We start from the raw sequence: 69,895 nt of genomic DNA, 5'->3' as shown, positions 1-69,895 counted from the left end.
GGGTCGCCGAGAAGCCGCGGAGCCGGCGCACGGGGAGCGGGCTCTGGGCGCTCCGCTCAGCTGCCGCGAGTGCCTGGGGCGGGAGCCGCCTGCCCAAGTCCTGTGGGGCTCCGGCTGCGCGCAGCCGGGAGAGCAGAGGAAAACAACAGGCGGGGAGGGAGGGAGCGGGAGGGAAGGCGGGAGGGGAGGGACGCGGGGGCCGCCCCCCGCCTGGACCGACTCTGTGCTCTGGGGGACCCAGAACCCGGGGCTCTCTGAGTCCCAGAGGTCAGGGGAAAAGCCTGCAGGTCACCAGCTCCACGACCCGCGCCCCACTCGCCCCCCGCTTCAGCGGTCCTGAGGCTCTGGGAAGGGGTCGGGTAACCCTGGCGACCCGGCTCGAGGCCTTTTTCCGAGCGCTGGTCGCACCTCCAGCCACCCGCTGCGGAGTGGGTGGGCCAGCCAAGCACCCTCTCCCCGCCCCTATTAACCCTATCTGTCCAGTCTCCGGCCTCGGACCCGCCCTCTCCCCCAGCCTCCAGTCTTCCCCGCCATCCCCGGGATGTCGGGGGAAGGGAGAAAGTTTCAGGGCTCGCAAGCTTCCCGCGCTCTCCCCCGATCCTCCGGGCCCCCGCCCCTCTGCGCAGCTCCCCTCGGACCACTCACCAGATAGAGGCTACCCTGCACCAGGAACACGAAGCAGCAGCGAGTCAGTTGCATCTTCCTCCTCTGCTCTCGTCCCCTCGCTCTCCCCTTCTCTTTTCGGGGTCCCAGGCCTCCTTCCCCTTCCTGCTCCTTCAGGCGCGCCGTCCCATGCTCCAGTCCCCGGCGGCCCGCGGCCCTCCCCTCAGCGGGTCGCCCAGGGCCGACCCCGCCCCCTTCGGTCCAGCTGTGCAGCCGCCGCCCCCCTCCCCTGGTCCAGCTGCGCGCGGCACGGCCCCCGCTTGAGGTCCCAGATGTGCGCCCCGAGCGCCTCGAAGGGCCCCAGCTGCGCCGTGGCTCTGCTGCTCCAGATCTGCGCTCGGCGCCCCCCTCGGCTCCAGCGGCGCCGCTCTCGCCCAGATGTGCTGGGGACCTGCGCGCGCGCCCGTCCTTGGTGCTAATTCCCCAAACCAGGCTGCTCCACCCGCCCCGTCGCGGCGCGCCCCCTGGCGGACGCCCCCAGCCGCGCGGAGCCCCGGCCGCCCGCTCCCCGCGCTACGCCCCGCCAGACTAGAGCGCTCCTGGCGCCCAGGCGGCTCCCGCTTCCTCGTCCCTCCCACCGGCGGCGGCGGCGGCGGCGGCGGCAGGTACAGTGAGCCCAGCCGGTACCTCCGGAGTTAACTCCTCCCCTGCCGGCCCGCAGCCCGGGGACCTAGGACGCCGGCTCTCCAGCCAGGAGAGGACGGCACGCGGGGGCGGAGTAGCTCTTGGAGAGGAAGGGAGAGGGTGGTGTCCAGGGGATACGGACCCTACCGTTTCCACCTCTTTTGCAGGGCGCCCGTTCCCCGGGAGCGGGCAGCAAGAATCGGCTGCCCTGCCCCCAACTCAGGAGTCCTGGAATTAAGAAAGATCCTTTTTTTAAAAAACCCATTCTAAGAGCCAAAACCTGTGCTGAGGGAAGTCCTTCTGGGTGTCTAGCCTGCACTCCTTTTGTTATGATGTCTGCTCCTTCCCTCTTCTACTTTACTTGGAGGGGCTGAGATAATCCCTGGACCTTCTCGGTCCAGCCACTGTGACAGGAAGTATTTGGCTGGGCCCCTGGGCTGAAAAGGCTGTTAGGGGCCAGGCTAGATTCTGGGGCCGGGGGCAGGTCCTGAGAAGCTGGAGAGTGAGGGGAGCAAGGCCTTCCTGGAGCCTGTCCCTTCATTATTCACTACTTACCCTCTCTATGCCACAGGGGTCACCAGGCCGAGAGTGGCTCCTGTCCCAGTGGGGTCCCTGCAAACCTCCAGGGCAAGGAGGAAGAACACGACCCTGATCTGAGATTCCCAAAGATGGGGGCCCATCCTCCATCACCCCCACTCCATATCTTCAGGTCTCCCTCCTGGAATTCCAGGGTCCCTTTAGTCTGTAGAAAAATGAAAGGTCAAGTCCTGGCACCCCTTGGAGGCTATGAAGGTGAGGAGGCACCCCATCATTTGAAGTGGTCCCAGCTTGGGCTGGGCCCAAGGAGCACGGTGGGTGGGCACTCTGCTCTGTGGCCCTCCAAGGCCCAGCTCGGTCCCATGGCTGCAACCCCGGCATGCACCCAGCCTCCTCCCCCACCATCTGCCAGGCGGGTGCACGGAGAATGCAGATGAATCTTAATATCAGCCTGGGCCAAGTGCGATGAGGGAGACAGATTCTGCAAAACCCAGACAGCATCACAGAGCCCCCTGCATTTCCAGGCACCCTGGGCCATACCAAGATGCAACAGCTCTTTCTTGGTGTTGGTGGGGGGTGGGGTGGGTGGTGGCATGCATGTCTAGTCAAAGACCCCCCAAAGCCGGGGAGGCAGGAACAGGCAAATCTTTGTTTGGCCTCTAAGCCTCTGGTCCGGCTGGGAGGGAGAAGCTGTTGGCCTGAGTGTGGGCAGCTGGTTCCGGCGCTCAGCTAGGCAGGGGCGTAGCTGGGCCCACTCCTTGTCTGGTTTCCAGAAGGTCCTGTCCCTAGGAGAGCTGTGTGGCCCAGCAGAAAGAGCACAGGTTTTCAGGCCAGACAGTCCCAGATTCTGTTCCAGACCTGGCTGTGTGACCTTGGGCAGGTTACTCTGGTTCTCTGATGTCCGTTTCCTGATCTGTTCTTGCAAGAACCAAATGAGACAAAATGTGCAAACAAAGCGCAGGCACAATGGCTGGCGGGCAGTCGTAGGAGTGCAGTAAACGGAAGTTCTTGCTCCTCCACTTCCCACACATTTGCTCCGGCTGCTCCTCCTGCCAGGCTTGCCCTTACTCCCCTCTTGGTCATTTCTGGCTCTCACTTTGTTCAAGTTTCCCCTCCGCATTTATCCATCACCCACTGGCCGAGCCTGTCCGCCGTGCCAGGCGCCAGGCCAGGGGTTGAGATAGAGATGAATGGGACACCCTCCCTGCCCTCAAGGATCTCATCGGCAAGTGTGGAACAGAGACATGAAAATCGATAATTATAACTCAGTATGGTGAGTGGAATAACAGATCCTTGAACAAGGAAGGCATTATGGATGCACTGAGGAAGCTGGGGGCAGGGGCGAGAGGGTCAGAGATGGCTTCCTGGAGGAGGTGATACTGCAGTTGTGAGGAAGAGCCTGTCTGGCAAGGGCTATTCCTGGCAGAGGGCACTGAATGACTAAAGGTCTGGAGGCTGGAACTGGAAGCAGTTTGCTGTTCAGGGAGCACAGAGCGGGAGGAGGGGAGGCTGGGACCAGATGATGGAGGGTCAAGGGGTTGGGATCTTTGTTTATGAGGAATCTTTGAAGGATTTTAAGGGGGCTGTGATTATAGTTAGATTTGCATTTTAAAGGCTTTTGGAGAATTCCCTGGACTAGAGGGAGGGAGAGGAGAGGAAATCATTAGGAGACAAATGCAGTGGTTTGGGGGTGGGGGGCAGGGAGACTGAAGGCATCTTTAGGAGGCAAAATGATCAGGATTTGGTTGTTGCTGAGGTGAGGCAGGAAGGGAGAGAAGGAGTCAGGTGTGACACCCAGTTCCCTGGCTTGAGCAACAAGCTGGCTAGTTGATGAGGTGGGTACCATAGATGGGAGGAGAGGGATGGGGTCTGTGGTGAGGGTGGGAGGGTCAGCTTTCGCCATGTCAAGTCTGGGTGCTGTCGGCCACCCAAGGGCAGGAGAAAGTCTAGCCTGGGGTGCTAGAGGTATGGAGGGTGCCAGAGGAGCACTGGGCACCCTGGCATTTAAGGTAAGGTGGTCAGAGGAAAAGAACCCCCAGAGGATTCCAGGGAGGAACAGGGAGCTAGGGGCTAGGAGAACAGGTGGGGCTGATCCCGAAGCCACTGGAGAAGTGGGGTTCTCACGCTCAAGGTGCCAAGCACAGTGGACACAGTGCGGAGTGTGCATCATGCAGATTCTGGGGTCCCATCCCCAGGGAGCCTTAGTTGGTAGACAGGAACCGAGGACTACATATTATATAAGCTCCTGCCCCTACCCAGGTGATGCTGATGAAGATGGCCTCTAGATCTGGGTGTGGGGAGTGTCAGGAAGAGGGGAATGAGCCACAGCAGAGAGACCTGGCAAGGGAGAGACAGAAAAGTGACCACTAGGTTTGGCTGAGGTTTGACAACAACTGTACCCAACCTTGGGCCCTCCAGCTACTCCCAGCGTGGGAAGACAGATCCAAGACACAGTAAACTCTGTGTACCAAGCACACTAACAGCTGTGCTAGAGGTGATGTGTCTGCCATTCAGGCGCACCTCTCCATATTCCTCACCCCTCTCCCTAGCCATGCCCTGCACACAGCAGGTGCTCAGTGAAGGGGGCAGAACTGAGCGCTTTAGGTCCACCCCTCTGCCTCCAGCCTTCCCTGCACCCATTTGCACCCTGGATGGGGGTGGCTGGGCTTTTGCTGAGCACCTCTGATGCTTTCACCTGCTTCCCTCTTCACCCTTGGAAGAATCCTATCTACACTGCTTCCTTCCTCCATGCTTCCCCAGTGCTGCCGGAAGGAAAACAACGCAACACAGTGGGCACCTGAGCAGTGCCTCATGAATGAATGGGAAATGGGGTTCCTAATGGCTTGAAAGGCAGAGAGAGTGATGCCCTTGAGCTAGCTGCGGTGGAGAGGTCTGGGGGAGAGGCAAGAGTAGATAGATCATTATTGTTGTTAATCTCTCATGTTTAGCTGGCAATTTGCAATTTTAAAGTGTTAGGATAGAGTGCTATGTATAGGGTACCAAGGGGGCCTGGAGGGAAACCCTAATTCAAATGAGGGGGCGATGGAGAGATTGCAGAGAGATTAATCTTAAATGACGTGTGGATCTGCCCAGGTGGGAGGGAATGGAAAGAACCTTCCAGGCAGAGGAAGCAACTCTTGCAAAGGCCAGAGATGAAAGAAAGCCTGGGAATGGGGTTCTGATGAGGACGAGATGAAAGATTCATTTGTTCCACAAATACTTATCAAGTGTCTACTTTTATGTCCGGTCCTGGGCTGGTGTGGAGGTACAGTGTGGACAGGGGAGACTGCAGTCCTATTTGCATGGAGAATTTGGGCTATGGGAGAGACAGACATTAAATAACTAAGCACATGAAAACATAAGCTCTGAGATGTGTTGGCAAGAGGTATGGGGGAAGAACAGCAAATTCCAAACAAGAGAGAAACTAAGGAGGGATCCTAATTTACCTGGGAGGGGTCAGGGAATGCCTCTGCAAGAATGTGACCTTTCAGCTGGGATCTAAAGGATGAAGAGCTGGACAGAGGGGCTGCACCTGCTGAGACCGTGAGCCTAGGAAGAACTTGGTGCTTTGGAGGAGCTGAAGGGAGCTGAGCTTAGTGAGTCGGGGGAGAGGGACACAACACCACCAGAGAGGTGGCAGGGGCCAGACCATGCAGGGCTTTACGGGTCTAGCTAAGGGTTTGGGGTTTCATCCTGTGGTTAAGGTGTCTTTGTTTCTGTTTTGATTATGAGGTTTAAACACGGCTCGGATTTGCACTTTAGGAAGATCTCTGGAAAGACCATTCTGGCAGCTGCGTGGAGGGTGGGTCCAAGAGGGTGGGTGAAACTAGAGGCTGGGAGGTGATGGTGGTCTGAATCAGAGCAGAGGCATCTGCTGGGAAGAAGGGATGACCTTGAAAGATGTCTAATGGGTGGAATGGAGAGGGGACAGACTCTAGGACATGAGGGTGAGGAGTCAAAGAGGACCCCCAGCATTCTGGCTTAGGGAGCACAGGTGTGCAGGGGTGATGTGGCATCTCATCCTGGACAGGGGGCCTGCAAGGGGCTTGAGGGTGCTCAGGTGAATAGCAGGGTGCACAATAGAGGTCAGACTGGAGGGACAAGACTGGGAGGTGTGTGAGCCTGGAGAGTCATCTGAGGTGAGTATTGGGAGCTTGTAGAGAGCAGAGCAAAGCCTGGGGAGGCCGCATAGGAAGGGATGAGGAAAGACGGGGAGGACAGGAGCAGGGGGCGAGGGAGCCAGGGGAGCAGAGGAACTTCTGGCCCAGAAGGCCCTAAGGGATGTTGCCACTGACATCCCAGAGCGCACCCTCCTCTGGCCTGAGAGGTCAACATGTCTATCCCCCTGCCTCTCACAGGACCTCACCCGCCAGAAGGGACCTTCTCCTGGCTGTGAGCGCTCCTGCTTGTGCTCTGGTGGAGTGGGGAGGGCGTGGCAGCTGGAGTCCGGCAGCCTGGATTGGGGGCCTCGCTCTCTGTGGCCAGGGTGATCTGGGGGCAGTCTCTCCTCTTCTTGGGCGGTAGCCTCCTCATCTGCAAAGGGGGATCATCCTGCCCGCCTCCTGGGGTGAGGACGTGGCGAGTGTGAGACGGCACGTAGCCGGTAGAAAGTGCTCTGTCCCCAGTGAAGCACTGGCGGGAAGGGGTCGTGCGGGGCTCCTTCTCGCTACACTTCAGTGTCTTCAGAGGTGAGAAGCAAGGGAAGAAAGCAGGGCCTGAGCAGGGCCGCTAGACTGCAGGGCACCTGGCAGGGAGCCAGGGACACCTGGCACCAGGTCAGTGGCTGCCCCCTCGGCCACCTGTCGGCTGGACCCAAGTCGCTGCGGTCCACGCCAGCTCCGCAGGGGGCGATGAAGAGACCAAGCGGGTGTGGCGCGTGGGAGGCGAGTGGGGTCAGCGCGCCACCTGGTGGGCACTCGGGGCGCCTCCTGTGGGCGCTTGGCCCGGGAGAAGGTGAGGCCCCGCCGCGCCCGCCGCGCGCTCTGCTCACTCGCCTGCTGGGGCGCAGACCCTTTCCGCTCCCGGTTTCTGGCGCACAGCGGCGCTTAATAAAGACAACTTAAAAAACGAATGGCGGGCCGGGCGCGGTGGCTCACGCCTGTAATCCCAGCACTCTGGGAGGCCGAGGTGGGCGGATCACCTGAGGTCAGGAGTTCGGGACCAGTCTGGCCAAGATGGCGAAACCCCATCTGTACTAAAAATACAAAAATTAGCCGGGGGTGGGAGCGCGCGCCTGTAATCCCAGCTACGCGGGAGGCTGAGGTAGGAGAATCGCTTCAACCGGGGAGGCAGAGGTTGCAGTGAGCCGAGATCGCGCCATTGCACTCCAGCCTGGGTGACAGAGCGAGACGCTGTCTCAAAAAAACAAAACAAAACAAAAACTCAAACAACGATAAAACCGAATGGCAGCCGGGCGCGGTGGCTCACGCCTGTAATCCCAGTATTCTATTTTGGAAGGCCGAGGAAGGTGGATTGCTTGAGCTCAGGAGTTCGAGACCAGCCTGGGCGACACAGGGAGACCCCCGTCTCTACAAAAAAAAAAAAAATTATATATATATATATATACACACACACACACCTATATATATTTGTCTGTGTGTGTATATATATAATATATTATATATACATATATATTATATATGTATATATAATATATTATATATATAGTGTGTACACACATATATATACACACACAAAAATTAGCCGGATGTGGTGGTGCACACCTGTAGTCCCAGCTACTCGGGAGGCTGAAGCGGGAAGATCGCTTGAGCCTGGGAGGTCGAGGCTGCAGTGAGCCGTGATAGCGCCACTGCAATCCTGCCTGGGTGACTGAGAGAGACCTCATCTCTAAAAAAAATTTAAAAACAAAAAAATAAAGCATTTGCTACAGAGAGGCGTTGTTACCAGCCTGACCTTGATCTTTGGAACCAGATCGCCTGGGTCCCCATCCTGGATTTGCCACTGTGTCGTCTGGCAAATTACGTCACCTCTCTGTGCCTCAGTTTCTTCGTGGGGATAAGAGTATCCACATTTTAGACTGCTGAGAACAGCGTCTGGCACACAGTAGGTGCTCAGTAAGTGCCGGCTGTTGTTATATTCGCATTCATTTACTCGTTCAGCCACAGACTTCCAAGTGTCGCTGTCGTGCTAGGAGATCGCATCTCTGGAAATAGTCTCGACTGGAGCGGGTCATGGGGTTGGTGCCACTTGGAATACGAAACTGAGCCTCGGGTTCTTTATTTGTGAAACAGGTCTATATAACGCGTACGGCGAGAAGTTCCCGCTTCCTTTACACTCAAGCGGCCCAGGGTGGGCGTCCAGGGTCCGGACCCTCTCTGCATACCTGGCCCTCGGGCTTGGCGTGTGTCGCGGCCACAGCGGCCTGAATTCAGGGGCGTGTGCCTCTCTGGACTCCCGATGGACATTGGGGTCAGAGCGCCAAGTGGCAGCCATCTCCGGACGTCCTTGGCCACCCTGCCAGTCCTGCCCAGGCCCTTCAGCCAGTCCCGAGGCTGACAGTTCCCCTGGCGTCCAGACCGGCCTGACTGTGCCTTTCATTTCCAGGCCGGTGGTGACGCCTGGCGGTGGCGAGAGGGATAACCGCGACCTCCACTCCTTTCCAGGAACCCCCACTGAGAAGCTCCTCTCTGTGGGGCACCTCTGGGCGCCAGTGAATGGTGGCGGAGAGGAGCAGCCGACACTGTCAGGAGGACCCACGAGGTAGAAGGGCCTCTCACAGCAGCGCTGACCTGAGCTTCTACTGGGGGGATGGAATCTAGGATCTTCTGATTCTACATCAGACGAGAGGTGGAGGTAGGGGGAGTGGAGGGGCACCCAGCAAGGGGCCCAGCTGCGGTGGACGCCAGAAGAGATCTTAGAGAGTTCCAAGGGAAGACTTCCCGAGTTCCTTCCTCCACCCCTTTTGGGGTCATCATTGTCCTCCTTTAGTGCCCCAGCCTCTTAAGATTTCAATGAGGCAATGGAGGGCAGTACATGGCAGGGAAATTGCCCTGAGGGTGGCTGAAGCCTGATTGGGGTCCCAGGCCCGGCACTCTCTGGAGGGCTCAGTGGCAGCCACCAGGCCTAAAGGACCAGCAGAGGACTGAGCAAAGGAGCAGGAGGGATGCCACCTGGAAAGCACTTCTGACCCCTGCGCATCCCTGGACCACCAGGGAGGCATGGCTGCCACAACCACTTCATGCAAACTCAGCACCTGCCAGCTCCAGGGGTGCGGGGGCTGGTGAGGTGCCCGACCTTGGCCCATGGGCGCAGCCTACTCACTCCTGAACACCGGGCCTGAGGTCACCTGCCTCCGGACACACTGACTCCCCCAAGTCAAGGCATATAAATTGGGTACTAGACACATCTGGTCCTAGAAATATGTGAACCCCTGTGGTCCCTACTCCACGAAGGGCCCGATGCTTCCCCTCATTAGAATCTCGGTGCCAGCTTTGCCTCTGGTCTCTGTCCCCAGTACTCAATTGCATCTTCCTCTCCACCCTTTTGTAGGCTTCAGGTCTCCATCATTGCTTCTCGGAACCACAGTAGCCTCTGATTGGTCTCTCCTGGCCCCTCCTTATCCCACAGCCAGAGGGAGATCTAGTTCTAAGATGCAAACTAGACAGTGCCCCTCTTCTGGTTCGAATGCTGGAGGGCTTTTCATGGCCCCAAACTAGCCAAGGCATATTCACTAAACACTCCCCACATTCTCTCACTGAGTTGCGCAACCCAATGAGGTAGGTCCTGTTATTGCCACATGTGACAGATGAGAGAACTGAGGCATAGGAAAAGGAGGTGACTTTCCCAAGGACCTCTAGCGAGTGCTCCTTAGAGCTGGGGTTTGAACCCAGGCAGCCTGGATGCGGGCACCCATGGTTTTCCCATGCCAGCGTTTCCTGAAATGAGGTAGGCATGCATTGGTTGGGAGAGTCCTCTCTCTGCTTTAAAATAGTACAAATGAACATTTTAAATTTTAATAGAAATATGTTTCTTTTTAAAGGCTTTTCTTCTATTTTTTTTCTGGCAAGGGATACTGGTTTCTCATTTATGGGAATGATACAAAATGTTCCTTTAAAATACATTTATTTTGAGGAAAAAAAAAGTAGTTGATTGAAAGAAAAGCACTAAGTACGTGCGAGCACAGGTGGAATGTTGGTGTGGAAGAAGGAGTGCTGGCATCCTCATCGCAACATACTGCCTCTCAGGAGAGAGTCCAAACCCATCAGCACGCCTACGCCAGGGCGCTCAGGCCCGCTCACCCGCCAGTCCCTTTCCACTTTCCCTTCCTCTGCCCTCCCTCCACTGTGGCCTCTGAACCATTTGCAGCTCCCCAAACGCAGCAGGTTTTCTGTGCCTTTGTACACACTGTTCCCTCCACCTGACCCCCCCTTTCCTTCTTGGCTGTCTGGCAAACACCTACTCACCATTTGAGGCTTAACAGAGCTCAGATATCACTTCCTCCTGGAGGCTTTTCTGAAATGGAATTGACACCCCTCCCACCACTGTAACCCCAGTCACCTGTCCTCAAGCATCATTATACTCTGTTCTCTGCCTTTCTCCCGCCCCCGGTTTGAACTCCTAGAAGACAGGGACAGTCATCTCTAGTCCAGCACCTGACACCCAGGGGGAGCTCAATAAATGTGTGTGCAGTGAATGAATTCCATGGGAGTGCAGGTGGAGAAAATGTTGATTTCAGATGGGAGGACGGGGGAAGGTAGGAGCAGCCTTTAAGAAGAAGGTGGGTGTGGACTTTTGAGCTGGATGTTGATGACCTCATGGAGAGCTGGGGAAGATGGTCTCCTGGAAGCCAATCCAGGGATCTATATGGGAATTTACTATCTGTTCAAGGGGAAATGCCAATTTAGGGCAAAAGTCAATTTATTTAATAAATGATGCTGCTGTATCAGTGATCCATCTGGGAGAAAATAAAGCCAAATCCTCCCTCCCATCTGATAACACCTACAAAATAGATCCCAGATGGACCAAAGATTTAAAGTAAAAATCTAAATATATTAGAAGCAACTAAAAATATTAGAAGAAAATTTAGAAGACTAATTCTTTTCCCTTGTGGGTGAGGAAGTTCTTTTTAAGTAAGACAGGAAACTAAGAAGCCACCAACAAGAGAAACAGTCAATGAGAGAGATTTGATTATGAAAAAATTATTTCTGAATGACATAAGGTCCTGTAAACAAAATAAAGAGGTAAAAAAATAGACCGAAGTAATATTCGCAATGTGTGTAACAGACAAAGGATTAATATATTTTCTTTTTCTTTTCTTTTCTTTTCTTTTTTTTTTTTTTTGTGACCGAGTCACTCTGTTGCCTAGGCTGGAGTGCGCTGGTGGGATCTCAGCTCACTGCAACCTCCACCTCCTGGGTTCAAGCGATTCTCCTGCCTCAGCCTCCTGAGTAGCTGGGAGTAACAGGCACCTGCCACCACACCCGGCTAATTTTTGTATTTTTAGTAGAGATGGGGTTTTGCCATGTTTGCCAGGCTGGTCAGGATCACCTCCTGACCTCAGGTGATCCGCCCACCTCGGCCACCAAAGTGCTGGGATTACAGGTGTGAGCTATTGCGCCTGGCCAGGATTAGTATCCTTTCTATGAAAAAAACTATAAACCATTTTTAAAAGACAAAAAATTTGAAAGTAGAGGTATGAACAAGCAGTTATAGAAGAATATACAGGCATACCTTGGAGATACTGCAAGTTCAGTTCCAGACCACAGCAATAAAGTGAATATCATAATAAAGTGAGTCACACAGATATTTTGGTTTCCCAGTGCATATAAAAGTTATGTTTACACCACACTGTAGTCTATTAAGTGTGCAATGGCATATGTCTAGAAATGTACATAGCTTAATTAAAGAGTACTATAGTGCTAAAATATGCTAACCATCATCTCAGCCTTCAGAGAGTTGTACTCTTTTTGCTGGTGGAGAGTCTCCCCTCGAAGTCGATGGCTGCTGACTGATCAGGGTGGTGATTGCTGAAGACTGGGGTGATGGTGGCAATTTCAATTTTTTTTTTTTGAAAGAGGTTCTCACTTTGTCACTCAGACTGGAGTGCAGTGGCATGATCATGGCTCACTGCAACCTCAACCTCCCAGGCTCAAGCCATTCTCCCTCCTCAGCCTCCCTAGTAGCTGGGACTATAGGTGCATGCCACCACACCTGGGTAATTTTTTTTTTTTTTGAGACGGAGTCTTGCTCTGTCACCCAGGCTGGAGTGCAGTGGCGCAATCTCGGCTCACTGCAAGCTCCGCCTCCCGGGTTCACACCATTCTCCTGCCTCAGCCTCCCGAGTGGCTGAGACTACAGGTGTCCGCCACCAAGCCCAGCTAATTTTTTGTATTTTTAGTAGAGAAGGGGTTTACCAGGATGGAATTTTTTGTATCTTTTTTTGTAGAGACAGGGTTTCACCATGTTGTACAGACTGGTCTCGAACTCCTGGTAAGTTGTTGTGATCCTTTTGCCTTGGCCTCTCAAAGTGCTGGGATTATAGGCGTGAGCCACTGTGCCCGGTTGCAATTTTTTTTTTCTTTTCTTTTTCTTTTTTTTTTTTTTAAGATGGAGTCTGGCTCTGTCACCCAGGCTGGAGTGCAGTGGTGCGATCTTGGCTCACTGTAACCTCTGCCTCTTGGGTTCAAGCAGTTCTCCTGCCTCAGCCTCCCGAGTAGCTGGGATTACAGGTGTGCACCCCCACGCCTGGCTAATTTTTGTATTTTTAGTAGAGACGGGGTTTTGCCATATTGGCCAGGCTGGTCTCGAACTCCTGACCTCAGGTGATCCGCCTGCCTTGGCCTCTCAAAATTCTGGGATTATGGCGTGAGCCACTGTGCCTGGTTGCAATTTCTTAACACCGGACAACAATGAAGTTGTGGGGGCCTTTGTGGGGTGGGGATTGCATTGACTGACTCTTCCATTCACGAAACTATTTCTCTATAGCATTTCATAGCATTTTACCCATAGTAGAACTTCTTTCAAAATTGCGGTCAGTCCTCTCAAATTCTGCCACTACTTTATCCACTAAGTTTATGGAATTCTCTAAGTCCTTTGTTGTCATTTCAACAATGTTCACAGCCTCTTCAGGAGGAATAGATTCCATCTCAAGAAACCACTTTTTTTGCTCATCCATAAGAAGCAATTCCTTACTCATCCAGTTTTATTGTGAGATTGCAGCAATTCAGTCACATCTTCAGGGTCCACTTCTAGTTCTATTGCTATTTCCACCAAATCTGCAGTTACTTCCTCCACTGGTCTTGAAACCTTTAAAGTAAGTCATCCACAGGGCTGAAATCAACTTCTTCCAAACTCCTGTTAATGTTGATGTTTTGACCTCCTCCCATGAATCATGAATTTTTTTTTTTTTTTGGTGGGGGTACGAAGTCTCGCTCTTGTCCCCCACGCTGGAGTGCAATGGCACGATCTCGGCTCACTGCAACGTCTGCCTCCTGGGTTCAAGCGATTCCCCTGCCTCAGCCTCCTGAGTTGCTGGGATTACAGGCGCCTGCCACCAAGCCCGGCTAATTTTTGTATTTTTAGTAGAGACGGGGTTTCACCAGGTTGGCCAGACTGGTCTTGAACTCCTGACCTCAGGTGATCTGCCTGCCTCGGCCTCCTAAAGTGGTGGGATTACAGGCACGAGCCACCATGCCCGGCCGAATCATGAATGTTCTTAATGGCGTCTAGAATGGTGAATCCTCTCCAGGAGGTTTTTTCTTTTCCTTCCTTCCTTCCTTCCTCCCTCCCTCCCTCCCTCCCTCCCTCCCTCCTTCCTTCCTTCCTTCCTTCCTTCCTTCCTTCCTTCCTTCCTTCCTTCCGAGCTTGCTCTGTTGCCCAGACTGGAGTGCAATGGTGCTATCTCAGCTCACTGCAACCTCCGCCTCCCAGGTTCAGGCAATTCTCCTCCCTCAGCCTCTTGAGTAGCTGGGACCACAGGCGCATGCCACCACACTCGGCTAATTTTTGTATTTTTAATAGAGACGGGGTTTCACCATGTTGGCCAGGCTGGTCTGGAGCTCCTGACCTCAGGTGATCCGCCTGCCTCGGCCTCCCAAAGTGCTGGGACTACAGGCATGAGCCACCGCGCCTGGCCTTTTTTTTTTCTTTTTTTGAGACAAGGTCTCATTCTGTTGCCAAGGCTGGAGTACAGTGGCATGACCATAGCTCACTGTGGCCTCAATCTTCTGGCTCAAGTGATCCTCTCATCGCAGCCTCCAGGACTACAGGCACAAGCCATCATGCCTGGCTATTTTTTTTTTTTTGGTAGAAACAGGGTTTTGCTCTGTTGCCCCCACTGGTCTCAAACTCCTGACTTCAAGCAAGTCTCCTGCCTCAGCCTCTTAAGGTGTTGGAATTATAGGCATGAGCCACTATGTGTGGCCCAGAAGGTTTTCAATTTACTTTGCCCAGATCCATCAGAGGAATTACTACCTAAGGCAGCTACAGCTTTATGAAATGGAATTCTTTTTTTTTTTTTTTTTTTGAGACGGAGTTTTTTTTGTTATTTTTGCCCAGGCTGGAGTGCAATGGTGCGATCTCGGCTCACCGCAACCTCTACCTCCCAGGTTCAAGCGATTCTCCTGCCTCAGCCTCTCAAGTAGCTGAGACTACAGGCATGCACCACCACGCCTGGCTAATTTTGCATTTTTAGTAGAGACAGGGTTTCTCCATGTTGGTCAGGCTGGTCTCGAACTCCCGACTTCTTGTGATCGGTCCGCTTCAGCCTCCCAAAGTGCTGGGATTACTGGCGTGAGTCACCGCGCCCGGCCTGAAATGGAAATTTTAATAAGCCTTGAAAGTTGACATTACTCCTTGATCCGTGGACTGCAGAATGGATGCTATGTTAGGCATGACAACAACATTTGCACATCTCTGCCAGCGCTCTTGGGTGATCAGGTGCATTGTCAACGAGCAATAATATTTTGAAAGGAATCTTTTTGTTTTGAGTGATAGGTCTCAACAGTGGGCTTAAAATATTCAGTAAACTATGCTGGAAACATCTGTGCTGTTAGCCAGGCTTTGTTCCATTTCTAGAGCACAGGCAGAGTCGATTTGGCAGGATTCTTAAGGGCCCTGGGATTTTCAAAATGATAAATGAACACTGTCTTCAACTCCATGTCATCAGCTGCATTAGCCCCTAACAAGAGACTCAGCCTGTCCTTTGAAGCTTTGAAGCCAAGCGTTAACTTTTCTTCTTAGCTATGAAAATCCTGGATGGCATCTTCTTCCAATAGAAAGCTGTTTCATCTACACTGAAAGTCTGTTGTTGAGTGTAGCTGCTTTCATCAGTGATCTTAGCTAGATCTGGATAACTTGCTGCAGCTTCTACATCAGCACCTGCTGCTTCATCTTGCACTTTTTTTTTGTTCTGGAGATGTCTTCTTTCCTTAAACCTTATTAACCCACCTCTGCTAGCTTCCAACTTTTCTTCTGCAGCTTCTTCACCTCTCTCAGCCTTCACAGAACTGAAAGAGTTAGAGCCTGGCTCTGGATTAGGCTTTGGCTTAAGGGAATGTTGTGGCTGATTTGATCTTCTATCCAGACCACTCAAACTTTCTCCACCTCAGCAATGAGATACAACATTGATTTGCTGTTTCACTTTCTTATCATTGGTGGGTTCACTAGAGTGGCACTTTTAATTTCCTTCAAGACCTTTCCCTTGAGGTTCTCCAAGCTGGATTCACAACTTGGCTGGTGCAAGAGGCCTAACTTTCAGCCTGTCTTGGCTTTCAACATGCCTTCCTCACTGAGTTTAATCATTCCTAGCTTTTGATTTAAACTGAGAGATATATCTTTCTTTCACTTGAATACTTAGAGGGTTATTAATTGGCCTAATCTTAATAATGTGTCTAAAGGAATAGGAAGGCCCAAGGAGAGGGAGAGAGATGTGAGGATGGCCAGTTGGAGCAGTCAGAACACACAAAACTTTGATCATTTAAGTTTACCGTCTTATATGGGCATGGTTTGTGGCACCCCAAATCAATTACAATAACATCAAATGTCACCGATCACAGATCATCATAACAGATATAATAATAGTGAGGCTGGGTGCGGTGTTCATGCCTGTAATCCCAGCACTTTGGGAGGCTGAGGTGGGTGAATCACTTGAGGTCAAGAGTTCGAGACCAGCCTGGCCAACATGATTAAATCCTGTCTCTACTAAAAATACAAAAACTAGCCAGGTGTGGAGGCATGCACCTGTAATCCCAGCTACTCGGGAGACTGAGGCAGGAGATTCGCTTGAACCCAGGAAGCAGAGGTTGCAGTGAGCCAAGATCATTCCATTGCACTCCAGCCTGAGTGACAGAGTGAAACTCTGTCTTAAAAACATAAATAAATAAATAAAATAATAATAATAATAGGGAAAAGTTTTAAATATTGCAAGAGTTACCAAAATGTGATACAGAGACACAAAGTGAGCACATGCTGTTGGAAAAATGGTGCCAATAGACTTGCTCAACGTGGGGTTGTCTCAAACCTTCAATTTGTAAAAAACACATTATTTGTGAAGCACAATTAAGTGAAACATAATAAAGCAAGGTGTGCTAGTCTATGCGAAAAGAGATTCAGCCTCAGTAGGAGTCAGGGCCCAGAGCCCAACACATAGTAGTTCTCAGTTCTTCTTACTTGTTTAGTGGAAATACCATTTAAAAAAACAATGAGGCCGGGTGCGATAGCTCATGCCTGTAATCCCAGCACTTTGGGAGGCCGAGGCAGGTGGATCACCTGAGGTCAGGAGTTCGAGACCAGCCTGGTTAACACAGTGAAACCCCTTCTCTACTAAAAATACAAAAATTAGCCCGGCATGGTGGCAGGCGCCTGTAATCTCAGCTACTCGGGAGGCTGAGGCAGGAGAATCCCTTGAGCCTGGGAGACGGAGGTTGTGGTGAACAGGGATCATGCTGCTGTATTCCAGCCTGGGTGAGAGAGTGAGACCCTGTCTCACACACACACAAAAAATAAATAAATAAAAATAAAAATAAAACAACAAGTTGTGCATTTTTAAAAATTAATAGACAATTTTTTAGAGTTGTTTTATACTTACGGAAAAAAGTTGAGCAGATGGTACAGAGAGTTCCCATCGGTACCTCCCAACTCTGTTTCCCCATTATCAACAACTTACCTTAGTATGATACATGTTACAATCAGTGAATCAATGTTTATATTTGCTTATTAACTCAAGTCCATAGTTTATTAAAATGCCTTAGTTTTTGCCTAGTGTCCTTTTTTCTGTTGCAGGATCCGTCATTGCCAAATGCCTCATGACTTCTAGTTATCATTTTCCCTGAGGCTTCTCTCAGCTGTGGCCATTTCTCAGACCTTCTTTGTTTCTGATGACCTTGACAGTTTGAGGAGTACTGGTCAAGGATATTGTAGGGTACTGCTCTGCTGGAGTTTGTCTGATGTTTTTCTCATAGTTGGGGCTGTCGGTTTTTGGGAGGAAGACCACAGAGGTAAAGTGCCATTTCACTCATCATATCAAGGAGCCAAAAAACTGTTGGTATTGACCTTGATCCCCTGGCTGGTGTCATCTTGGTCAGTGTCTCCACTGCAGAGTTAATCTCCATACAGTGCTATTTAGAAGGAAGTCCTGATGTGCACCCCATAGTGGGGAGTAATGTTCCCCCTCTTTTAAGGTGAGGTCGCGACATAATTTATTTGGAATCCTGCATGAGATATTTGTCTCTTCTCTCCCACTTATTAAGTGTTTTTTTGAGATGGAGTCTCGGTCTGTCACCCAGGCTAGAGTGCAGTGGCATGATCTCGGCTCACCGCAACCTCCGCCTCCCCGATTCAAGTGATTCTCCTGCCTCATCCTCCTGAGTAGCTGGGATTGCAGGAGTCTGCCACCACGCCCAGCTAATTTTTGTATTTTTGGTAGAGATGGGGTTTTGCCATGTTGACCAGACTGGCCTTGAATTCCTGACCTCAAGTGATCGATCCGCCCGCCTTGGCCTCCCAAAGTGCTGAGATTATAGGCGTGAGCCACCATGCCTGGCCCCCACTTACTAATTTATTCAATCATTTATACATATCAGTGTGGACTCATCGATATTTATTTTATACTTTAAGTGATTATCCAATATATTTTTGTTGCTCAAATTGTTGTGTGTGTGTGTGTGGGGGGGTGTTTTACCCTGTGGATTGGAAAAATCAAAAGATTGATGTATAGCCAGGGCTGTGGCAGCTGTGGGGCTGCCCAGAGGATGAATTGCTGCCCCTTTGGAGTGGAGGAGCGTGTTCTGACCTGGAAGTACCAGAGGAAAAGGGGCAGGAGCAGGGCAATCTGTGTCATCGGGCCCATTTTTACTTAAAAAGAAGGCCGGGCATGGTGGCTCACACCTGTAATCCCAGCGCTTTGGGAGGCTGAGGAAAGCTGATGGCTTGAGCCCAGAAGTTTGAGACCAGCCTGGGTAACATGGTGAAACCTTGTCTCTACGAATTTTTTTAAAAATTTGCTGTGTGTGGTGGTGTGTGCCTGCAGTCTCAGCTACTTAGGAGGCTGAGATGGGAGGAACACTTGATCCTAGGAGCTTGAGGCTGCAGTGAGCTGTGATCATGCCACTGCACTCCAGCCTGGCGTCAGAGTCAGACCCTGTCTCAAAATAAATAAATAAATAGAAGGAATGTCTATTTTATCTGTCAATTCCTATCTATAGCTATCGATTATCTATTGTTCAATCAATTATCAACCATTATTTATTATCTATTGATCAACATATCTCTTGATCTATCAATTATCTACTGATTTATCTATCCATTATCTACCTATCTGTCTATCTAATTTGTTTCCTGTCAGCTACACTGTCCCACTCTCAATCTGTTCTCCACCCAGTGGACACCTGAGGGGTCCTTGGGCAACGCACATCACATCAGGTCCCCTCCCTTCCCTCAGTGGCTTTCCGACGCCCTCAGAATAACGTTCAAGCTCCTTATGGTGGCCTACAGTGCCCTCTATTGGAGCTCCACTCAAATGTCCCTCCTCAGAGAGCCCTTCCCTGGCAATCCCACTTGTAGCAGGTGGAAAGTGGCATTTTACTCCTGCTCCAGGCCACCCGACTTCCGGTCCATCACCTATCATCCCACCATCCCTTCCCCCCAAGAATTCATCACCATTTGAAACATTCTCCTCCCCTCCACTAGAATCGAGGCCCCATCAAGGCAGTGGGCTCCATGGCTGCTGACTTGTTGGCTCTTGCAGCCAGGCTTAGCCCAGAGCCCAACACATAGTAGGTCTCAGTCCTTCTTACTTGTTTAACGAAGGTCCTGAGAGAACCCAAGGCAGAACAACGCTCCTTCAGCCACATTAGTGACCGGCGAAGGGGGACTGGAGAGGGAGAGAGGAGATTATCAACTTTTTCTTTAGATACCTCTGGTTTGTTTAAGCTGTTACAAAGAACATGTAGTACTATGGTTTGTAATTAAAAAGAAAATCCAAGAAAGTTAATCAAAAAGGAAAAGACATAAAGTTTTCACTTCCTGGGGACAAAAGAAGAAAGCAGCAGAGGCTTTAAGTGGGAAATGGTTGGTGTATAGGTGAGCACAGAGAGTCTCCTGAGGCTGCGGATGGAGTGGGGCAAAGGGGGCTGGAGGGTGTGTGGCAGCAGAGGGTGCTGGGGAGATGGGGAGGCTCTAGAATTGTTACGGATTGAGGGGCCTGCAGTCTGGGTGGAAGGTGGGGGCAGGGGTGGGAGCTGTCTAGAAGCTGTGCTTTTGCAGTCGGCTGGATGTGGGTTTGAGGTGACTCGTGGGGGTGACTAGGGAGTCCTGGGGCATCCCATGCTTCCACCACTGGAACCTGGACAGCCCCCACAGTCCAGTCCCTGGCCCAGCACCCGGATGCACCGGGCCTCTCTCCTCTCTTGGCTTCAAGTTTCCCAGCAAAAGAATAGGGCTTGGCACAGGAGTCTCCAAGGTTCTCCCAGCTGGGATGGCCACCTCCGTGGCCGCTGACTCCGGGCGGAACGCTGGAGCACCTGCCTGTCTTGTAGGCAGCTCCAGTCCCCGTTTCCATCAGAGGCCCTGAACAGGCGGCCTCCGCCTCTGGCCAACAGAGGGCGTTGTGGCACCGCCGCACCTCGCGCATGGCAGAGCGGGTGCCTGTAGCCCAGGCCCTGGGTGGGCCCCAGGCATCCGGTACCTCCTCGTCCACGTGTCCTTCTCCGTGCAGCCCTATTCACTCCAGAGTGTCCACAGGACTCGAGTGTCCGGTTCTCAGGGCCCCAGCCGGTGAGGTCATGCTGGATCTGGACCTGCCCAGGAGGTCATTCCTTCCATGCCCCTGCCTCCGGGCAAATTTCACAGCCGGGTGTGTCTCTGGGCAGGAGAGGGAGCTCTCCTTGCGCCACGCAGTCGTTACCCCTGGTGTCAGGTCTTGGTGTCCAGCTCGAATCTCTCTCACTGTAGCTAAAAGCGACATGGCTGCTTCCAGAGCTGAGGGGGAGCTGGTGTTGAAGAAGCCAGGAGAGGGGTGTTAGCCACTTTCCCAGGCGTCTTAGTGGTTCCCTGCCCAAACCAATAAATCCCAGTAAATCCCGCCGTCCTCTAACCCCAGCACTGCCCTCCTCCCTCTCTTCTTGGGAGTGGAGAATAGCTGGGATGGGAGCCCTGGGTCTCAGAGGGCAGGTGGGAGAAGCTGAATTGGGAGGCTTCTACCAGATTCTCCCCAAGAAACCTGGCAGTGGGAAGGGGGCTGAGAGGGTGGCTGGCTTCCTGGTGCATGCCCAGGGCAGGGGACCCCAAGGCTAGAATATCCCTGGACAGCCCTTTCCTGTGCACGGCAACCTCCATCACGGGCTCTTCTAGGCCTCACCCTCCCCACACCCCTAATCCCCACATCCCCGCTCCTCCCCATAATTCTCCCCACGCCCAGAGCTGGCCGGGCCCCAGCGGGGACATCCAAAGGCAGCATCAGCCCCAAGCTGCAGGCCTCTCACGCCCGTGTCTTGCTTCATTTCAAGAAAGCCCCTCCTTTCCTGTTTCATGCCCCATTGGCTCTGCTGTCCCAGGCTGGCAGGCTCCCGGGAGTGTGCTTGGTCCCAAGAACAGAGGAAGCTCTACCACCTCTCAGATGCCTAGTTTGTCCCTACTGGGATTTGGGCCATCTGAGACACCCTCCCTGAAGCGGACTGGGCACACAGGTGGAACCAGGCCCACAGCAGAACATCCAGGGACTCCCACCACCTGATAGCCAAGCCCCCAGCAGGGTCAGGGAAAGGGAGCTCCCACTGACTCAGGGGGCCAGGCAGGCCCAGGCTTGCTGTGTGACTTGGAGGAACCACTCTGGCCTGGCTGTGGCCCAGATGTCACCCAGGAAACCCATGTGCCCCTGCCTCTTTTGCCCTACGCAGTCCCCATAGCCGTCCTCACAGGACTGAGGGCCCCCATTAGGCTGTTGGCCCGAGGTCTGTAGTGGGAAGGTGGAGGGGAGTAGGGCGCCCCGGACGTGCATTCCAGGGCAGGCTTCCCAGGAGTCATGTGGTGCTCACTCTCCTGCGGCGTGTGGAGTGGAAAGGTCTCCCCAGCCAGGCGCTCCGGGCCGGGATGCTGAGTGGAAGTGTTGGGAGGGGCTGAACGACCAGCACCCTGGGCCCTTGTGGAAAAAGACCTTGGCCCCAGATCCTCCTGTCTCCCCTTCCCCTTGTGGCCTCCTGTTCCTGGGTACAGATGAACCTGTTTGCCATGGAGATGGGGCCACGGGGCAGCTCCTTCTCAGGTGTCCACACCGTCATCAGTTGCTGGTCCACCTGGAGCACAGGCTGCATGCCGTGGAGACACAGCGGGGGCATAGACACACACAGACAGGCCACACCACCAAGTCCCGGGCTGGACATGTGATCAGTTTGCCCAGAACCATCATATCCTGATCCATGATGACAACATGAGGACATCTTGGTTAGGCCTCTGCCAGATCCAGGTTCAAATCTGGGTTCTGAACCTTGCTTACCTTAGCAACAAGGGCCCTAAGCATTCCGAACCTTGCTTTCCTCACCTGTGAAGTGGGATAACCGTATCTCCAACAACACAAGGTTGATGTCAGGATTAAATGATAGTGTATGTAACAGTAATTATAGCAACAAACCCTGAGGGAGTGCCAGGGAGCTCTTTTAAGCACATCCTGTGAATGAACTCTAATCCTCATCATAAGTCTAAGGTCTGGCCTCTTATCCTCATTTTTCAGATAAAAGAGACATAGCCCTTGCCCTCAAGGAATTTCCAGTCCAGCAGGGAGATAGAGAAGTGAGCAAAAATCCTTTGAGCCAAATTCGTCTTTACTGTTCGGTGTAATGAGAATTCAGGTCACAAAGGTTCACATTTTAATTGGGTCCTCATAATCCCCCACCGTGAGCCCATGGTACAGGCAGGGAAACGGGCCCCGAGAGATTGCAACACTTGCCTAAAGGTGCAAAGCAGAGAAGGGGGAAGCAGCACTGTGTGACTTCCGTGCCTGGGCCCTTCCACAGCAATAAACACAAAATACCATTGAAACCAAGATGCTTGCCATGTAATTGCAGTTTCCAGAACAGTCCCCTGGCTCCTTCTTACAAACGGAGGATTGCAGCCCACGAGCCCCAATCCAGACAGGCCAATCCTGTCTCTCCACCACACTGTTCTGCCTCTGGATGCCCAGAGTGAGGAATGACTACTTCTGCTTGGTAAAGCTGGAGAAGAGTTTACCCACAAGGTGACATTTGAGGTGGGATTTGAAGGATGCATAGGAGTTCATCAGAAGGACAGGGAGGGAAGCCAACCTAGGAGGAGGGAAGAGAATGGACAAGGGCAAAGAGGCACAAATGTATATGGTGGAGGAAAGCAAGCAGGTGTTCTGGTGGGGAACAGGGTGAACAAAGGTAGAAGGCAGGGCCACCCAAGGAAGCTGTGTTTGGTGATTAATGAAGGCAGGGGACTTGAGGGGGTGGGAGGGATGATGGAGATAAGACAGAAAATGCAGGTAGGAGCCATATTTCAGTGGAGACAAAGCTCTCACTAAAGGACTGCCCCCTAACTTGGGAATTCCAGAGACCCCTTGGTGGTAAAGCCACTGAAACAGTCACACAGGACAGCTGCTGCCAGTCCTGCCCAGGTTGGGGTCTGGGAGGGGTCTGCTGCTTAGAGCACCTCACTGGCAGCCAGGCCCAGTGTGTGGAGCGTGTGCAGGCTCTGGGCCCCTGTGTGAGGCCAAGGTGTGTGTGCTCATTCATCAATGGAGTGTGCAGAATGCACTGGAGGCTCTGGGAGGGTGTATAGGAGTGTAGAGAAATGTGGGTGAATTGTGTGTGGGTGTGAAAACACATAACCATGGGTGTCTGTGCAACTGCCTGTGCAAGTGTGTACATGTGTGTAACCCCATGGAGCATGCACGGGGCCAGGCACCCAGGACTCTCATGGAGGGGGAAATAGGTGTATGTATGCAAATACAGGTCTGTAAATGCAGGTATATGCAGGGACTGAAGTGTGTGTGTGTGTGTGTGTGTGTGTGTGTGTGTGTGTGTGGCTGTCCCTTAGGAGGTGTCTGGGTCAAGGCGGGATGGAGAGAAGCAAGCCCCAAGAATAGATGTGAGGAAAGGCTCAGCATCCTGAAATCAGGATTCCAGCATTACTTAGAAATGGCCAGCCTCACTGCACATGCAAATCAGATGGGAGTGATATGCAAATAAGCAGTCTTCTCCTTCCTGGCCTTTGCCTGGGCTGTCACCCCAGAAGTCTTCCTGGAGTTCTGGGGACAGGGGCCGTGGAAAGAGGGGCTCTGGCAGTGCTGGGAGCAGAGCTCCTTGTTGCCTTGGTCCCCTCTAGCTCATGGGTTAAGGCTGAAAACTCCATAAGACCCTACATATTCCGTGAGACCCCACGGGAGGCTTCCAGCTGCCACTGGGCCTAGTTCCCAGCTGTGGGGGCAGGCGTAGGAGAGGAGGGGAAAGAGCTGGGGGAGCTGGGTGAGGTCTCCCAGGCCCCACTGCGGAGAATGGATGTCACAGTGACAGCTGGCTCAGCCAGCATTCACTGGTCAGGCCCAGTTGTCGGGGTGCCAGGGTGAGGGATCAAGGGTAGACGGAGGCCTGCAGTGGGCATGCAGGGCGCCTGGGGCTTTCCTTGGGGCTCAGAACACAGACCCATGTTGCTGGAGAGGCTCACACAGCCTTCTGACTCCCTCCCTGCACACAGGGCACCCGAGATCACTCAGCACGACGTCATCGGGCCAAGACCATGCCCAGGCTCCCCACCCCAGGCGAGTGCTTGTCCCTCTGCCCGGGAGTACACATCCTGACTCATGCACGCGTGCTGCACGGGCAGTGCACACGCCTACACCTCACACCCTCTTAGGCCCTCCGCAGAGTGTCTACACGGAGCACGTTTACTGGCATTGAGGACCAAGCACACAGGCACGCCCAACCTCCAGGCCGAGCACAGAACACCTGCCCATGGATGTGCTCACAGCCCCGAGCAGGACTTTCTCCCACCCACCCGTCTTCCCCTATGCAGGTGTCCAGACAGGCTGTGGGGAGGGGGCGATGCCTGCTCCTCCAACATAATACACTTTCTCCTCGGTGGGCGGCCATCTCTGCTCCCTGTAGCTTCTGATCAGTTTCATAGTCACACGTGGTTGGGGGTCCAGCTGCCTCCAGAGCTGGGGCTTCGTGTTTGCCTGACTCCTGGGTCTCTCTTCATGTGACAGGTCTCTTCCCTGAGGCAGAGCCTGGGACTCCTTCCTTTGACTGGGTGGGGCCCCTGACGGCAGGAGCCAGGTATCCCCCATAGGATTTGAGCTCCCTGACGGTGGCGACTGTCCCTACTGTCCTGAAGGCAGGGGCGTGTCTGCCTCTGACCTCCAGACAGACTGCCAGCTCCTCTCAGAGCCCAGCCCTGGGTTCTACACAGTCCTAATGATCTGGGGTGAGTGGACAGACAAACAGCCTTGCCCTAGGCCTAACCAAAGGCCAAAGGTCAAACTCCATGCATGCCAGGAAGGGAACCCAGCCCAGAGCAGCCCAGGACAAAACCCTGTGGCCCAGCTACAAAGGGCAAATGTGTACTCCTAGACTGCCTTGGCCCCAGACCCCTCCTGGCCAGCCAGATGGAGCCCTGGAAAGAAACCACACGGGGCCCATCCAGTGGCTCACACCCTCCTTCTAGGAAGTCCTTCTGGGTGTCAGCCTCAAATCTCTCATGCTGTGGCATTTCCCCTCCTTTGCCTCGTGGGTCTCTCACATGGCATAATTCCTCACCTTTCAACTTCCCAAGATGTATTGTCCCTATTGAAATTAAAAAACAACAGATAGGCTGGGCTCATTGGCTCACACCTGTAATCCCGGCATTTTGGGAGGCCGAGGTGAGCAGATCACTTGAGGTCAGGAGTTTGAGACCATTCTGGCCAACATGGAGAAACCTCGTCTCTACTAAAAATGCAAAAATTGGCCTGGCACAGTGGCTCACGCCTGTAATCCCAGCACTTTGGGAGACCGAGGTGGGTGGATCACCTGAAGTTGGGAGTTCGAGATCAGCCTGACCAACACGGAGAAACCCATCTCTGCTAAACATACAAAATTAGCTGGGCGTGGTGGCGCATGCCTGTAATCCAGCTACTCAGGAGGCTGAGGCAGGAAAATTGCTTGAACCCAGGGGGTGGAGGTTGCAGTGAGCCGAGATCCCACAACTGCACTCCAGTCTGGACAACAAGAACGAAACTCCATCTCAAAAAAAAAAAAAAAACAAAAAAAGCAAAAATTGGCCCAGGCATGGTGGTGCATGCCTGTAATTCCAGCTTCTTGGGAGGTTGAGGCAAGAGAATCGCTTGAACCTGGGAGGCGGAGGTTACAGTGAGACGAGATTGCACCACTGCACTCCAGCCTGGGTGACAGAGCGAGACTCCATCTCAAAAACAAAACAAAACAAAACCCCAACAACTGTGAGGGCCAGAAGGGACTGCCATGACCACCGCAGATCCATCACCTCAGGGGCAAACTGAGGCCAATAGAACAAAGGCCCACAGGACTGAGGACGGAGGCTAAGGACACTTTCCGCAGCCAGCCCTCCTGTTCCTGCCCTCGGGCCCTCTGAAAGTGAGAGCGAATCTCAGCCTCTGCCCAGAGTCCCCAGCCCCACTCAGCAGCCACCCCTGGCTTCCACAGCGGAGGGCCCAGGGCTGTGGGGAGACTGCGCAGCTGTGGCAGCAAGGGCGGAGCCCCAGGGGGGACCTTATGTGGGGAGATCTCCTCTGGCCACATCCCTGAGAGGTGCTTCTGAGAGAAAGTGGGCGGCCTGGCTGCCCTGGAGTTGTGGGCTCAGCTCAGCTCAGCTCAGCGGGTGGCTGGTGAGTGTTTCAGGATGACACGGCCTGTTCCCCTCTGTTCTGGCCCCTCAGGTGGTGTGGGGAGCAGACAGGGCCTGACAGCCGGTGCACAGCCACAGCCCTGGCAGGAGACAGACCCTCTCTGAGGGAGCCTCCAGCCTGCAGAGAGCACACCGCTCCGACCTCAGGGACTCCAGAGTGAAGGGGGAGACACAGCCCCTGCCCTCAGGGAGCTCGAGGTGCACAGCACACAGCCTGGCCCCTTCCTTTAAGAATTCGTAAGTCATCACTCTCGTTGCGATGTGTTTAACACCCGCTTGTCCCTCACAGGCTGGGAGCTCTGTGAGATTCCTCATCTGGCCCGTTCATGGCTGTCCCTTGCACATGGGACAAGCCTGGCCTGTCACAGATGCTCACCCAAGCATTGAATTGAGAGGAGCGGGTCGCAGTCACGCTCCTGGGGAGACTCCAGTTCTTTCCCTTCTGCAGCTGCAGTCAGTCGCCAGGAACTACCCATTTTCCTCCTCAACACAAACTTGGCCCCTTCTACCTGGGCTTCTGGGCCACCAGGCTTCAGGCCCGCACCATTCCCTAGGGCCGGCCTTGCCAACCCCTACTTCTCACAGTAGCCAGAGTGGCTCTCCAGAAACCCACATCTGAGACATCACTTCCTGGCCTCAAACCTTCCATGGTTCCCTAGTGCCCCAGGAGAACGCCCCAATTCCTTGCCTGGCATTCAGAGCCTGTCACCTCTGGCCTCACAGGGCCGCCCTACCACACCCAGCCTCACTTTCTCTTCCAATAGCCCAGAGCCCCTCTCTCCCTCTGCCTGCCCTGGCGACGAAGGGCCCCTTCTGTGTGCGCCTGCAACCCTGCGTGCCTCAGCATTTGTCAGGGCTAGGAGGTCTTGGGGCAGGGCCTGGCACCCATTCACCTTTGAATCTGTCTCCCAACACATACCAGGACCCAGGCCCTGAGAGATGGGCAAACGGCTGCTCTCTAAACCCCAGCCCTGACTGTGGCTGCCCCCTCCTCCTCCCCCCCAGGCCCCTGCTCACCCCCATTTTGATTTCCTTCCTGTCACTTGTCACATCTAGGATTACCACGTTTTGCTGATTTGCCTATGGGTTCAATGTCTGCCTCGCGCACAAGAGTGTGAATTCAAGATGGCTCAGATGTTGTTGTCCCCAGAGTGTGCTCAGTACCTGCTATTGTCATAAAGATAGCCAGAGGCAGCCGCCGAGCAGTCGCCCTGTGTGGCAGGCATGGCCTCCTCTCGTCCTCTGAGTAGCCCGCACGGGGCTCCTATGCTTACTGTCATCCTGCAGATGGGGAAGCAGGGACTCAGAGACTTGTCCAGGCTTGGTTAGTGGGTGGGGACCTGTGACCAGGCTGCACCCATGGCTCTGTGCTGCCTCCAGAGCAGAGGCAACACCCTTGGGACATGGAGGTGCCTTGAGCTCCCTCCAGACCCTGCAATGGCCATGTCTCCTGTTCCTACTATTCCTAGACCTCCTGTTGGCCCGCCTGGAGGCTGAGGGGAACTGGAGATCCGAGGGCAGGAGCCACTGGCCAGAAGGGGGCAGTCAGCAGCTGCCGTAGCAGAGGACAGCAGTGACCAACACAGAGTAGGAGGGTCAGACAACAGGAAGAACTTCTAGACCCTGGCACCTTGGGGGCAAACCTGTCTTACCCATGTCTGTAAAAATGAGAGAATGAATGAACCTGTTCTTCAGGAAGCAAGGAAGGGGGAGCATGAGGCTGGAGGCAGGGGAATGGCAGCGATGAGTTCACAGGGGACTCCTTGGGGCCATGCTGGAAGAGAAAGGGTTAAGCCCACCCCCTGGCCAGCCTGCTTGCTCAGGCCCCTGCCCGTTGTATGCTTTGGCTCAGGGCGGCAGATCTGTTTGTCTGAGGTGTCCCCTGTTTGCCCTCCTTCCCCGGGCTATTGGCAGGCCTACTGTCCCACCGGCCAGGAGGCCAGCTGTGCAGCTGTCTGGGGCTGTGTCTGGGGCGATGGGGCGTGAGAACATCTGGGTGGGTGTGCAGAACAGTGAGGCAGTGGGGCGGGGGCCCCTGGGCCTGCTGAGGTGGGCACAGAGGGGTGACCCACCCCGGGGAGCACCCACAGCCTGCAGACACACGGCAATGCCCCTCTGGCTGGCCGCGTGCCTCTGAGTCCATGCAGGGGTTCGGGATTCTAGGGCTTTTCCTTCATGGTGGGTGAAATCAGGAGGAAGGTGCCAGGTTGGACTTGGGCACACAGGAGTGTGGGTGGCCTTTATTTTGAAAGAGGATAAGAATTAGGGACAAGGAGGTTGTTTCCAGACCTTATTTTCATGTGTGAGGGCCAGGAGGCACTCCCCTGTCCTTTTCTGTTTTCTCTGCCGTGGTTCGTGGGGTGTTGTGATATATGGGTCACCACCACGGCTTGGCTGCCTCCTTCCACCACATCCCCTCCCATCCGGGCCTCTGTGGACTTGCCAGACTAGGTCAGATCCTTGGTTCTTTGCTCTTGCAATACCCTGTCCTCTCCTAGTTCACACTGCAGATGTAATTGATGACTTGGTTTGTCTGTCCCGATTCGTCTCTAAAATCCCTGAGGTCCCCTCTCTGCTGATTCAGTATTGCATTCCCAGCCCCAAACACAGTGTCCGGCTTATAGTGGGAGCTCAATATAGAGAAGGAAACGGGATTCTCAGGAGGCGTCCATAACAAGATGTTATCATGTCCCCCACCCGCAGGCACACGTGGCTCCCCATTGCCCCCAGCCTGACATTCCCAGTGCTCCCCCAGCTGCCTGCCAGTCTGATCTGTCTGTCTAAAGCCCTGCAGTCAACAGCCACATTGTTCCCCAAATCCACTTTGCTTAAGCCGCCCCTTAGCTGGAGCTGTCCTTTCCTCTCCCCACCCCACATCCTGGCTGCCTGCAAACTGCCACCAGCCCTGGCTCAAAGTACCCCTCTGCTTAGACACTTTCCTGGGTTCCTCTAAGGATCTAAAGTGGCTTCTTTATGTGGAGTTAGCCTCCCCGATAAGGATGGGGGTCTCAGGCCTGCACACCCCCAGCATGCCTGGTGCACCTTCCACAGCCCTCTGTGAAGTCAAAGTTGAAGAAAGAAAGGGTCCCCCCTGCCCCACTCCCTGGACTATTGGCAAGCTCGCTGACTCACGGAGACCGAGATGGCAGAAGTCTGCAGAAGGAGGAGATGTAGTGATGTGAGAAAAGGTGGGATGGTGGCAGAGGCAACCTAAGGTGACCCCAGTGAGTGATGCTCTCGCAGATTCCCCTCCCCCGGGCGCAGGCAGGATCGGCAACCTGCTTTCAGCCAATAGAACACGGCAAAGGTGAAGGGGCTTTGCAGATGTAATTAAGGTCCCAAACTGGTTGATTTTGATTTATCAAAAGGGAGATTACCTTGGGTGGGCCTGATGTAATCAAGTGAAAGCTCTTAAAAGAGGGACTGAGGCCCTCCCTGAGGTCAGAGAGAGCCTCCTGCTGGCCTTGAAGATGTGTCCTGCCCTGCACTGAGGGGGCCTGGGTGAGGGCCAGTGGCAGGGACTGTGGGCGGCCTCTGGAGCTGAGAGCAGCCAGCCACTGGCTGCCGGTTGGAAAACCGGAACCTCAGCCCTAGGGCCGCAAGAACTGAAGGCTGCCAACAACCGTGTGACCTTGGAAGAGGCCCATGAGGAAAGGTAGCCCAGCCGACACCTGGACTGTGAGACCCTGGGCAGACGACCTGCACCCAGGCTCCTGGCCCGCGAAACCTCTGAGGTGGTAAATGTGTGTTGTTTTAAGCTGCTGAATGTGTGGTAACAGAGACAGCAACAGGTACATGTGGGTTTAGAACAACCAGCCTCAGAGGTGATGGAGGGAAGGGTCATGGCGTGTGAGAGCCCTGGAGAACAGGAAGATGACTTCAGGCCTTCACACTCCCACCTGCCCCCGGGTTTACCCAGCCCCACCTCCACCCAGCTCACCACCTCTTCTCGCCTGGAATATTGTGAGGGGCACAAGGTTTGGGGGTCTCAGTCTCTGGTTCTCCTTGAATTCTGACCAAAGTTGGGATAACGCTAATCCTATCCCAAACACATGCCCAACCCTAACTCCAACTGTAAGGCCCCAAATTACCATAGAGGCAGGTGAAACACGGATTCCCACTGTCGCCACCCCCTTCCAGAGCCCTGGCGTCTGCCTGTGGCCAGACAGCCCTGAGCAGACAGCTGCCGCCCCCTTGGCTCTTCTCCTGTTGTTGTGACCAGGCAGGCCGCGGGGAAGAGTTCACAGCCTCCATGGCAGCAGCAGCTGGGGCTCCAGATGTGAGGGAGCCCAAGCTTGGGGATGGTGTTACACCCAAATGGCTGTTCAGCTTTCCCGGAGGGGTGGGGGTGTCTGGGAATGGGGAGTCTGGGGAGTGGCCTATTTTTCTACTCTACCCTCACCCGCAGTTCTGCTCCTAGGCCCCCTCCTGGGTGTGGATAATTTGGAATCAGTTAAAAGGGAGTCTTGATGAGTGGATTTGGGTCCCCAAACTGCCACCTCCTTTGGCTCTTTCCTGACCCTGAAGAGAACCTGACCCGGATGTACCAAGATCTTGCCGGAAGCCTCTAGCCAGAGCACCTGGTGAGAGGAGGCTGACCCCCTCTCCAACCCCTTCCTTTTGTCCGTAGTGAATACACCAGGATTTGGTTTACTGACCCCCCCACCCCACTAGCCTCTGGCCCAGTGCTCCCATCCATCCTGTCTCCCCCGGGCCTCTCCAGGATGCAGACAAAGACAGCATCTCAGGTTCCCTTGTCTGGGCGCCTGCCCTTTGATCTGCCCCCTCCTCCTTCCCTGGGGGGTCCTGGGGTGCCCTGGGGAAGCTCCATCCAGGGACAGGCACCCAGAGATAAGATCTGGGATGGGAAGGAGCCCAGAGCACAGGGGACTTTAAAGGGGTGCCGACAGACCCCCCTTCACCAAGCTTGCCTCTGCCTGCCTGCTGAAGCCCCTCCCCTCCCCCACCTGCTTGTTGTTCTCTCCCCAGGCCCTGGACTCCCATTGGGACACTGACTGGGAGATTCTTAGAGCACTGAACGATTGGCCCTCCACCTTCCCAGCGGCTCTTTGGGAAAAGATGCCCATTGCATGAAGCGGTGCCTCTCAAGGAGGAGCCCCAGGTCACCTGTTGCAACAGAATCGCCTGGGAGCTCCAAGGCCCAGCCCCAACCCATACCCAATGAGTCTGAATCTCCAGGAGGTGCCCAGACATCTGCACATCCAGCAGGTTCCCAGCTTCACATTGTAAGGCTCCACCTCTCTCCACCCCCAGGATCTTCAGGGGCACAGTAAAGTGTCCACCATGAGCTGCCTTCACCCCAGCCCTTGGGACCATGTGGGGACCGGGTGGGAACTCTGGGCTCCTGCGACACTCAGACCAAGCCCCTCACATTGCAGGGGCCCTGCTCAGCATCCTGGAGGGGAGCAACCCTTCTGGGACCAGGAAAACCCAATTTTGTCCATCTTTACTGTTCCTTCTGGGGGCTGTGAGCCTCAGGCAGGGTCCCTCGGTCTGGGTCCCGTATGAACTCCTCTTCACCTTTCTGGCCAGGTTATCAGAATGGGCAGGGTAGTAAGTGGTTCAGAGTTTGAGCTCTGGGGTCAGGCGGAGCCGAGTTCAGCCTTGGCACATTCCCCTGCACCAGCCCGTGCCGTGGGGTGAACCCCTGGGCTCCCTTGGCCTCTTCTCAGCTCCTCACTGTGTCCCACCCCTCTGCCATCTCCTCTTCTCCCCTCCAGCTATGGGACTATCTCTCCCGAGTTCACTTTCTTCTTTTCTATTTCCTACTCCCATGTCCCCAAACACATCCTGCCCTACAGTTCCCCACCTCCAGGCCCTGCACGGGCCCTTTGCTCTGTTTGGCATGCTCCTGCCCTCCTGCATCCTGGCAGTCTAAACTTTAAGTGAGACCTGCATGGAGCAGGGAGACTGGCCAGAAGTCTTAATTAACTTCAAAATTTAAAGCTGGAAGAGAGGGATATGATTTGGCTCTGTGTCCCCACCCAAATCTGATGTCGAATTGTAATTCCCAATGTTGGGGGAGGGACCTGGTGGGAGGTGATTGGATCGTGGGGGCAGATTCCCCCCCTTGGTATTCTTGTGATAGTGAGTGAATTCTCATGAGATCTGTTTGCTTAAAAGTGTGTAGCATCTCCCCCTTTGCTCTCTCTCTCCTGCTGCTATGTGAAGATGTGGTTGCTTCCCCTTCACCTACCACCATGGTTATGTTTCCTGAGGCCTCCCAGCCATGCTTCCTGCATAGCCTGTGGAACTGTGAGTCAATTAAATCTGTTTTCTTCATAAATTACCCAGCCTCAGGTAGTTCTTTATGGTAGTGTGAGAACAGACTAACAGAGAGTTTTAAATTCTTTAGTTGTAGGCCTTTGCCCAGGATGGAGTAGCAGGGACTGTATTTCCTTCCCCTTCAAAACTTTCAGACAGCTGGAGAGGATATATGGAACATCAGTTTCAAGGTACTGGACATCAGGCAATGAAGGAAAGAAATTCTTGAGAGACAGAAAACAAGTGAGCTGAGCCCTAAGATTTCTCCAGCTTCCTGCCTAGAGAGTTATCAGGCTGTGGCACAGGGAGAAAGAACTGGGCAGAGCCTGGGGGACTTTCTGGAAGGAAGAGATGGAGGTGAGAGTCCAAGGAGAGACCAAGGGGACTAGAGTCAGCAAGACAGAGTGCTGGAGAGGAGACAACTGCTCAGAGGGCAACTCCCAGATCTGCAGAAAGGGCTGCCTTGAGTATCAGGCAGAGTACTAATCAGTGCATGTGTGTGAGGTAAAGATAGATAAACAGATCAATGTAACAAAGTAGAGAATCCAGAAATAGACCCACATGTACATGGGCAACTAATTTTTGACAAAGGTGCAAAGGGAATTCAGTGGAGAAAGGATAGTCTTTTCAACAAATGGTGCTGGAACAATTGGATATTCACATGTAAAAAACCTGATCCCGTAGGGCGCGGTGACTCACTCCTGTAATCCCAGCACTTTGGGAGGCCGAGGTAGGCAGATCACCTAAAGTCAGGAATTTGAGACCAGCCTGGGCAACATGGTGAAACCCCCTGTAGACACGCATAAGACATACTTGTTGAATGAATACATGACATGATTATCTAAGGGACCCCTTTGGTGGGATGAGTGACAGGGATGCAGGACACGAAAGATGTGAGGAGGAGCAGAACAGATAAGACAGAGACATGTGATGCTCTCAGTTCAGGAATCAAATACACAGGGTTGAGAGACCTCCGTATTCATCAGGATTCTTCTGATCTAAAGGGTTTCAATTTTTTTGTAAAGGAAACGTTTGCTTCAGGTAACCAAAAAAAGAGACCAAGAATAGGTCTTGCTTCAGGTATCAGTGCATCCAGGAGCTCCCGCACTGTATCTCTACATGCCATTCAGCTGTGCTTTTGTCTGTGTTGTCTTCATTCTCAGGTGGGCTCTCCTGAAATGGTCACAGAAATAGCCAGCAACCATTTCAAGGCTTGCTTACATACTATAATCTCAGCAACTAAAACAAACAAACAAACAAAAAATCCCAGGGCTGATTTTTTGTTGTTTGTTTGTTTTTAAAGACAGGGTCTTGCTCTGTTGCCCAGGTTGGAGTGCAGTGGCAGGATCATCAATCACTCTGTAACCTCAGTTCCTGGGCTCAAGCTATCCTCCTGCCTCAGCCTCCCAAGTAGCTGGGAGTACAGGCGTGTGCCACCATCCCCAGATAATTTCCAAGTCCTGCCTAATTTTGCCCAAACTGAATCATGTGCCCACCCCTGGAGCCAGAGAGTGAAGTGAGCTCTACTGTAATCATGTGGGCTGAGAATGGGGAAGGAATTATTCTTTACAGGAAAATGGGGACGTTGCTACTTGAATAAGGGGACTGGCTGCTGCCATCACATACCTTCCATTATATTCCCTTGGGCTGTGGGTTTTTCCCATCAAATCAGTAGCTACTGGAGAGCAAGGATGTTGTCCTGTTTATCCTTTCATCCCCAGCACCCTGCACAAGACCTGACTCAGAAGTTTCCAGACCCCTCCTAGCTGATGCAAGACCTCATCCATGTCTTACTGACAGAGTAAAATGACGAGGAAGGAGCTCTCACACCATCCCTGCCCTCCAGCCCACAGACCCTTCTGTGACTGTACCCATCTGCCCAGCCTCCTGCCTATTATGATGGAAGATGTGTCCCTGCTCTGCTGTGAGAGTGGTTTGCTGCCCAGCCTTTGTTCCCCAACTTCCTGGTACCAACCCCTCAGATTTCCTTTATGAAACTACCCATTCCTATTCTCAGCCATGTGATCTGAATGAGACTGACTCCATCCCCAATTCCAGGGATATACCATTGTTGGCTTAAACCATTCCGTATATTCCCTGCTTCTGGCCACACTGGTCGGTTCAGGGATCACAGTGATCAATGAAAAATGACCTGGGGGGCAGCCACCTGCCAGAGTTTTGGAAAAGAGAAGCGTCAACCCTCCTCCTCAGGTGCTAGCAGAAAAAAACTCCCTCTCTTCTCCTGGTTGGTGTGGCACGAGGACGTGAGTTCTGGAACTAATTCCAGAACAGCAGCCCTGGGTAGAGCCCAAGATTGAAGTCAACACTACAGAAGGCAGAAAGAAGAGGCCAAAAGACGTCAGGGCCTTGGTCATCTCTGGGGCAGCCATGCTGTAACCACAAGGCTGGGGAGGCAGAGAACAGCATTATCACCCTCACCTTAGACCAAACATGATTCAGTACTGGGGCTGGCCACATTCCTGCCCTGAAGCAAATTTTGGTTTGATGAAGGCAGAAGGGAGAACGACATTAGGGCGGGTAATTCATTGTGTCTGTCACACACCCTACCTTTGCTACTGTAGATGCTGATAACCAACTGCATTGGGAAAGTCAGCTTCAGTTGGAATTTTCTGTTGCTTGAACTTCAGCCTTACTTGTTGCCAGCATCCCTACTTGGGCTCTGGGGCTGCCACCTTCACTTTCTTGGGTTTTCACTTCTGAAATGGGCTCTTCTCCCTCCTGCATCAACTTTCCTCCCTCGTTCCCAAGAAGACATAAACACGCTTCACGGGCAGCAGTTCTCAATGGTGGCTGCATACTGGAATATCCAGAAAGCTTTAAAAAATGCTTAATACCAGTGGCTCACGCCTGTAATCCCAGCACTTTGGGAGGCCGCGGCGGGCAGATCACGAGGTCAGGAGATCGAGACCATCCTGGCTAACATGGTGAAACTCCGTCTCTACTAAAAATACAAAAAAAATTAGCCGGGCGTGGTGGCGGGCACCTGTAGTCCCAGCTACTCGGGAGGCTGAGGCAGGAGAATGGCGTGAACCCAGGAGGCAGAGCTTGCAGTGAGCTGAGATCACACCACTGCACTCCAGCCTGGGCAACAGAGCAAGACTCCGTCTCAAAAAAAAAAAAAAAAAAAAAAAAAAAAGCTTAATACCTGGGTCCAATATCCGGAATCTAGGGAGGGACCTAGGCATTGCTTTTTATATTGCCGAGGCTGGTCTCAAACTCCTGGCCTCAAATAATCCTCCCGCCTTCACCCCCACAAAGTGCTGGGATTACAGGTGTAAGCCACCATGCCTGGCCACAATTTCTTTTTATAACTTTACAAGTTTGAAAAAACAAATAAGATGATGCAAAACAAAATTAAAATGAATTCAAACATTTTATCAAAGGCCTATCTCATTCTGCTTAGCCCTATCTTAGGATTCTCCACAAAATTCAGCTAAGAAGACTTCAGTTTTACCTCTTCCAAGGTACTCCCTGCTTCAGCAGAAGTATGTAGAAAACAGTAAAAGGTGCTAGAATGGGGCTATGGATGCAACTGGTAGGGAATTAGAGGTGGAGAAGGGCAACAGGTTGATCTTCTAAGTTATTATGGATAAAAGTGGAAGATTTAACACAAACATTGACTTTTTCTCCCTCCAAAACCCCATTCAAATGGCAGTAAAAGAACTTTTTTTTTTTTTTTGAGACGAGGTTTTACTCTTGTTGCCCAGGCTGGAATGCAATGACATGATCTCGGCTCAGCACAACCTCTGCCTCCCAGGTTCAAGTGATTCTCCTGCCTCAGCCTCCCAAGCAGCTGGGATTACAGGCATGTGCCACCACGCCCGGCTAATTTTTTGTATTTTTAGTAGAGACGGGGTTTCTCCATGTTAGTCAGGCTGGTCTTGAACTCCCGACCTCAGGTGATCCACCGGCCTCAGCCTCCCAAAGTGCTGAGATTACAGGCGTGAGCCACTGCGCCCAGCCAATAATTTTTTTTTTTTTTAATGGTGTTGTGGGCCAGGTGCAGTGGCTCACACCTGTAATCCTAGCACTTTGGGAAGCTGAGGCAAGAGGATTGCTTTAGCCTAGGAGTTTGAAACCAGCCTGGGCAATGTAGGGAGACCTAGTCTCTACAAAAAAAATTTAAAAATTAGCTAGGCATGGTGGCATGTGCCTGTGGTCCCAGCTACTCCAAAGGCTGAGGTGGGAGGATCGCTTGAGTCTGGAAGATTGAGGTTGCAGTGAGCTGTGATTATGCCACTGCACTCCAGCCTGGGTGACAAAGGAGACCCTGTCTCAAAAACAAAAAACAAAAAATGGTGTGGTAGATTAAACATGTACACTGATTCTTTCCTCCTCCTTCTATCAAGAGGTTGAGTCCATTTCCCCTCCCACATGGACTCTGGGCTGGTCTGTGACTTGCCTTGACCCATGCAATGCATCAAAAGTGACACTGCGCCAGCTTCTGGTCTGGGCTGCAAGAGGCCTCTGGGATGCGTGCACCATGTAGTGAAGCTCAGGAAGGATTATTGAATGATGAGCAACCACGTGGAGAAAGACCCCGCCGGCCCCCAGCCATGCTGGACATGTGAGTGGAACCATTCTTGGATATTCCAGTGCCAGCCTATCTCCCAGGCGAATGTAGTTGCATGAAGGACTCCAGCTGACACTGCATGGACTCCTGCCCAAATTGCAAAATCATCTGCAAATACATGGTTCTTGGTGTTTTAAGCTACTATGGTTTATAGTAGTTTATTCTGCAGCAATAGATAATACTCACATACCACAAATATCAGAAACAAACAGGCTGGGCGCAGCGACTCACGCCTATAATCCCAGTACTTTGGGAGGCCGAGGCAGTTGGATCACCTGAAGTCAGGAGTTCAAGACCAGCCTGGCCAACATTGCGAACGCCGTCTCTACTAAGAATATGAAAATTATCTGGGCATGGTGCCGAATGCCTGTAGTCCTAGCTACTCAGGAGGCTGAGGCAGGATAATTGCTTGAACCCAGGAGGCAGAGGTTGCAGTGAGCCAAAATCGTGCCACTGCACTCCAGCCTGGGTGACAGAGAGAGATTCCATCTTAAAACAAAAACAAAAAAAAGAAACAAACAAAAATCCAAAATACCTTATCACTAATATCCTCAGAGAAACAAGATCAAATATCGCAAGCATGAAACACAAACAGATTACTAATAAAACAAATATACACAAGCTGGGCATGGTGGCCCATGTCTATATTCCCAGCTACTCAGGAGGGTGAGGTAGGAAGGTCACTTGAGTCTAGCAGTTCAAGGCCAGCATGGGAAACATAGCAAGACCCCACCTCTGAAAAAAATATGATAGGAGGAATAATAGCTCAATAGGACTAGAGGAGAAAGTTGAGAAAATCTACTAGAAAACAGAACAAAAGGAAAAGTGATGGGAAATTGGAAATAAAATAAAATGGAGAATAAATGAAATCAAGAATGGGAACTGGAGAGCCAGTTTGGGAGACCCAACATCTAAAGTATAAGTTCAAAAAAGAGACACTGAAAAAATAAAGAGAAGGAAATAATCGATGAAATAATTCAAGACATCTTCCCAACACTGAGGGTCATGAATTTCAAGACTGAAAGGACCTACTGAGAGTACTGCACAATTAATAAAAATTGACTACACCTTGGCACATCACTGTGAAATTATGGAAGCTGGGCCAGGGAGAGGCTCCTAAAAGCTTCTGGAGAAAATGTCATGTCATATGAAAATAATCAGGAATGCAAATAGCTCTAGGCTTCTTTATAGCAACACTGCTGCCATTGGAGCAGTGCTTTCAAAATTCCGAACCAAAAAAAAAAAAAAATTGATTTCAGAACTACTATTCAAGTGTATAGATAGATTATAGGCATTTCCAGACATGCAAAGTCTTAAAAACTTCTCCTCCCTCCCACATACCCTTTCTTGCTTAGCCCAAGAAATAAGCCAGGAAATAACAAAACATGAGATCCAGGAAACAAATCTCCAGCACAGCAGAGAGGTAAAAGGAAGGCAAAGGATGGTGGTGAAGCAAGAGCTCAGGAGGACCAGGAAAGAAGCCAACAGGACACACTGGAGAGACTCCTTCACGCAGTGGAACCAACTGGGAAATGGACGTGTCTGAACTGATAGAGAGGCAATCTGAACAAGTGGTGAAGTTTCGGATTAAACTAATGAAAAATATATAGAAAACTAGACCAATAATATAATCATTATTATCTAGAGAAACAACAAAAGGTTTTGTATGGAAGAAAAAAATAATTACAGTATACTATAAATGTCCCCTATGGATAGCATATCCATAACAAAAATCACGTAAACACTGAGTGTCAAGTTTGCTCGGTCCTAATAAAACTGTATTAGAAGGATGGGGGTGAGAAAGGTTTGCAAATGGGAGCAAGACTAGGAAAGAAAATGAAATCCTATCTTCCAGGCCAGGCACGGTGGCTCACGCCTGTAATCCCAGCACTTTGGGAGGCCGAGGCGGGCAGATCACAAGGTCAGGAGTTCGAGACCAGCCTGACCAACATGGTGAAACCCCGTCTCTACTAAAAATACAAAAATTAGCCGGGTGTGGTGGCGCATGCCTGTTATCCCAGCTACTCAGGAGGCTGAGACTGGAGAATCACTTGAACCTAGGAGGCGGAGGTTGCAGTGAGCCAAGATCATGCCATTGCACTCCAGCCTGGGTAACAAGAGTGAAACTCCGTCTCAAAAAAAAAAAAAAAAAAAAAAAAAAATCCTATCTTCCACAGGGAGAAGCCAATATTTGCCTAAAGCTGAAAAATCATTAAATAAACAATCATGCATGCTATTTTGAGATGCAGTGGTTTAGATTATCAAAGAAAGTAGTGAAAGTTATTGTCTTTCATGAGAGGGAAAGGACAGAAGTGGAGCAGGAAGCAGTTGTTGGTGAGAGATTTGTAGAACTATTTGACTCTTTAAATCATATGCATCTACAGCTTTGATGAGAATATTAGAATTTAAAAGAAAGAAAAAGAGAAGACAGGAAAGAGGAAGGAAGGAAGGAAGGGAGGGAGGGAAACAAAGGCCCGGTGCAGTGGCTCACGCCTGTAATCCCAGCACTTTAGGAGGCTGAGGCAGGTGGACCACCTGAGGTCAGGAGTTTGAGACCAGCCTGGCCAATGTGGCAAAACCTCATCTCTACTAAAAATACAAAAAAATTAGCTGAGCGTGGTGATGGGCACCTGTAATCCCAGCTACTCAGGAGGCTGAGGCAGGAGAATGGCTTGAACCCAGGAGGCAGAGGTTGCAGTGAGCTGAGTTGGTGCCATTGCACTCCAGCCTGGGCAACAGAGCAAGACTCCATCTCAAAAAAAAAGGAAGGCAAGCAGGAGCCAAATCATTCAGGGGCTCAAAGATGGGGTGCACATGACTTAATGGACATTTTAAAATCTCAAGTAAACCCCTTTCCCAGTCAGGGCTCATATTTCTTCATCTATATCTTGAGGGGTTGGGTGACAACTCCTGTTCAACCTGTCTGAGATCATCATGAGCTGTAGGAGAGAATGTAATAAAATATTTACATGATCAAGGGCGATGGTTCTTTTTTTTTTTTAACCTTTTAAGTAGGAAGGGTAATGTGCTGTAACAAGATTTGAGACAAGCATGTCTCATATATAAGCATAAAAACCCAATCATCATGCTTACCAAGTACAAAAGGATCAAGGGCAGTGGTTCTAAAGAAGAATCACCCTACTGTAAAATGTAGATTCCCTGGCTAATCTTCTGGGGAGTCTGCCTCCTTGGTGTGAGGCAGGGATGGGGAACTGGCATTTTTTTTTTCTTTCGAGACAGAGTCTCACACTGCTCATTCTGCTGCCCAGGCTGGAGTGCAGTGGCATGATCTCGGCTCACTGGAATCTCTGCGTCCTGGGTTCAAGCGATTCTCCTGCCTCAGTCTCCTGAGTAGCTGGGACCGTGGGCACCCACCAACAGGCCCAGCTAATTTTTGTATTTTTAGTAAAGATGGCGTTTTGCCATGTTGGCCAGGCTGGTCTCAAACCCCTGACCTCAAGTGATCCACCCACCTCTGCCTCCCAAAGTGCTGGGATTATAGGCAGGAGTCACATCCAACCCGGAACTGACATTTTTAATAAGCATTCAAAGACATCTGATGCCAGCCATCTGCTTGCCACACGTTGAGCAACGCTACTCCAGGACAAGTCCTTGGAGGTGCAAGATCACAGGTTTAATTGAGATAAAACGGCAAATCAATTCCCCTTTTCAGGGAGAAAGTGTCAATTTGGTATTGATATGTTTTTAGCACCCCTTTAGCATTAGATAATCTCCTGGAACAGGGAGCTGGCCACAGGCAAAAGAATCTACCTGGAATTGAATTACACTGTTCGGTTTTCATTGCATTCTCCTTTATTCTTACCTTCTATTATGGGAAATGAAACGAATTTTCAATTTACAATAGTGACACAAAGTTTCCTTTAAAATAGATTCACTGAAATTTCTAAGTATCCAAGGATGTATTTTAGGATGAAGAGACAATAAAGCATTTTCACTTTTTCCTAGACTCACTAGATTTCGGCACATGGATACTTGCAATATTGATTTGTATTATGAGAGTGATCTAATTATTACAAAAGGAGCTATAATCACTAACTTATTCTTAATAATAATGGTTACTGGTACCTTTACAATAATGTACAATCCAATGTTTAAAAATGATACAACTTGAGTTTGGTTTGATCCTATAAACTTTCAACAAATGTCTTGGGAGGCCAAGGCAGGTGGATCACAAGGTCAGGAGATGGAGACCATCCTGGCTAACGCGGTGAAACCCTGTCTCTACTAAAAGTACAAAAAATTAGCCAGGCGTGGTGGTGGGAGCCTGTAGTCCCAGCTACTCGGGAGGCTGAGGCAGGAGAACGGCGTGAACCCGGGAGGCGGAGCTTGCAGTGAGCCGAGATTGCGCCACTGCACTCCAGCCTGGGCGACAGAGCGAGACTCCATCTCAAAAAAAGAAAAAAGAAAAAAAAATTTTTTTTCAACAAATGTCTTAAAATTTAAAAGCAGGCTGATTAGTTTGGAACCAGACTACAAGTGGAGCTAACATTTGGTGAATAAGAAAACATCACACTACATTTTGGATGTATGAAAGAAAACTTGACCATGTGAAGATATATGAATAAAGAAATGTACTATAGATACTACTTTAGGAAAAAAAAGAGTGATCTATAAATAAAAACATTTGACGTATTTGAAAACGTGTGGGTCTTGCATACGATTCACATGATAAATCTAAAATTCAACCTAGCAATGGATAAGAATTAAGAACGGATGGTTTGGGCAAAGGACATTAACAGACATTGCTCCAAAGGTGATACATAAATGGCCAACAAGCAAATGGAAAGATGCTTAACATTACCGATTATTAGGGAAATGCAGATCAAAACCACAATGAGATACCAGTTCAGGCCCATTAAAATGGCTATTATCAAATAAACAGAAAATAACAAGCATTGGTGGACAAACTGGAACCCTCCTCCTGCATTGCTGGTGGGAATGTAAAATGTTGCATCCATTGTGGAAAATAGTATGGCGGTTCCTCAAAAAATTAAATATACAGGCTGGGCACAGTGGCTCACGTCTGTAATCCCAGCACTTTGGGAGGCCGAGGTGGGTGGATCGCCTGAGGTCAGGAGTTCAAGATCAGCCTGGTCAATGTGGTTAAACCCCATCTCTATTAAAAATACAAAAATTAGCTGGGCATGGTGGCAGGCTCCTGTAATCCCAGCTACTTAGCAGGTTGAGGCAGGAGAATCGCTTAAACCCAGGAGGCGGAGGTTGCAGTGAGCACAGATTGCGCCACTGCACTCCAGCCTGGGCAACAGAGCGAGACTCGGTCTCAAAAAAAAAAAAAAAAAAAATTAAACATACTGTTACCATATGATCCAGCAATTCTACTACTAGGTATATATCCTAAAGAATTGAAAGTAAGAACTGGAGCGTGCAATATTGGTTTTCTGTTCCTGTGTTAGTTTGCTAAGGATAATGGCCTCCAGCTCTATCCATGTTCCCACAAAGGACATGATCTCATTCTTTTTTTTTTTTTTTTTTTGAGACGAAGTCTCGCTGTATCACCCGGGCTGGAGTGCAGTGGCACGATCTTGGCTCACTGCAACCTCCGCCTCCCGGGTTCAAGTGATTCTCCTGCCTCAGCCTCCTGAGTAGCTGGAATTGCAACCTCTGCCTCCCGGGTTCAAATGATTCTCCTGCCTCAGCCTCCTGAGTAGCCGGAATTACAGGCAGTCACCACCACACCCAGCTAATTTTTGTATTTTTAGTAGAGATGGGGTTTCACCATGTTGGTCAGGCTGGTCTCGAACTCCTGACCTCGTGATCTGCCTGCCTCAGCCTCCCAAAGTTCTGAGATTACAGGTGTGAGACACCATGCCTGACCACGATCTCATTCTTTTTCATGGCTGTATAGTATTCCATGGTGTATATGGAATATACATGATAAGTCACTCTCACTTCAGTTGGCTTTCATGAAACACTGTGACAGGCACAAGAGGACAAAGTGTCTGCCGGCATCGTTCTCCTCCTACCTCATTGACTGAACTTTGCTGCTTCCACTCCTTTGCATGACTTCCAAATATCAGAGGACCTTAGGGCACAGCTTGTGCCTCTTCTCTTCCCTACTTATAGGATATTCTCTGCCTAGTGATCTCCACCAGCCTGTGGTATAGATGTACCTGTGTGCTTGTGACTCAAAGATGCACACCTGCAGTCCTGAGCTCTATGCCCAGACGTGGGTTCTCCACTTGGATGTCTAATGGCCATCTCAAACTTAGCATCTCCAGACTGAAAACCCCAAATCTGTTATGTTATTCCCCCAAAGCCCAAATCCATAACTTCCCCTTGGCATCTCTCCCCCAAATCCCTCCCTCACTGCACTCTTGCCTTTCCCTCCTCCAACAAGCCAAGCTTTTCCTAACCGCAGGGCCTCCTCAGGAACAGTTTCCTCTGCACAAAACTGTTTCCCAGACAGATCCTTTCACCTCCTCTGAGGCTCTGAAGGCCTCCCTTTCCACCTCTGCGGGCCTCCCTTCCCACCTCTGCTTCTCACTCCTTCACATTAGTCTGTTTCATTTCCTTCATTGCACTTATTATCATCTGAAATTATGTGTTGGTTTACTTATTTTCTCTCACACTTGATTTTTTTTTTTTTAGACCGAGATTTGCTCTGTCGCCCATGCTGGAGTGCAATGGCACAATTTCACCTCACTGAAACCTCCGCCTTCTGGGTTCAAGCTATTCTCCTGCCTCAGCCTACTGAGTAGCTGGGACTACAGGCGCCCGCCACCACGCTTGGCTAATTTTTTTGTATTTTTAGTAGAGATGGGGTTTCACCATGTTGGCCAGCAACTGTGCCTGGCCTCACACTTGATTTTTAATCTCCATGAGAGCAAGCACTAGGTCTTGCCTGGGCCTTTATCAATAGCAGTGAGCATAGCACCTGGCACAGAGGTAGTTCTGAACATTAATTATTGAATGAAATAAAATAATGAATGTAGGCTGGGCACGGTGGCTCACGCCTGTAATCCCAGCACTTTGGGAGGCCGAGGCAGGCGGATCATGAGGTCAAGAGATCAAGACCATCCTGGCCTACATGGTGGAACCCCGTCTCTACTAAAATACAAAAATTAGCTGGGCATGGTGGCACTCGCCTGTTGTCTCAGCTACTGGGGAGGCTGAGGTAGGAGAATCGCTTGAACCCAGGAGGAGGAGGTTCCAGTGAGTCGAGATCATGCTGCTGCACTCCAGCCTGGCGACAGAGCAAGCCTCTGTCTCAAAAATAAATAAATAAATAAATTTAAAAAATAATGAACGCAGGCCCAAGAAGAGTTGTGGGAAATGGGGTGATATTTCTGCATAGACTTCTAAGGCTAAGAAGGAAAACAAACAGACGTGGTGGGCACAAATCTACCCCCACCCCAACTGGGTCCCAACTCTGGGCTCTCTGGCCTGGCACCACCACTGAAAGGCCCCGTTCCCCAAACCTCAGGGTATTCTTAGTCCCTCCTGTTCCCAGCGCTGCCAATCCCCCGCCCACCCCCACTTTAGTTGCGTGTTCCAGCCTCTCCGCCCCGCCCCTCCCCGCCCTGAAACGGACGTGCTTTTTAGAGGAGTCCACTGGGCTTGGAGTCAGTGGCAATAACCAGGGGCAATAACCAGGCGTGTCCCAGGGGGGAGCCCAGCTCTGCAGCCCTGTGCGCCGTAGAGAGCTGGACTTAGGCCGGCAGCATGGCCGAGTTCAGGGTCAGGGTGTCCACCGGAGAAGCCTTCGGGGCTGGCACATGGGACAAAGTGTCTGTCAGCATCGTGGGGACCCGGGGAGAGAGCCCCCCACTGCCCCTGGACAATCTCGGCAAGGAGTTCACTGCGGGCGCTGTGAGTGCGTGGGAGTGGATAGGGGTGGAGGTGAAGGGGGCGAGCAGGAGGGTCCGGCCTGACGCATACTTAACTTCCCCTCAGGAGGAGGACTTCCAGGTGACGCTCCCGGAGGACGTAGGCCGAGTGCTGCTGCTGCGCGTGCACAAGGCGCCCCCAGTGCTGCCCCTGCTGGGGCCCCTGGCCCCGGATGCCTGGTTCTGCCGCTGGTTCCAGCTGACACCGCCGCGGGGCGGCCACCTCCTCTTCCCCTGCTACCAGTGGCTGGAAGGGGCGGGGACCCTGGTGCTGCAGGAGGGTACAGGTGAGGGGCGGGCCGGGCTGGGCCTGCAGGGGGAGCACAGGAAGGGGTAGGGGACTGGGAGCTGGGGAGAAGGGCAGGTGAAATGGAGAGGTGAGCTGGTGTGGCCACAGAGTAGCGGGCAGAGGAGAGGGGATGGCGGAGCCTTGGGGAGCGGGAGGTAGCAGCCTGGTGTAGGAGAAACTGTACTTATGGGAGGAGGGGACCTGGTAGAGGGTGGCAATCGTGGAGACTGTGTGGCTGGTGGTAGTGATGGTGAGTTTCTCTCCCCACCCCAACCTACTCCCCTTCTCCCACAGCCAAGGTGTCCTGGGCAGACCACCACCCTGTGCTCCAGCAACAGCGCCAGGAGGAGCTTCAGGCCCGGCAGGAGATGTACCAGTGAGGAGGGGGTTACTGATGGGGGAGGGTGTGCCCAAAGGATGAGGGGCAGCTTGAGTGTCCTGGTCATGACAGAGATTAAAAGCCCCTGCCTCCACCTCTCCTATCAAAGCTGCTCCTGGGATCAGCAGCATCTACAGGAACATATTAGAAATGCAAATTCTCAGGCCACCTCCAACCTACTACGACACTGAGGGTGGAGAGTGGGAATTTTTGTTTTGACAAGCCTTCCAGATGACTCTGGTGGCCACTGATGTTTGAAAAACACTGCTCTAGGGCCAGGTGCCGTGGTGGCTCACACCTGTAATCTCAGCACTTTGGGAGGCTGAGGGAGGCGGATCACCGGAGGTCGGGAGTTCGAGACCAGCCTGGCCAACAGGGCGAAACCCCATCTCTACTAAAAATACAAAAATCAGCTGGGTAGGGTGGCGGGCACCTGTATTCTCAGCTACATGGGAGGCTGAGGCAGAAGAATAGCTTGAACCCGGGTGGTGGAGGTTGCAGTGAGCCGATCACGCCATTGCACTCCAGCGTGGGGGACAGAGCAAAACTCCATCTCAAAAAAAGAAAAAAAAAAAGGAAAGAAGGAAAAGGAAGGAAAGAAAGAAAGAAAGAAAGAAGGAAAGAAAGAAAGAAAAGAAAGAAAGAAAGAAAGAAAGAAAGAAAGAAAGAAAGAAAGAAAGAAAGAAAGAAAATGCTTTAAATGCCTTACCTTTGCTGGTGTCTTCCTTGCCCTGGGACTTTTTCATGCATCGGCTTGTTGTGTCCTCCCAGAAATCTGAGTAGAGCCAGAAACATGCCCTTCAAGCCCCAGGAAACTCACCCTCCAGGGCTAGCAAGGGGTAAGATGGGGGCTCTCTCTGTGCTCTGGGCTCAGCATTGGAGATCACAGGGGAAAACTGGGACTTGGAGATAGCAGAGGAGTTGGGGCCGCTAGTGAGGATTCCCTTGGCACAAAGCCAGGAACTGCATTCAGAAGCAGATTTTCAAAAGATCTTGATCCGGCCAACTCATCTGCTATCTAAAGCCTGGGCTGCAGGCTTTTGCTCCTGGTCTGTGGGATCAGAGCAGCCACAGGCTCATTTGGTTCCTGGTGATTCTCCATGTGTCATGAATTCCACCCCTAAGGAAACCATTGCACCAAATCTGGCAGCAACAGCCCCAAGAGAGGGAATAGACATTGAGATCTACTGTGTCCATGGAGACCCAGAGTCAGCCTAGGCCCTGCCAAAACGAGCTGTGAGATCTTAGACCAATTTTTTCATCTCTTCAATTCTTATTTTCTTCTGTAAAAGAAACTAAGAATACCAATCTCGTTTGGGTTAGGAGGAACAAATGAGAAAATGGTTAAGAATGTAGGTGGTCAGCTGCTAAGTCTTGCACAACTGTGTGCTCTTGCTGTTGTTCCTGTCTTTCAGTTCAGTCTGTTCCAACACTCTAGGCTCTTATAAAACGTACAGTGAGGTCTCAGATCCATTGCAACAGCATTGCCTGGGAGCTTGTTAGAAATCAGAATCTGCATTTAACCAAGATCTCTATGTGAGAGGGATTCAAGTCTGAGAGGAAGGGTTTGGCCACCACCTGGTGGCAGTGTACTTTAATTGCAAATTTTTCTTTGAAGTTGAAAGCTCAAACCCAAAAGCAAGTTTTGAATGAATCAAAGAATGAATGAGTGAGAGCATGACTGGCTAGGGGTCATCAAGTTTGCAGATACATGAATTTACCATTTCCCTGGAAGGTCTTTGGCTGTGTTGCTTGTTTGAGAATAGAATTTAGAGATGCCTCAGGCGGCTCCCCCTAAACTATGAAGGCTGAAGTGCCTCTCTATGGGACACCTACCAAAGGCAACTGAAACCTTCTGAGCAGCCCCTGTCCCAGGATAGTCTCGCCTCTACAAGATGCGTCTGTGTTAGTCGGGACTTCTATAGTGGCAAGAACAAAAGCTAACTCCAACTAGCAGGCAGAAAAAAAGTTTGTCGGCCAGACACAGAGGCACTTACAGAAACACAGGCAGGAATTGTCCACCCAGTGGAAAATGGCCATAACTAACAGTCTGTGTTTACTGCTATAATCTACATATCCAGAGAGAGACCACCTCTCTGGATCAGCCCCAATGGCAAATTCCCTGGAAAGGACTCTGATTGGCCCAGCTCTAGTCAGGTGCCCAACTCTGGACCAATCACCCTTGACCAGGGGAGCCATCTCACTGTGGGAAAATGGCAGCTCCTTTGCAGCCTCCTTGGGTAGAGTGGAAGGGCAGCTCCCAGGAGGGCCCTCTTGGCTGAAGGGGTCTGGCTGTGACCAGGCCCCCCAAGGGGACTGCCACTCCACCTGCCCTAGCAAAGAGTCTCCCTGAGGCCTCTTGCTGACCACCTTCCCTCTCTACCCTCCAGGTGGAAGGCTTGCAACCCAGGTTGGCCTCACTGCCTGGATGAAAAGACAGTGGAAGACTTGGAGCTCAATATCAAATACTCCACAGCCAAGAATGCCAACTTTTATCTACAGGCTGGCTCTGCGTGAGGATGCCCACCCTTCCCTGCCCCTGGGCCTCAGATGCCCTATGACCTCTGCCTTCTGCCCTCCCCTAGTCAGTTCCCCCACCCTCAGTGATATGAGTCACATAGTCCTGCCCAGGAAACAGCCTCCTTCCCACTACCAATCCCACAGAGCAACAGCTACCTTAGGGGTAGTGACTACCTTGGGCCCGGAGGCTGGTTCAGGATCCCAAGAGGCATAAGGCTGGCTGACAGGGAAGGGTCTCCCAGGGCCTCCTCCCCACTCCCCACCCCTCACATCCCCTAGCAGTTTTGCAGAGATGAAAATCAAGGGGTTGCTGGACCGCAAGGGGCTCTGGAGGAGTCTGAATGAGATGAAAAGGATCTTCAACTTCCAGAGGACCCCAGGAGCTGGTGAGGAGCTTGGGCCAGGAATCCTGACCTCTTTCCTGGGGCATCAGCTCCTGTGGCTGCCCAGAGTCTCAGAAAACCAAGCACCAATTTGCTATGTAACCCTGAGCAGGCCCTTGCTAGACCTTACTTTTCCCCACAGAGACAAAAGAGAATATGGACGTAGGGGATCCCTGACCTTCTAACGCCTTCTAATCCAACAGACATTTGTTGAGCTGCTACATATCAGACACCGGGTTAGGGGCTACATGGTTCTTCACGGGGCTCACAGTTGAGCAGGCCAGTTGGTGTTAATTAGACTCAAAATCAAATAATTCATTTCACTGTGAAACATGCTCATTGGATCCAGTGAGTGTGTAAAGGGGGCACCTGCCATACCCTGGAGAGGGCCCCAGGAAAGCTCTCCCAAGGGGGTGAACTATGCTGAGACCTCAAAGTTCAGTAGGCCTTAGCAGTGCCAAGGATGGGCCGTGGGGGCAGAGAGCAGTTCGGGGAACAGTGAGTGTGAAGGCCCTGAAGACAGAAGGATCAGCCACCTTTGGAGGAAAGAAAACACCACTGTGGTCAAAGTGTAATGAGCAAGAGAAGGAGGGCGAGAGAAGGAGCAGGAAGGTGCACGGGGGTCGCACAGGACTGTGTGGGCCATGGCAGGACTTGCGTCTTTCCTCAGCCCAGTGCTTGACTGGTTGCCAGCAGGGGAATAATGTGGTCACTGTGCACTGCTGGGGGGCAAGAGACTATGAGAATCTGCTATGAGGCTCTGGCTGTGGTCACCAGAGGATGGTGGCCTCAGCAAGGCAGTGGCAATGCAATGGAGAGGATGGGTGGACCGAGAGGTACTCAGGATGGAGAATCAATGGGATTTGATATGTGAGGGGTACTGCCAAGAGAGGTCCCCAGGCTCCGGCTGGGCGCAGTGGCTCACACCTGTAATCCCAGCACTTTGGAAGGCCAAGGTAGGTAGATTGCATGAGGTCAGGAGTTTGAGACCAGGCTGGCCAACATGGCAAAATCCCATCTCTACTAAAAATACAAAACTTAGCCAAGTGTGGTGGCATGGGCCTGTAGTCCCAGCTACTCAGGAGGCTGAGGCCTGAGAATTGCTTAAGCCTGGGAGATGGAGGTTGCACTGAGCCAAGATAGCCCCACTGCATTCCAGCCCGGGCAGGAGAGTCAGACCCTGTAAAGAGAGAAAGAGGTGGGGAGCGGGGGAGAGAGAGAGAGGAAGGAAGGAAGGAAGGAAGGAAGGAAGGAAAGAAAGGAAAGGAAAAAGGAAAAGGCGGAAGCTGAGGCAGACAGATCACTTGAGCCCAGGAGTTCGACACCAGTCTGAGCAACATGGAGAAACCCTGTCTCTACCAAAAAGACAAAAATTAGCCAGGCATGCTGGTGTGTGCCTGTAATCCCAGCTACTTGGGAGGCTAAGGCAGGAGGATCGGTTGAACCCAGGAGGCAGAGGTTGCAGTGAGCCGAGGTCACGCCACTGGACTCCAGCCTGGGCAACACAGCGACACAGTCTGTCTCAAAAAAAAAAAAAAAAAAAAAAAGGAAAGAAAAAGAAAGGGTCCCAAGTCTCCTCTGTAGGCAACTGGGTGGGGGATGGAGCTGCCACTTCCCAAATATCAGGCAATGGGACTGACCTGAGCTATAGGAATAACCTGTATTTGGCCTGCAACGTGTTGCATTTGAGGCTAGTGAGTTATTCAGGGGGAGTGTCAGGCAGACACTGGGATGCATGGGCTGGGGACTATGATTTGCTGCTGGGTGAAGAGGCAGCGACTGAAGACAAGGGGCAGGGGAGGTAACCCTGAGGACACACTGTGAAGATTAGCCAGAGGCCTGTGGGAGCTGGGGTAACCCCGTCCCTGTGTCCCCCACCCCCTCCAAAGCGTGCATTTGAGTGACCCCGTGCCCCTGTCCCCCACCCCCTGCAGAGCACGCATTTGAGTGACCCCGTGCCCCTGTCCCCCACCCCCTGCAGAGCACGCATTTGAGCACTGGCAGGAGGATGCCTTCTTCGCCTCCCAGTTCCTGAATGGTCTCAACCCTGTCCTGATCCGCCGCTGTCACTACCTCCCAAAGAACTTCCCCGTCACTGATGCCATGGTGGCCTCAGTGTTGGGTCCTGGGACCAGCTTGCAGGCTGAGCTAGAGGTGAGGGGTGCAGGGATCTTGGCTCTGCACAGTCCCATCTCAGTGCCTTCACACCCGTCCCCTACTGGAGACAGAGGGGCACACTCACATTTGTTAGGGACCTACCGCGTGCTGCGTGCCAAGCACACTCTCCCGAAACACACTCCTCTCCCAGCCCTGAATCCTCTCCCTTCTACAACTGTACCCCCTTCATTTAGAAAACCAGGTGGCAGCCCCAGATCTCCTTTCTTCTGCAGAAGGGCTCCCTGTTCTTGGTGGATCACGGCATCCTCTCTGGCATCCAGACCAATGTCATTAATGGGAAGCCTCAGTTCTCTGCGGCCCCAATGACCCTGCTATATCAGAGCCCGGGCTGCGGGCCGCTGCTGCCTCTCGCCATCCAGGTATGCAGTCAGGCAGGGGCAGGGCAGCGTGAAGAAGAGTCAGGAGAATGGTTGGAAGACACTCATGGCTGCCTCTCTCCCCACCTGCCTCCCCCCAGCTCAGCCAGACCCCCGGCCCAAACAGCCCCATCTTCCTGCCCACTGATGACAAGTGGGACTGGTTGCTGGCCAAGACCTGGGTGCGCAATGCCGAGTTCTCCTTCCATGAGGCCCTCACGCACCTGCTGCACTCACACCTGCTGCCTGAGGTCTTCACCCTGGCTACCCTGCGTCAGCTGCCCCACTGCCACCCTCTCTTCAAGGTCAGTGGCTTGACAAGGTGGCCCAGCCTGTGCCAATGCCTCTGTGCCTCTTCTAAGCAGCCTTTCCTCACATGGCCCTATCCATGCAAGCTGGGATGCAGAGCCCCCGTCCTCTTCAGCAGCATCTCCTGGCACAACTCCCCTGGAAGCCTGCTTTCCAGCAGGCCCTAAGTAACATAAATGCAGCACCCCAGAAAGGCTCTCGAAGGGAGATCAGGCAGCATCAACAGCCATCATAGAAGCCCAAATCTTAGGAAGGGGAAGGACCTGGGGCTGGCAGGTGCCAAAGTTTGAACATGGCTTTGAGAGACCGACAAGTTCTCTGCAGATACTTCTGGGGTAGGGGAGGGCTGGGTGGGAGGCCCCTGTGCTCTAGGGTGGGTTCTGTAGGTTTCCTAGACCCTGCTAGCTTTCAGACGGCATGGATTCGAGGCATCTCCTCTGTGAAGGGCAGGATGGCCCCCTCCCAGGGTCCACCCACAGCCGCCGCTCAGATTCTCTGATCCTTCTAGACTTCTCCTGGGTCCCAGATGCGGGCCCTACTCTGTGCTCTTTTGTCCTAGCTGGTTCTTTCTGACTATCTGCAGCTTCTGGGGCCTGGCGCTCAGAGGTGGGCTCTGGTGGACGGCTCCACATTGCCAGGCCCACAGGTCCTGGTTTTCCTAGTGCCTTCCCTGCCTAGGGGCTAGGAAATCACAGGATGCCAGAGCCGGAAGACACAGGGCTCAGCCACATCAGCACCCACATTTGACAAAACAACCTGAGGCTCAGGGAGAGGAAGGAGCACGCCTGAGCTCCCAGAACAAGCTGCTGGTGGAGCCCAGCAGGAACTCCAGGGCTCAGACCCCTGTCCCAGGCTGCCTCCTCTCATTCTTTTTGCCTCTTTCCAAGTGACTTGCAGGGCTGGTGCCTGTGTGGGGGAAGGTCTGGGGCCAGAACAACCCAGGCCTCCCCTAGCTCTGCCATTTTCCTGCCATGCAGCTGCTGATCCCGCACACCCGATACACCCTGCACATCAACACACTCGCCCGGGAGCTGCTTATCGTGCCAGGGCAGGTGGTGGACAGGGTGAGAGCTGTGTTGGGGAGGGAGTAGGCAGGCCACTCCTTCAATGTGACGAATTTGAGGTCCTGGGGTAGGAGTGGCCCATCTCCCCGACACCAGTGCTATCTCCTGCTTCTGGAGCAAGGTCTGTAGGACCCAAGAGTCCTGTCTCTCAGTCCACAGGCATCGGCATTGAAGGCTTCTCTGAGTTGATACAGAGGAACATGAAGCAGCTGAACTATTCTCTCCTGTGTCTGCCTGAGGATATCCGGACCCGAGGAGTTGAAGACATCCCAGGCTACTACTACCGTGATGATGGGATGCAGATCTGGGGTGCAGTGGAACGGTGAGGGGCCGTCCCTGGAGAGCCGAGGGCTGTTCGGGGACGTGGGAAGACAGGAAAGGAGACTGAGGCCCCAGGGAGGCTCACGTTGAGGAGGAGGGCCAGACATTCATGATGCTAAGCAGAGGCATTCCTCAGAGCGGGTCGGGGTTGGAGGCTGGACCTGAACCTGGATGCATTGCAGCTTTGTCTCTGAAATCATCGGTATCTACTACCCAAGTGATGAGTCTGTCCAAGATGACAGAGAGCTCCAGGCCTGGGTCAGAGAGATCTTCTCCAAGGGCTTCCTAAACCAGGAGAGCTCAGGTACAGGGACCTCAGCCCTCAGGCGCATTTGAGTGAGCCCATCCCGTGTCCCCCACCCCCTGCAGAGCACGCATTTGAGTGGCCCCGTCCCCGTGTCCCCCACCCTCAAGGCTCACCCTCAAGCCTCTGCAGCAGGGTCCTCAGGTCCCTGGAAGCCCCATCCCAGCCCAGCTCTCCTTGCAGGTATACCTTCCTCACTGGAGACCCGGGAAGCCCTGGTGCAGTATGTCACCATGGTGATATTCACCTGTTCAGCCAAGCATGCGGCTGTCAGTGCAGGGCAGGTGAGGAAAGGCCAGCGCCCGGGGTGGCAGGCTGGAGGTGACCCAGCTCCTCAGCCTCATTCTGCCCTCTCGGCCTTCAGTTTGACTCCTGTGCTTGGATGCCCAACCTGCCACCCAGCATGCAGCTGCCACCACCCACCTCCAAAGGCCTGGCAACATGCGAGGGCTTCATAGCCACCCTCCCACCTGTCAATGCCACATGTGATATCATCCTTGCTCTCTGGTTGCTGAGCAAGGAGCCTGGAGACCGAGTGAGTGTGGGGCTGGGGGCCAGGCTGGGCCAAATTGGGGTAAGAGAGGGTGTGATGTTTACCCTGCTGGCCCAGACCCAACCCTGCCATCAGGTAGCGGGTCCCTTTGCCCCACTGACCCTCCAGTGGGACACATGAGCCTTGGACATTTCACAGTGAAGGTCAAATGGCCAAATGCGATGATGCGGAGCCACTCTCAGTAGCAAGGGGAACGTGTAATTACGCTCCTTGGAAATTCCGAATTGAGCTTTCATTCCCCGAAAGCTTCCTGCAGATAAGCTTTACATGGATATCTGTTTAAGAGGAGGGACACGGATCAGGCCCCATCGAGGGCTACTTCAGGTCCCACACTTGGGGGCTAGGGCCAGAGCTGGCTAAGGCAAGTTGCAGCTGCTCAGATAGTGGGGACCAGGAGTCTGGGATGCAGGACCTCAGCAGCCGCCTCACCCCACCTTGTGGTGGATCCTCAGAGGCCCCTGGGCACCTATCCGGATGAGCACTTCACAGAGGAGGCCCCTCGGCGGAGCATCGCCACCTTCCAGAGCCGCCTGGCCCAGATCTCGAGGGGCATCCAGGAGCGGAACCGGGGCCTGGTGCTGCCCTACACCTACCTAGACCCTCCCCTCATCGAGAACAGCGTCTCCATCTAAATCCCAGGGGAACACAGGCCCAGATGACATCCCTTTGACCACATCGCTCTAGGATAACTGGCACCCAGAGAAAAGGACTCCCCAGAAAAAACAGGCCCCCATGTACCTCTCCTGGGACAACCAGACTCTGTAACTCACCCCCACCACCATACACACACACAAAAACAGAAACAAAATCAAAACAGAGAAAGCAGAAAATCTACCAAGAACAGAGTCTCAGGACAGAACCACTGAGTCTTTTGGAGGCTCCAAGCCTCAAAGTGCCCGCAGAGCCCACCTTGAGGGTTTTGCTAGTTGGTTTTGTTTTGCGTTTTACAGCCGTGGGGGGAAGCACATAATCCTGCCCCAGGGCCCACTAGCATCCACTGATTGGACCTTATGGTCACCCAACTCAAGGACAGCCACCAAGAAGTGGCTGCCAAAGAGACTGGGCACAGTGGCTCATGCCCGTAATCCCAGCACTTTGGGAGATGGAGGCGGGAAAATCATTTGAGGTCAGAAGTTCAAGGCCAGCCTGGACGACATAGCGAGACTCCACCTCTACCAAAAAATAAAAATTAAAAAACAAATTGGGCCTGGTGGTGTGTGGCTGTGGTCCTAACTACTCGAGAGGCTGAGGTGGGAGGACTGCTTGAGCCCAGGAGTTTGAGGCTGCAGTGAGCTATGATTGTGCCACGGCACTCCAGCCCAGGTAACCGAGCAAGACCCCGTTTCTATTAAAAAAAAGAAAAAAAAGAAAAAAAAAAACAAGGCCGGGCGCGGTGGCTCACACCTATAATCCCAGCACCTTGGAAGGTCAAGATAGGCGGATCACCTGAGGTCAGGAGTTCAAGACCAGCCTGGCCAACGTGGTGAAACCCGGTCTCCACCCAAAATACAAAAATTAGCTAGGCGTGATGGCACACATCTATAATCCCAGCAACTTGGAAGGCTGAGATAGGAGAATCACTTGAACCTGGGAGGCGGAGGTTGCAGTGAGCCCAGATCATGCCACCGCACTCCAGCCTGGGTGACAGAGTGAGACTCCGTCTCAGAAAAACAAAAATGAAAACAAAAAATGCCCAAGAGGTTGATTGTGACCTACTGTCTCAGCTTTAAAGTGAACAAAACACTGAAAAAGGGTCACTGGGAGCCAGGCAGAATGAGAACACCCAGTCGGCACAGGCAGTGCCTATGTATACTTTCTTAAAAACATCCCCTAAAGTTAAAGACTTGTACGTTATAAGGCAGGTTCCGTTTCCAGAGAATCAGAAAACATTGTCATATCTCTAATCATACTTTGCTGCTAGATTTCATCTTCACTGATGGAATTACATTTCATACACATTCTTTCATTCTGTTTTTCTTTTTTTTCTGGCTCATATTCGGTGAGCATCCATTAAGGTAAAAAAATGTCCTTAAAAAAAAAAAAAACTCCCGTGGCGACACCTGGTAGACATCACCTTAATCAAATAATCCAGGTGAGTTCGGGCGTGGTGGCTCACACCTGTAATCCCAGCACTTTGGGAGGCTGAGGCGGGCGAATAACTTGAGGCCAGGTGTTAAAGACCAGCCTGGCCAACATGGCAAAACCCCATCTCTACTAAAAGTACAAAAACTAGCCGGGCTTGGTAGCAGGCGCCTGTAATCCCAGCTATTTAGGAGGCTGCGGCAGGAGAATCGCTTGAACCCAGGAGGCAGAGGTTGCAGTGAGCCGAGATCATGCTGCTGTATTCCAGCCTGAGTGACAGGGAGAGACTCTGTGTCAAAAAAAAAAAAAAAAAAAAATCCAGGTGAACTTGCTTATACCATGTTGCTTTGCTCTAATGTTGTAAGAAGAGCACCTCATCTCTGTGGTTTCTTCTAGAAACTCATAACTACAGTCTAGTGATGAGAAAAATACAGACAAACCCAGATTGAGGGACATTCTGCAAAATACTTGACCAGCACTTTCCAAATTTTAAAATTGCCTTTGCTTTTTTGGTGTAAAAACAAAATGCATCCTTTACAATTCATCTAATGATTTCCATCACTACTACACATTGCAGGCATGAGTGCTTTTGTTTTTCAGTTTCACTGATTTTTATAAAACAATGTGGACAAAAATGCAATTTATATACTATAACTGCATAAACATTACCATTGGAAAAAAACAGAACAGTGCCTCAGAAAGGGTAGGGCTGACTGGCAAGTGGCATTTGACATGCTCATTCCTCATTGAGAGTGAGTATACCGAAAGTGATTTAGAGATATATGTATCTGTCAAACTTCTTTCCATCAATTCCTGCTAACTTAAGCAATAAAGGAGTTAATGGAAAAGAAATGGAGTTCCTTGAGAAGTTAAAGAGCTGACTATGCAGGCCAGGTGCAGGGACTCACGCCTGTGATCCCAGCACTGGAAGTCCAAGGCAGGAGGATTGTTTGAGCCCAGGACTTCAAGACAGCTTGGACAGTATAGTGAGACCCCATCTCTGCAAAAAAAATTAAAAAGTAGAGCGTGGTGGCTCACGTCTATAGCCCTGGCTATTCGGGAGGCTGAGGAGGGAGAACTGCTTCATCCACGGAAGAAGAGGTTGCAGTGATCACACCACTGCATTCTAGTATTCCAGACTGGGCAACAGAGAGAGATCTTGTCTCAAAAAAAAAAAAAAAAAAAAGGCCTGGCGCGGTGGCCCACACCCATAATCCCAGCACTTTGGGAGGCCGAGGCGGGTGCATTACCTGAAGTCAGGAGTTCAAGACCAGCCTGACCAACATGGTGAAACCCCGTCTCTACTAAAACTACAAAAATTAGCTGGGCATGGTGGCAGGCGCCTATAATCCCAGCTACTTGGGAGGCCGAGGCAGGAGAATCACTTGAACCCGGGAGGCAGAGGTTGCAGTGAGCCGAGATTGCACCACTGCACTCCAGCCTGGGCAACAAGAGCGAAACTCCATCTCAAAAAAAAAAAAAAAAAAGTTAATCATGCAGTTTCAGGAAAGAAACTGAAACCCAGGAAGCTCCAGGCATCTGGGGGACAAGGGACAAGAACTGATGGATGCTGTCCTCAGGCACTGCCATGGGAATAATGAAGTGCCTACCATTTTTCATCCTTGAGTTATTTGCCTCCATATTCAGTTCCGTGAGAGAGGCTGTTTGACTTAACACGGAGCAGCAGAGACCACTGGTTCCTGGAACAGACAGAGTTTATGTTCACCCAATACCTCATGTACTTCCCAACATTTCCCAGCCTGCCTTAAAGTTAGATTGAGGCCATGTGACTAATTATGGCCAGAACACTAATTCGCAGAGGAATGATGTGTGTCCTTTCCAAGATGGGACAGTTACAAGCTGGTGTGCCTCCTTCATCCTTCTATTACCCCATTGCCTATCCCTCGGAGGCATTTCCAGCTGACCTAGCCATCCTGACCTCTATTGCTGGACTTCCAGTTCAGGAGGACAAGGTTCACAACTGCCCATCACAGCGCCGGCACACTGCAGGTGCTCGGTAAGTACGTGCTGAATGGAGGAATTAATGCACAAATAATTCCTAAAACCCTGTGGTGCCCATCGCTTACCTGTGTCTCCCCAACCAGACTGTGAGCTTCTTGAATGCAGGAGCTGGGTCTCACTCAACTTGCCAGGCCTCGTGCCCAGCACTGCATTGACACAGAGTGATACCCAACAAATGTTTGTTTAATGTTGGATGAAGGGAAAGTGATTGGATGGTTGCATGCGTGGATGTATTGGTGAGTTGGAGGGCAGTTGCACCCCAGTCAATAAACTGGTGTTTGTTTCAGTATATATCTTTTGGGATCAACTATCATTTCCAGGAGAAACTGCAGCGTCCAAGGCAGCATAGCCATGAAAATCCAAGCAGTCAGTCCCTAACCACCCTTGGAGAAGCCACCACCACCTCCTCTGCCCAGGGCCTGTGAGCTTGTGAGCCTGTGAGGTCCCCCTGCCACACACACCACACAACCCTAGCCCTAGAGCTCTCAGCTGGCCTCCCCGCCTTGAGAAGAGAAGGTTCTTCTCTTCTACAGAGAACATTCACTTCTACAGAGAACATTCTCTACAGAGAACATTCACCTCTAGGGATATCCAGTTAATGCTCCAGAATGGTGGTCTCCTTGGGCTATGATGGATAGTAAATAGATAGTAGATAGATAGATAGATGATGGATAGATAGATAGATAGATAGATAGATAGATAGATAGATAGATATAGATAGTAGATAGATAGAAGATAGATAGTAGATAGTAGATAGAAGATAGATAGATGATAGATAGTAGATAGATAGTAGACAGATAGTAGATAGAAGATAGATAGTAGAAGATAGATAGTAGATAGATAGAAGATAGATAGTAGATAGAAGATAGATGATAGATAGTAGATAGTAGACAGATAGTAGATAGAAGATAGATAGATGATAGTAGATAGATGGATAGATGACAGACAGTAGATAGAAGATAGATAGATAGATAGAAGACAGTAGATAGTAGATAGATAGATAGATAGTAGATAGTAGAAGATGGATAGATGATAGTAGATAGATCGATAGATAGATGATAGACAGTAGATAGATCGATAGATAGATAGAATATAGTAGATAGAAGATAGGTAGATAGAAGACAGTAGATAGTAGAAGATAGATAGATGATAGTAGATAGATAGATGATAGATAGTAGATAGAAGATAGATAGATAAATAGATAGAAGATAGCAGATAGAAGATAGGCAGATAGAAGATAGATAGTAAATAGATAATAGACATATAGCCATGCATTACTTAACGATGGGGATATGTTCTGAGAAATGTGTTAGGTGATTTCATCATTGTGTGAACACCGCGGAGTCTGCTAACACAATTTTAAATGGTAGCGCGTACCACACACCTAGGCTATATGGTCTAGCCTGTCACTCCCAGGCTGCAAACCTGTGCAACATGTTACCATGCCGAATACTATAAGCAGTTGTAACACAATGGTAAGTATCTGTGTGTATAAACATATCTACACATTGAAAAGGTACAATTAAAATATATTGCTAAAGGTAAAAAGTGGTACACCTAAGTAAGGCATTTACTGAAGGCCTTGGAACCAGGGATGCCGATGGTGTAATGAATGGAGCTGCGGGACTGAAAGTCGCTGTGGGTGTGTCAGTGAGTGCATGGTGAGGGAATGTGAGGGCCTAGGCCATTACTGTACACTTTTATGTGACTGGCAGCACAAAATTTTACTTAGACCAGCATCACCGCAAACATGTGAATAATGCATTGTGCTATGACATTATGACAGCTATGATGTCACTAGGCATTAGGACTTTTTCAGCTTCATTATAATTTTATGGGACCACCATTGTACATGTGGTCCATCACTGATCAAAATGTCATTATGTGGTGCATGACTATAGACAGATATATAAGGAGAAATTAGGGGAATTGGCTCACGTGATTATGGAGGCGGAGAAGTCCCACTATAGGCCGTTCCCACTACAGGCTGTCTGCAAGCTGGAGACCCTGGGATGCCAGTAGCAGCATGGCTCAGTCCAAGTCTGAGGGCTTTGGAACCACGGATGCCAATGGTGTAATTCTCAGTCCAAGACCAAAGGCCTGAGAATACTTCCACTGGTCAGAGGGCCACTGGTATGGGTCCTGGAGTCCCAAAGCCAGAGAGCCAGGGTTCTGATCACCAAGAGCAGGAGGAGGAGAGTGTCCCAGCTCCAGGACAGAGAGAAAGGGAGGAAATCCTTTTCTCCCTTTTTTCATTCCACCAGGACCCACAATGATTGGATGATGCCTGCCACATTGAGGGTGGATGTTTCCCACTCAGCCCACTGACTCACAGCAATCTCCCCTGGAAACACCCTCACAGACACAACCAGAAATAATGCTTTACCAGTTCTCTCGGTATTCCTCAATGCAGTCAAGTTGGCACTTGAATACATTAATGATGAAGTGTTATATAATATAGGTAGAAAACAAGTCACACCATGAGAAGCACATGATCCCTTTTGTTTTTTGTTTTTTGAGATGGAGTCTTGCTCTGTCACCCAGCGAGACATGCCACCATGTGGCATGATCTCAGCTCACTGCAACCTCCGCCTCCCGGGTTCATGCCATTCTCCTGCCTCAGCCTCCCTAGTAGCTTGGACTACAGGCGCCCGCCACCATGCCTGGCTAATCTTTTTTATTTTGAGTAGAGACAGGGTTTCACCGTGTTAGCCAGGATGGTCTCGATCTCCTGACCTCGTGATCTGCCCGCCTCGGTCTCCCAAAGTGCTGGGACTACAGGCGTGAGCCACTGCGCTGGGCCCCCTTGTGTGTTTTTGTTTTAAGTGAAGTATGTAAATCAATAGAAATGGCAAGGAAAGGTATGGAAAGAAGGATGCACACCTAGCTGTTGCTTGAGAAGGAGAGTAGGATTGTACAGCAGGGCCACAGTGAGGAGTAAAGAAGTGGGAGCCTTAAACTAAGAGAGAGAGAGAGAGAGAAAGAGAGAGAGGTGAAACCCTGAAAAGGAGATCTATTTGATTGCTTGAGGTACTCACAGGGAACAGCCTTGTTAAGAAAAATTATCCAAAACTGATGAATAGAATCAAGAGGACAACTGCCTGTCCTTTTAAAGATGTTTTCTTTTCTTTAATTTTTGGTTTTCCTTCTTTCTTTTTTTTTGGGGGGGTGGTTTCTGGTTTTTGAGACAGAGTCTCACTGTGTCACCCAGACTGGAGTGCTATGGTGCCATCTCAGCTCACTGCAACCTCCGCGTCCCGGGTTCAAGAGATTCTCCTGCCTCAGCCTTCCAAATAGCTGGGATTACAGGCACCCACCACCACACCCGGCTAATTTTTGTATTTTTAGTGGAGACGGGGTTTCGCCATATTGACCAGGCTGATCTCGAACTCCTGACCTCAAGTGATCCTCCCACCTCGGCCTCCCAAAGTGCTGGGAGGGATGTTTTATTTTCTAGCACGGCATACCACTGTTTGACTTTTCTGTGTGTTATTAATAAAGGCCTCGATTTATGTGAAGTTCATGTAAATGATTTGTTCCTTTTTTTAAAAGCAAATAAACCGGAGATTATAGTTCATTGCTCTGTAGAATGTTGACTAGTTTCATATCTAACCCAACAATCGTATCCTAACATTCCTTTATTAAATTGCCTGTAAGTGCCCGGCTCCTCAATTGTTCTTGAAACCAGCATGACCATCTGGCTGAGTCGAATAAAATATTTGACTTGTGAACATTCTAATTTGTATGAACCATGTTTTTAATTTGTTTGAAATCCCTCCCAGGCTGGAGGGAGAGCTACGTGTGCCACCCCAGAACAGTGCCTAGAACCCCAATCCCTTCTTCTCTCTGCCAGGTCCTCTTCCAGCCTCCTCTTTATCTTTGTGCCCGCCTTCCCCTCACCGCACCCCCATCCATGTTGGACATCCCAGGGGTGCCTTTGCTCACTACCCCAGGGAATGAGAAACAGACTCTTCTGTCCCCACCCGCATCCCCCACTGACCTAAGAAGGTGCTGAAGCCTGGGACAGAGACAAAAGTGGCAGAAATGGAGAGGGATGTGTGGGTTGAAATAGGGGGCTTGGATGTGGGCCCAGGTGGTTGAGGACCAGCCTACACTGTGCCCATTTAAAGATTAATAGTATATGCTTTAGAATAGTGCTTTACTAATATGATTATGAATCATAAGTATAATAGCTTGTGCTTAGTCCAACAATAAGAGAATCAGGCGGTGAGCTTGCTCCACTGACCACAGAGTGGAACAAACAACCACAGGAAGTCTGCGGAGCCTCTGAGCAAGAAAGTTGGCTTATTGCTCAACCTTCCACTTGAGTGCCTGAACAAAGGTCTCATGGGAAGGGAAGCGACCCCTGCTCCATTACCCGGGAGGGTACTGCAGGAGGCTGCTGGTAAAAGAGGAGAAGTCCTCTGCAGTAGGGTTAAGGAGGAAGCCTCCTATCTCCCGCATGTTCCCAGAGGCAAAGCAGCTGCTCTGCTGACTGTGCTCAGGAGTTGACCACTCCTTTGATGTACAGGCCTGTGGGTTTGAAGGGCTGTTTGCTTTCACGTCCTGTTCTGTTCTATTAGCCGCTTAGTTGGACTCTGATGATTATCTGTAAGTTGAACATAGAGTATTAGCTTACGTGGTGGAACAGTAAATAGTATTAACTGGCTAATGACGGACACAGCAGGCTCCGCCACCTCTCCCTATGCTCACCCAATGATCACCTCACCATCAGCCCACCCTCAGCCTATAGGATCAAAGGAACTGTACTCAATAAATATCAGTGGAACCCAGAGCTCCTGGCCTTTGCAATCTCCACGTTGCGATGGACCCTTGGACCCACTTTTGTTAACTCTTAAACTTTGTGTCTTTGTCTTTATTTCTTTTCTCATTCCCTCGTCTCCACCGGGAAGGGGAGAGCCTGCGGGTGGTGTATCAGGCTGGTTCCCCTACATCTTTGGCACCCAACACGGTCTCCTTGAACCCAGGTGAAGTTACACCTGAGCGTGGTCGTTGTGAAGAACGGTCTGTCCAGGAACTCCTGAGAACATGTGGTCGGCCTTGCGGTAAGCTTGTGCGCTCGGAGCATTCCAGGGACACCATGGGACAATCCAAAAGTAAACATTCTGCATATTTACATTTTATTAAGCTCCTCTTAAAGAGGGCAGGAATTAAGGCTAGCACAGAAAATTTGATTACTCTGTTTCCAACAGTAGAGCAATATTGTCCTTGGTTTCCTGAACATGGTACCATGGACTTCAAAGATTGGGAACAGGTGGGAATTGCCTTAAAACAAGTTTGTAAGGAAGGAAAATTTATCCCTCTAACAGCCTGGTCAAACTGGGCTACAGTTAAAGCAGCCTCGGAACCGTTTCAATCGGAAAATGAGGCTTATCCTCCAGCAGAAAGAATTTCTGCAGAGGAAGGTGGTGATGCTGCTGAAGGAGGAGAGGATAGTGAAGAAGATTTTGAGGAAAATACAGACAAACCTGGAGATGAGTTAATTTCTTTTGAGGAGCACGTGGGACCTTCAGCTGCTCCTAAAATAGAGAAGCCATATATGCCAAGATGTTTAAAATAAAGAAGAGCCTTGAGGAGCAGTCGGCTCCTCATTGGGATCATCCGGAGTGGCCGCCTCCAATAAAGCAATGTAGCTTGGAGCCTTGGAGGTCTGAATCTCAAATTTGCCCTGTTTCAAGAATGAATGAATTGTGGCCTCAGGAACCACGAGCGCATATGTTGTAGCACCAGTACAACATAAGGCTGCACTGCCATCTAATGTTAATGAATCGCCATTACAGTTTACTATTCGGCAGGCTAGATTAGCCGGAGATCTTGATGCCTGGCAGTTTGCAGTAGTTTTGCAACCCCCACGACAGCAAGGTGGAGCCCATCAGGCGGTATGGGAATCATTTTCTTTTAAGCTGCTCAAAGATCTTAAAGCAGCTGTTGGTCAGTATGGTCCCAATTCGCCTTTCGTCCGATCGCTATTGCAATCTGTGGCTCAGAATAAGCGATTGACTCCTTGTGATTGGGAGATTTCAACGAAAGTTACACTTTCGCCCTCCCAATTTCTTCAGTTTAAGACTTGGTGGACCGATGAGGCTCAAAATCAAGATCGAAAAAACCGTTCTGCTAATCCTGCTATTGCCATTACATTTGAACAACTTCTAGGAATAGGGGTCAATGGGGAACTGTAAACAACAATCAGGACTTCGAGATGGTGCCATTGAACAAATTCGCAATTGCTGTTTGAGGGCATGGGAAAAAATTCAGGATGTGGGAACTACTTATCCGTCTTTTAATTCTATTAGACAAGGCTCAAAGGAACCATATCCTGATTTCATTGCTCGCCTTCAAGACGCAGCTCAGAAGGCTCTCACTGATGAAAGTGCCAGGAAGGCCGGGTGCGGTGGCTCATGCCTGTAATCTCAGCACTTTGGGAGGCCGAGGTGGGCGGATCACCTGAAGTCGGGAGTTGGAGACCAGCCTGACCAACATGGAGAAACCCCGTCTCTACTAAAAATATAAAAATTAGCCGGGCGTGATGGCACATGTCTGTAATCCCAGCTACTCAGGAGGCTGAGGCAGGAGAATTGCTTGAACCCAGGAGGCGGAGGTTGCGGTGAGCCGAGATCACGCCACTGCACTCCAGCCTGGGTAACAAGAGCGAAACTCCGCCTCAAAAAAAAAAAAAGAAAGAAAGAAAGTGCCAGGAAGGTGAGTGTAGAATTATTGGCTTGTGAGAATGCTAACCCTGAATGCCAGTCAGCTATTTACCCAGTGAAAGGAAAGATTCCGGTGGGAGTTGATGTGATTAATGAATATATCAGGGATATAATGGAGTTGGTGGAATCATGCATAAGGCTATGATAATGGTTCAAGCCACGACAGAGTTAAAAGTGGGAGGTCCAATTAAAAACTTTTCAGGCAATTGTTACAATTGTGGGCAATTTGGACACACAAAAAAGGAACGTAAGAACAAATCGAACAAACAGGCAAGATATAATCAAATAAAAGAACCACCTGGCTTATGTCCCAGGTGCCAGAAGGGTAAACATTGGGCTAATCAGTGTCACTTCAAATTTGACAAAAATGGCCAACCGTTACAACCGCAGTTGGGAAACAGGAAGAGGGGCCAGCCTCAGGCCCCGCTCCAAACGGGGGCATTCTCACTCCAGCAGTTGGTCCCTCAGTCGGTCATTGCCTCTAGTCCAACCACCATCATTGTCTCTTGCCCAACCACCACAGTAACACAATTGGCGCCAGCTACAGCAGGGAGTACAGGCTTAGATTTATGTTTCCCAAAAGCTATCTCTCTGCTTCCAGGGAAATCCCCTCAAAAAGTCCCCACTGGAGTATTTGGCCCTTTACCTGATGGACAGTTGGACTTGTTTTAGGAACATCTAGTCTAAACTTAAAAGGAGTTCAGATTCATACTGGGCTGATTGATTCAGATTTTGTGGGAGAAATTCAATTGGTTATTAGTTCCAGTATTCCTTGGAGTGCAAACCCAGGAGATAGAATTGCTCAGCTGTTGTTATTACCTTATGTAAAAGTAGAAAAAAGTACAGTAAAAAGAGAAAGTGGTTTTGGCAGTACTGACAGTGAAGGAAAAGCAGCCTATTGAGTAAATCAAGCTTCTAAAAACAGACCTGTGTGCACAATGATTCAGGGAAAACAGTTTGAAGGACTGGTAGACACAGGTGCTAATATTTCAATTATAGCTCTAAATCAGTGGCCAAAAGCGTGGCCCTGACAAAAGGCTTCTATGGGCTTGATTGGAGTAGGCACAGCATCTGAAGTCTATCAAAGTGCTACAATTTTACATCGTTTAAGACCAGATGGGCAGGAAGTCACCATCCAACCTATGATTACTTTCATTCCCATTAATTTGTAGGGGAGAGATTTGTTACAGCAATGGGGTACAGAAATCACCATTCCCCCTGCAATTTACAGTCCTGAGAGCCAAAGAATGATGACCAAAATGGGATATATTCCTGGGAAAGGATTAGGAAAAAAATGAGGACGGAATAACCCAGCCGATTGAGGTCTCAGTCAAATTTGACCGAAGAGGAATTGGATATCCTTCTTAGGTGCGGCCACTGTTGAGCCTCCAAAGCCCAATGCATTAAAATGGAAAACTCCAAAACCTGTTTGGGTTGATCAGTGGCCGCTTCCTCAACAAAAACTGGAGGCATTACATTCATTGGCAAAAGAACAATTAGACAAAGGACATATTGAACCATCTTTTTTACCATGGAACGCCCCAGTTTTTGTAATTCAGAAAAAATTCGCTAGATGGCGTATATTGACCGACTTATGAGCGGTTAACGCAGCCATTCAACCGATGGGAGCTCTCCAACCAGGGTTGCCATCTCCGGCCATGATCCCAAAAGAATGGCCGATGGTAATAATTGATCTAAAAGATTGTGTTTTTTACTATTCCTTTGGCTCCTCAGGATTTTGAGAAATTTGCATTTACAATACCTGCCATGAATAACAAGGAACCAGCTACTAGATATCGATGGAAAGTTGTATCCCAAGGAATGTTAAATAGTCAAACTTTTGTTGGAAAGGTTATTCAGCTTGTCAGGGATCAGTTTCCTGATTGCTATATTATTCATTATGTTGATGACATTTTATGTGCTGCTGCAAGCAGGGACAGACAGATTGAGTGTTTTGCTAGGCTACAAGAAGTGGTGGGACTTACAGGTCTCGCTATAGCACCAGATAAAATCCATACTACACCCTATCATTACCTGGGAATGAGGGTACAGGAGAAAACAGTAAAGCCTCAAAAGGTGGAAATTCATAAAGAGTCCTTAAAAACCTTAAGTGATTTCCAAAAATTATTAGGGGACGTTAATTGGATAAGACCTACTTTAGGAATTCCCACCTAAGCAATGTCTAAACTGTTTGCTTTGCTGAGATGGGATCCAAATTCATGTAGCAAAAGAACTCTGATGCCTGCTGCAGCTGAAGAGTTACAAATGATTGAGGAAAAAATTCAAAGTGCTCAAGTCAGTAGAAGAGATCCTAGTGTTCCATTACAGCTCTTGGTGTTCCCTACTCTCCATTCTCCTATAGGAGTGATTGTTCAAAATGTTGACTTAGTTAAATTGTCCTTTTTAACGCACAGTATGACTAGAACTTTCTCAATTTATTTAGATCAAATAGCTATTCTTATAGGCCAAGTACAACTGAGAATAGTCAGACTCATTGGCACCGATCGAGATAAAAATGTAGTTCCTTTAAACAAAGCACAGGTTCGACAAGCCTTTATTAATTCGTCAGAATGGCAGTCAAATCTGGCTGATTTTGTTGGCAGTATAGATATTCATTACCCTAAAACTAAAATGTTTCAGTTCCTAAAAATTGACTACCTAAATTTTACCCAAAATAACTAGTTCCATTCCTTTGGAGGGAGCTGTAACTATCTTTACTGATGGCTCTCAGAATGGAAAAGCAGCTTATACAGGACCGGAAGAAAAGATTATTCAAACTCAGTTTCATTCTGCACAAAGAGCTGAGCTACAAGCAGTTATATCTGTATTGGAAGATTGTAATCAACCTGTTAATATAATCTCTGACTCTGCTTACGTATTCCAAGCTGCCAAAATGGTAAAAATAGCTTTAGTAAAACATATTTCTGATGAACAGTTAAATTTCTTGTTTAGTTCACTTCAACAAGCAGTTAGGACTCAAAATTTTCCCTTTTATATTACACACATTGAGGCTCACACAAACTTACCAGGACCTTTAACCCAATTAAATAATCAAGCAAATTTATTAGTGACGCCTGTTCTAACAGTGTCCGGCCTCTGAGCCCAAGCTAAGCCATCATATCCCCTATGACCTGCACGTATACATCCAGATGCCCTGAAGCAACTGAAGAATCACAAAAGACGTGAAAATGGCTGGTTTCTGCCTTAACTGATGACATTACCTTGTGAAATTCCTTCTCCTGGCTCAGAAGCTCCCCTACTGAGCACCTTGCGACCCCCGCCCCTGCCCGCCAGAGAACAACCCCCTTTGACTGTAATTTTCCACTACCTACCCAAATCCTATAAAAGGGCCCCACCCCTATCTCCCTTCGCTGACTCTCTTTTCGGACTCAGCCCACCTGCACCCAGGTGAAATAAACAGCCTTGTTGCTCACACAAAGCCTGTTTGGTGGTCTCTTCACACAGACGCGAACAGAAGCTCAAAACTTCCATTCCCTAACTCACGTAAATGCTGCTGGATTAAAAAATAAATATTCATTGACCTGGAAACAAGCTAAAAATATAGTACAACATCCTCAGTGCCAAGTGCTACAGCTACCCACCCAAAAACCTGAAGTTAACCCTAGGGGGCTTCAACCAAATGCAGTGTGGCAAATGGACATGACTCATGTCCCATCATTCGGAAAACTTTCTTTCGTACATGTTACTGTTAATAATTTTTCTCGGTTTATCTGGGCTACATGCCAAACTGGAGAAAGCACAGCTCACGTAAAACGACATTTATTATCTTGTTTTGCAGTCATGGGTGTGCCACAGAAAGGAAAAATGGTCTAGTGGAAGGATACCAGAACCAAAACTTGGAAATTAAGAAAAATTATTACTTGGGGGAGGGGTTTTCCTTGTGTTTCACCAGGAGACAATCAAACACTCATTTGGATACCCAATAGACATTTAAAATTCTACAATGAACCCTACACCGACCGGTCAGAAGAAAGGAAAGAATCAAAAGAGAAAGAAGACCGGTCCCTTCGACCTGTCTTTTCGGGAGCTGAGGAAAATGGTGAGGCTGAGCGTCTCGGAGAAAAAACAGAAGACGGAGAAGACTCGCTAGGCTACACCACTGACATGGGGACAGATAAAGAAGCTGACTCAATTGGCAGAGGACACCCTAAAGGAGAAACAACTAGCGATTACACCGGGTAATATGATCTTGGCTGCCTTGATGGTAATCACCACGGCTAAGTCTCTCTGCTGTTTCAGCTAAGCAAAATTTTACTACTGGGCTTATGTTCCATTTCCTCCTTTGATTAGACCTGTCACTTGGATGGACTCCCCTACTGAAGTTTATACAAATGATAGTATCTGGATGCCTGGGCCGACTTATGATCGCTGTCCTGCATAGCCTGAGGAGGAAGGCATGTTAATGAATGGGATAATTGGGTATAAATACCCTCCAATTTGTTTAGGAATTGCTCCTGGATGTTTGCCATTACAAATACAAAGTTGGATGGTCTACGTACCTCCTCATAATCGTTCTCAACCTAGTTATCACGTAGTGAGTGGAATGTCTTTTCAACCCATCAGGACTGTAAAAACTTAAGGGGATAGTTATTATCAGTCAAATATAAAAGTCCAAAATTACAAGCCTAAGGGATTGGCTTGCCCTAAAAGGAATCCGGAATGGTCAGAAAAATGAGAAATTCTTACTTGGGAAGTTTGTGTGGCAGATAATGCGGTAGTTTTGCGAAATGGTTCTCATGGGGTCATTATAGACTGGGCTCCTAAGGAATCTTTTGCTAGAAATTGCACCGGACAAAACGCTGGGTGCGCTGGGGACTCCTTTATGATCGAATATAGAAATGATCCATATAATCCCCCCACTTTAGTTAGAAGATTTGAATCAATATACCCATTAAAGTGGGAAGATAAAGATACTGCTCCCCCTCCACCAAAAATAATTAGTCCGGTCGTGGGTCTGGAACATCCAGAATTGTGGAAGTTACTTATGGCGACCTCCGGAATGAGAGTGTGGAAAGGGGAAGCGTCCTGGGGAACAAAAGGTAATAAGCCACTCTTTACTATGCCTTCTCCCTCTGCCCACTCCCCCGCCCCTGGAAAGGAAGACCTCCAGGTGACGCTCCCTGAGGACTCGGGCCAGGTGCTGCTGCTGCGTTTGCACAAGGCGTCCCCCGCCTCCCCTCCCCTCCCCTCTGCCTCCCCTCCCCCCCCCGCCTCCCCGCCTCCCCACCTCACGCCTACCCCCTCCGCCCCCCGCCCCCCGCCCCCCGCCACGCTGCCTCGCCCCCGCTAGGTCCGGCCCAGACTCCGGGGTCTGCCGCTGGGTCCAGCTGAGGCTGCTGGGGACCCCCTCCGCTCCCCCTGCTACCAGTGGCTGGAGGGGGCAGGCAAAGGGCAGGGCCGGGGCTGCAGGAGGGGCATGGAGGGAGCGAGGGGGGCCAGGGTGGTCATGGGTCAGGGGAGGGGGGCTGGTGTGGACACAGTGGGG

The 69,895-nt window shown here is 50.8% G+C and overlaps 2 protein-coding genes, 2 long non-coding RNA genes and 1 pseudogene across 5 annotated transcripts in view; 1 reads left to right on the top strand and 4 right to left on the bottom strand.

The window, feature by feature from the left end:
* Positions 1–1,048, bottom strand: part of NXPH3 (neurexophilin 3) — a 7,939-nt gene extending 6,891 nt beyond the window's left edge. The window contains exon 1 of the mRNA XM_016932473.4: positions 646–1,048. Within this exon, the coding sequence (XP_016787962.1) occupies positions 646–699 (54 nt within the window). The 5' untranslated portion in view covers positions 700–1,048. The remainder of the gene's footprint in view (positions 1–645) is intronic.
* Positions 1,049–33,411: 32,363 nt separating this feature from the next.
* LOC107969264 (uncharacterized) lies at positions 33,412–34,532 on the bottom strand. Its single transcript, XR_001710962.3, has 2 exons — positions 34,066–34,532; positions 33,412–33,612 (listed from the first exon to the last, which is right to left on the bottom strand). It is a non-coding gene; the product is annotated as an uncharacterized LOC107969264 (long non-coding RNA).
* A 5,511-nt stretch (positions 34,533–40,043) lies between these two features.
* On the bottom strand, positions 40,044–40,141 carry LOC112206196 (small nucleolar RNA U13; annotated as a pseudogene).
* A 4,499-nt stretch (positions 40,142–44,640) lies between these two features.
* Positions 44,641–54,758, top strand: ALOX15B (arachidonate 15-lipoxygenase type B). Of its 2 annotated transcripts, XM_016932471.4 has the most exons (14): positions 44,641–44,884; positions 44,969–45,188; positions 45,485–45,566; positions 47,960–48,082; positions 48,372–48,475; positions 50,454–50,626; positions 50,863–51,009; positions 51,108–51,311; positions 52,293–52,379; positions 52,532–52,701; positions 52,883–53,004; positions 53,188–53,288; positions 53,369–53,539; positions 54,010–54,758. In XM_016932471.4, exons 1-14 carry the CDS (start codon positions 44,738–44,740, stop codon positions 54,187–54,189), a joined length of 2,031 nt encoding a protein of 676 aa, XP_016787960.2. In that variant the 5' UTR covers positions 44,641–44,737; the 3' UTR covers positions 54,190–54,758. The 2 variants fall into 2 exon arrangements, with proteins under 2 accessions (XP_016787960.2, XP_016787961.2); XM_016932472.4 differs by lacking the exon at positions 52,293–52,379.
* A 7,048-nt stretch (positions 54,759–61,806) lies between these two features.
* Positions 61,807–63,442, bottom strand: LOC112206018 (uncharacterized). Its single transcript, XR_002940141.1, has 2 exons — positions 63,151–63,442; positions 61,807–62,270 (listed from the first exon to the last, which is right to left on the bottom strand). It is a non-coding gene; the product is annotated as an uncharacterized LOC112206018 (long non-coding RNA).
* Between the last annotated feature and the right edge of the window lie 6,453 nt (positions 63,443–69,895).

This window comes from Pan troglodytes, chromosome 19 (genome assembly GCF_028858775.2).
Source record: "Pan troglodytes isolate AG18354 chromosome 19, NHGRI_mPanTro3-v2.0_pri, whole genome shotgun sequence".
Lineage (NCBI taxonomy): Eukaryota > Metazoa > Chordata > Mammalia > Primates > Hominidae > Pan > Pan troglodytes.
This window is presented reverse-complemented; position numbering and strand designations above follow the sequence as displayed.

Bases quoted from the DNA above. Each gene is read 5' to 3' on its own strand.
- ALOX15B (XM_016932471.4), top strand. From the start codon at position 44,738: ATGGCCGAGTTCAGGGTCAGGGTGTCCACCGGAGAAGCCTTCGGGGCT. The intron at 45,567-47,959 runs GTGAGGAGGGGG...TCTACCCTCCAG, and splicing joins GCCCGGCAGGAGATGTACCA to GTGGAAGGCTTGCAACCCAG. The intron at 52,380-52,531 runs GTGAGAGCTGTG...CCTGTCTCTCAG, and splicing joins CAGGGCAGGTGGTGGACAGG to TCCACAGGCATCGGCATTGA.